This window comes from Periplaneta americana, chromosome 9 (genome assembly GCF_040183065.1).
Source record: "Periplaneta americana isolate PAMFEO1 chromosome 9, P.americana_PAMFEO1_priV1, whole genome shotgun sequence".
NCBI lineage: Eukaryota > Metazoa > Arthropoda > Insecta > Blattodea > Blattidae > Periplaneta > Periplaneta americana.
The window spans coordinates 126,889,027-126,961,115 of NC_091125.1; the positions used below are offsets into that span (position 1 = coordinate 126,889,027).

The following is a 72,089-nucleotide window of genomic DNA, read 5'->3' on the forward strand; positions in this document are numbered from 1 at the left end:
GTAAAAATGAAAGTTTTCGATACATATAGATTGTAAGTATAAGGACATATAGATAAAGAAAATTCATTATTACCCCATTTTTTAAATTTTCACATAGGTAGATACTCCGTAGGTACAGCAGAAAAACAGACGAACTACTAATAACAAAAGCTCAAGAATTTGCTAGTACACTTTAAGCACTATATTTAAAAATCCTACAAAAAATAAGTCTTAATGTTAAAACAAACACAAAATGTCATTTTTCTCAAAATTAACTTTCTTTGGGATCTGCCGCTGTTATTCTTAGCGCCTCAATTCTGTAGTAAGTTAGTGCTACATATTAATTTAATACTTTTATTTGTCTCTCAAGGAATTAAGTTAAGATTTGTTCTTATGTATAATATTGTTTCGCTGTCTGCACGTTATTATTATGTATTATTGTATGTTTTACATTGCGAATGGCCTAAGTTTTCAAATTGTACTATTTTACATTATTACTAGCATCTGTAGCATGTGTCATAGTTAATGTCATTGAATATGATAATTTTATTGTACTGTACAAATGACTTTCTATCTCTGGTTGATTTATGGTGAAGTGGAAGAGAAGGCCTGATGATCTTAACTTCACCCTGTTAAATAATTATAATTCTAAATTTGATTGGGCAAACGTAAGAGCGTGAAGAGAAAAGCCTACTCGACAATTAATTTAATTCGTGATTATGGGCATAAATTGGGTTAGAAATTAACTTATTATCATTTATTCCCTTGAAATTAACCGACAAAAAAATATATAAATATTTTATTGTACAAGCTTCAGCATCATAAGCTGATGCAATGTGGGCACAAGTAAAGGAATTCGAAATCGATTAATTGTTACTAAAAGTTGTCTTTATAATTTCAAAACAATGCTTATTCTATTATCAGTGTTATTTGCGTGCTAGAAAACTTAAAACAATCCAGGAAATTGGATAGAAGACAGTCGTTCTGTGTTTGTGAAACGACGCAATTGCTTCCTCCAACTCTTTCCTTGTGTAGATGTAGAGACAGGACATTACTCATCAACCACTTCTGGGAGTAGTTCTGTGTAACCTCAAGTTCTAAAAGGATATCTTAACGTAACAATTTGAAATATTTTCTTTCTATTATAAAATTTCAGACATACGACTTGAGTTCTGTCTTTCTAAAAGGTAAGTCTTTGAAGTTAGGACATGCTTATGATATTTTAAAATTTAATACCCATATAGCCTAATATGGGTCTAGCTTCAATTCTCAGCAGTACAGAGAAGAAGGGATTTATTTTACACAGGAGTAATTGTACATATTTGCATTGTGTTTCTTTTGTGTTGTCGTAAGAGGAAAGCTAGTATCATGCTGAAAACACGACCATGAAATCCAGATATTTCTCTTTTAAATTGGATTATAATCAAAAGTTTAAGCCACCGGCGTGGCTCAGTCGGTTAAGGCGCTTGCCTGCCGGTCTGAAGTTGCGTTCGGGCGCGGGTTCGATCCCCGCTTGGGCTGATTACCTGGTTGGGTTTTTTTCGAGGTTTTCCCCAACCGTAATGTGAATACAAGGTAATCTCTGGCGAATGCTCGGCCTCATCTCGCCAAATATCATCTCGCTATCACCAATCTCATCGACGCTAAATAACCTATTAGTTGATACAGCGTCGTTAAATAACCAACTAAAATAAAAATAAAATAAAATCAAAAGTTTAAATTGTAAGAGACCAAATTTATTTATTTATTTATTATTTTGCTAATAATTATAACATAACACATATTATATATAGAAAAAACTTTAGCTCGCCCCTGAAAGAGGAGAACTCGTGCTCAGGGGGAGAATGGATTTAATGCTAGAAAAAAGGTGCTAGTGATGACTGGTAATAATTATGGTAATATTGATGCTGGTGATGGTGATTGTGGTAGTAATGATGATAAGGTGGTGAAGATGATGCTGGTTGTAAGAATTTTTATTTTTACGATGGAGTTATTATTAATAATATTATAACTATTATTATCATTATCATTATTATTATTATTATCATCATCATCATCATTATTGTTGTCTTCCAAACATTAGTTTTTCCTAGTGTAATACATTTAAAAAAGAGAGATAATTTAATTTGTTATTTTATTTTAATATTTCACTTATGCACCAAATCACCAAAGGGGTGTACGATGATATTCAAAGTTAATTTATTTTTTCTGTAATATAACGTTGCGGGTGACATCGGTCCGTTGCCGCTAAATAGCAATGATATATTGCGAGTTGGATGAGCTTCCACTGAGGAGCAAGATCTGCGTAGTGTATAACAGAAATGTTAACGGACATTTTTCCCGGATAGACGCTCACTTAAACGTTCTACGTTAAAATTGTTTGAATTTGAGTAAATTTACACTCATTGTAAGTGATGTTTTATTAATCTTGTGTTTTTATGATTTTTACAGTCCGTAACGAAATTATTTAGGCTAATAATATTACGAATAGAAGCGGAGTTATCCATATTGGTCTCAGTTACTTAAATTGTGTGGTTATACAAACTTCCGGTAATATAGCGTAAGCTAATAAACATGGGTACTAAATTTAATATTTTCCGAAATATAAGTACTTGTTCAACATCAGAGGAGATGCTCAATGTGATATCCATTAAAAGAAATACATTCAATATTCTGATAGGTGGTACTACTCATCAAAACAAAAATGTCTAATGAACATAGATCCTAAAATTAAATTTTATGCGAAACAATGACATTCAAATTGGAATTCAAAGAACTGCATATCTTGTAAAGTGAAGCAGCCATTGGGGAAAAAGACACTGATATAAAAATATCTTAGGATTGAAGTTGCATTTAAAAAACAGACGTGGACATTGAGAATGGACTGCAACATCTATATGAAGAAAGAGATAATTGTTATTCTTTATTATATCTCTGACAGATTTATTCAACTTGTAATTGTTATTATTAATTGTGATTTTATGTATTGTATATAGGTACCATGGGAAGATTTATTTTATTTGTTTATGTCCTTTGTTGTAAGTCAAGCTATTTGAGTTAAATTTCTTGTACATTTAAAATTACTGCAAAAATTATCTTTTCTTCTTCGTAACTGAATACGAACTTTTTCACGTTAATCCTTTCTTGAGGATCAATAGTATTAAAATACACTTTTCCTTATAGTCATTTTCACTATTGGTACGTACAGAGAATCACACAAGCTACACAAGACAAAGAGTACATTATTTTCTCAGTAAAGTACCGATTATCTTCCACTGAAACCGTTTCCTGTTTACGCGAGTACCCCAACACCACATCCTTTACTCTTCCAAGCTGAAAGCGGACACATTTAAAAGGATTTCCTATGCATTAATTTCAAAGTTCACGCTCATCGTCTTTTCCGCCACTCAGACAGCTCACTAGGAGCGTATTCCGAATCTCAGCTCCGAGCAATCTGAAGGCATCACGCTGTTCCAAATTTCAACGATGACGTTACTGATGCTTCACCGGTGTCGCACCGGTTCTATCAGCTTGCAGAGGTGGTGGCAGTCTTCATCTGCCGCCATCAGTGAATCTGATTGGTTCTTGTACAGGGCGGGAATCAGCAGACGAATGACATCGTGCACTGTTGTGTCATGGCGGTGTGTTCTGCTTTGGTTCTGCTGTATTGTTTGTAATGAGCACAACGTAAAAACAATATGTTAATGGCTTATGAGCGAACAACTACTGGTTGAAGAAATGAACTGTTCATTCTATCTTTTCTTTGAATGAGATGAGGGTACGGAAATTTCGCAAAATCTTGCTAGCGTAGCACAGACAACAAATTGTACAGCAGCCATGATAGCCATCGAACCTTCCAGCAGTTTTGTTCCTATTTCGCTGCAGCGTGACGTCATTGTTGTCCACCGGTCCGGTGAGATTCGGAATACAGTGTAGAATACGGGTTTATCGTTCTGATAACAACGGTTCGATCTCCGATTTTGGCGAGAATGTAACTTGTAGTAGGCAAGATGGTTCTCCCAAAATATTCTACTTTCTTTAAATATACAGGTAAATTTCGTTCCACCGGTACTAAAGGTTGGTCCACATAAACCGGGAACGAGTACGAGAATGAGAACGGGAAGCGAAGAACGTGAACGTCACGATTTTTTATTCACAATAAACCGAGAACGGAAACGCTATGCATATTGATAATGTATGTCAATAACGATACGTAAAGTCGATAATACGCATTCGGATGTTATTTGTGTATACTTGACCAATGGCATTCTCTCATGAGTTAGTAGCGGACGGTGGGTTTGAAAGTTGGGGAGGCCAAGACGTGAATGATGAGAATATAAAAATATAAGGCCTGTGACGTACCTCATTACCAAGCACAGAAGTTTAAGGTCCATATTCATAGACATTCTTAGCGCGGGCTTGCGATCGATGATCAGCGAACTAACGTTTTTCGTATTCATAAACCTGTGTTAGCGATATGAATTGATATGAATCCTGTACAAGTAATCAGTCGAAAGCCGGGGCCAGTTTAGCACGCTCGTAGCACAGGCTAGCAAAATGTCTATGAATAGCACCCATAGGCTTTAAGAAATTAAAATTAGGTTTTCCAATTTATGTTTTAGGATTGTAAATCTTATATTTAGGAATTTATATGATTTTACTGGGAAAAAATAAAAATAAACAACATAATATTAATATATAACAACGGCTTGGTAAAGATTGCCTCTCTTTAGGACACTCCAAGTCCTAACCTACGAATTAGGTCTTTTTAGGTCATATTTAATTTAAGAATGTTACGCTTTGCTACATAAAACGAATAAGAAAAACAATATTTCGAGAGTAAGGAGGTAGCAACAAAATTGATTCGAACCTAAGAATCCGGGGCTTGCTCATTCCTATTACATAGTCTAATTTTACAGCAAATTAACTCGACGTTCCTCTTTCTTCGCAAATCGATCGAATAGGTCACAACATACTGAATAACTGCTAATAGAAGAAGCTGGACACAAATCTGCATTTGTTTCTAAACTCTCGATATATTTAAAATACTGTATAAGTAAATACAACTTGTAACACAAAAGAATAAAATAACAAGAACACCCGCAAACAAGAGAAAATCTAACAACATAAATGAAAAGATTTACGCAGGGAGAGAAAACTAACAACACGTGACTCAATTTTCTAAAACCAAGAAGAGAGAAAGAGAGAGAGAGCTTCCCAATACAGCCGAAACCAGCCGTGACTATAAGCAGTACAGATGTCAGCGGTGGGTAGGACGTCTCCAAATCGGCTCCCCTCGCGCGTTCTAACAAGTTTAAACATTCTTCTAACCAGCTATCTTATTGGTTGAACTGCTGTTGTCATGGTTACCGGGGAGTAGCGTCATGTAGCGGACTCCTCTCTCCCGCTCTCGCATAGACACTGCAGGCTGCTAGATGTCGACTATACAGGTTACAGCGCTATCAGTTATTTTTCAGTACGAATTACTTGTACTATCTACAGTATAGTGAGCGGGCATCACCCGCTGGATGTGATCGATTTTACGTAACTTACAGTACATCTTAGTCGTAGTGAATAGTAAAATTAATATAAAAGGAAAAATGTTCGTCATTTGCTGTAACTTGTCTGTGATCTTAACTCAGCTGAAATTATTACTGCCATATTGTGTTCTGGTAAAATATTAGGGGAGGCGCGGCCTCCCTCGCCTCCCCTGAAAGTCTGCCGCTGTTATGAGTACAAGCTAGCCAACATAAACACAGGCAAACCAACTTTGAAATTTAAGGCACGGGATATTTAAAAACACAAATCACATGGTAGTCTAGTCGCATAAACAGTAGCATATATTGAAAGAGATTCTACTGAATTTCTGTGTTAGTTACAAGCAATAGATGGTGAAGAAATTATGTCATGTTTGTAGACAATTTGTGTTTTTGAATTTAGATAAAGACCTATTAAATTTCTGCTAAATGCTATATTCCCTGTTAAAAATTTTCAAATAAAGTGTTTCGTATATACGGAATATGAAAATCCTCCCAATAGTTAGGATAAACCGCCGTACACAGACAAAACAGCGCAGCGCGCCCAAACCGTATTTCTTTTTTTTTTTATCCAGGAGGCTGCAAACATATTTGCGTAAAGAATTTCTAAATCGATTTTCGCAGGATCAGAATTCTTTTCCTTTAAAATTATTCCTATAACAGAAGTTATAATACTATACAAAAAATAATTTATGAAATGCTGTAACATATTATTCCGATTCGCTCACGTTTTTGAGTAACCGTAGCCTGCTGATATCAAAAATATTATATATATATATATATATATATATATATATATATATATATATATATATATATATATATATATATACGCGCCTTGTTAGCGACATTTAATATTGCATATTGATAAAAAATTATTTATTTATTTATTTATTTAATCTGGCGGAGTTGAGGCCATCAGACCTTCTCTACCACACCACATTCTGTACACAAGAAACAAATGCAGAGAGTAGAAGCAAATAAGAAACAGAAATAAAATTACAGATACAAATACAAAAAGCATAAATGCAAACGATGCAAAATTAGCGACATATGCTAAACAAAGCATGGTAAAGGTTGGTAATATTGTGATTGAGTAATATTGTGATAGTTGTTTTTGAGAATTTATTACAATTTTACTGAGAGAGAGAAGGACTGGTTTTGTGCAGAAACTTGTCCACGAACATTCCCTTAATACGTCGACGCAAAAAACCGATCTTTCTCTCGCTCAGTAAAATTGTAATAAATTCTCAAAACGAACTATCACAATATTACTCATATCACAATATTACCAACCTTTACTCTATCTCATTTATGCATGTTTACCATTTCTAATTTATTCGACAAACACAATATTATTCTCCACCACATTTTTTGTGCGTTTGCCATAAGAAACTTTCGTTTTTCAATAATACAGATCATTTTTATGGACAATTTCACATTGTATGAGGCATTGTCTTGTATTATTAAAAAAGGAATTAGAGTACGTCACAACTTTGCTATAAAGTCTGAAGTAAAAGTTCGAAATAGAAAGGAAAAATGAAAAATAAAGAACTCTTTCTTGCCTTTTACTCTGAGCATTTCGGTCAGTATATACAACATGAGCAGTTCTGATTTTTGATAGACTATAGTAACTATGAACGAAGTGAGATATGATAGGAAGATATCCCAAATATAAAATAGTTCATTACTTCAATTATCTATATGTTGCACGGCTAATGATATTCTATATTTATGGAAGTATATTTATTTTTCATATATTTTTCAGATTTCAGTATCTAACTGGTCAACAATTTTGGGATTAAATGGCGAGTAATGAAAGAAAAGACGAGGATATGATTGGGGACGACGACGTTTTCAGTAAGTACTTCGAAAAACAAAAGCTTCTTATAAGTAAAATAAAATATGTAATTACCAGGAAGCGAAACTTGTTGCCTTATAAAACAGGTTTGCTATTTCTTGACTATAGTACGGGTTTGTTTACTTGCGCGTGAGTAGTCATGGTCAGAGCGGAGAGGGATAGCAGAGACCACAGATTTCCCGATAATAGCATGAAGCTTAGAATGAATGTAGATGAGTCGGTAGGAAAATTAATTAACCATTTCAGTTTGGACTTAAAGACTGAAATATAAAAATTATTTAAACATGTCAATAAACTAGTGATTTAGAAAACTGAAAAATAAGAGTTACATTATTCATATTGATTATTTGTAAATTTAAATGACTTATTCAACTCAGAAAATAATGTACAGATAAACGTTAATAATGTTAATACACTCACAGAAAGGCTTAAAGCAATGCATTACTTTAAGGACATAAAAAGTACTGATTGCACTGTACCATTTGTCAGTTTGAATGTTAAAATTGACGTGATTGAAGTATTACGAGCGCTCATGTTGAATTACTCTGAATTTACACCTGCCGTGTTGAAATGTGTCTGGGTTCCTGGTGCATCTGTTGAATAAATTGATATATGGAACCTTTTTTTTTCATTATTTTGACGCCTAATGCGTAATATAAATGGATTTGAGGGAGGTGAGATATAATAAAGATCCTGGATTCATCTTACTCAGGATAGGGACCGATGGCGGGCTTATGTGAGGGCGGCAATGGACCTACTTGAAAGTCATAAGTAAGTAATTAACGCGTAATATAGGGCTATTTTTTCACGTGAAAATCTATTTCCAATTTATGAGAAATTATTGCTATTATCTTACATTTAATTGGCGATAAAACGAGAAATATAAAATTTTTATCATGATTTTTTTTCGAAATGAATACGGAATTCTATGGTCTCTAGCTCATGATGTACGTTACTCATCACAGTTGATGAAGCATCGTGAAATAACCAATTAAAAAAGTTACTCGTCGACTACAACACAAAGCAAGTAAATAGTGAACAACTAAGGCACAGTAGTTCAACGAAGTAGGACCCGTGCCACCTTCTAATGTACATAGTAGATGGACTCTACAACACAGTAAAGTTAACCTGAAACCACTTGCCTCTCTCCCATCGGGCAACAAGTTTCGTTCCCTGGTAATTACTTGTACCTATATAAAGAATTATACTCGTATGTGTAGAATATGTGTGTATGTTATTAATATGAAGTAGGTCTACATTTAGTAAACATTTGAAATGTGTAATAGTATATACTACCGAACTTTATATGAAATAATAAAATAGTCACTAAAATTATAAAATAAATATCACAGCTATTTGAACACTTAATATTTTACCATTTTAACGAGTATTGTATGATTAATTGTGAAGCATGTTATTAACTTGACCTCATTGACTATTTTAAGACATTATAACAAATATACAATGTTTCTTTTCTATGTGAAGTCATGAATGATCCAACCGAACCCGCAGAGAAGTTCCATAAAATTGTGTAAGTATTTTTAAGCTAAAATAATCAAACATATTTATAAAACAAGCTAGATAATGTCATGGGATTCGTTTTTAGTCCCCATCTGTCTTTTACCCTCTTCGCAGCCACTCTTGTAAGGAAAATTAGAAAATTTTGGCAAGTATAAATGGTGAGTTCACCGCTGTAGAGTCACGGTTAGCATTCCTGACCGTGTGGCGAGCGGACCCGGGTTCAAATCCTAACTGAGAAAAGTTACCTGGTTTTCAGGGGTTTTCCCTTAACCCCTATAAGAGCATAAATGGGTAACTTTCGACCTAAATAAAGGAATCCTTACCGGATCCATCCCTCGTGAAATCAATCTATCTATAACGGATAAACCGATGTGCTTAGTAAAGAGTACCGCTATACAAAGGCTACATCGTTGCAAAATATCTGCACAAATCAACTCCAACGTCAGAGAGGTAAGGAAAGAGAAAGCTATCTGTTAGTTCAGTTGCCGCAGTGTATTGTCCAGGACAGACAAGAGATCAAATAACTAGGTTTCGGTTTTATTTTCCTTCTTGACAATGGAGCCGATACGTAAATTCCGGTTGTTTTTAATCGTCTATGACAAAAATGCAAAATTGCAATGTTTTGTCGTTCAAATGATACCGTTTATTTTTAATGTTGCAGATTACCGACATTAGACAGAACTGCCTTGGTGGGACACAGGGTATTGCAAGCAGCGGCCGATGTAAGACCGATTCCCACTGCAATAAGAGAGTCCGTCGAATCTGAGAACGTAGCACTCCACTCTCCAACACAGAACAGTGACAATGAAGATCGAAATTTCAGAGTAGAGAGGTCATCACCCAGTCATAACATCTCGACTTCCCGCGCGAAAGACAGTCATAAGTTTCCCAGCAATGACGGTTGTAGAGCCTGAAGAAATTTATATTAGGCTTAAGGAAAACATATTTTACAATATGTAGGCCTACGTAAGAATTAATGTAGCAATAAGTAATGTGTGCAGAAGTTCATTTATATATTAAGAAATTAACTTAAGACAGAAAATTAACACTAAGATATAAATATGCAGAGTCCTTAATATATATGGCTGCCGAGGCACAGGATCTGACTCCCGGGTGACGGGTTGAGCATTAGCCGGTAAAATGCTGCCTACAAAGGCGGAAGCAGGAATTGATTATGAAACCTAGGCCTACCTTGCAGTAGATGTTGAAAGCGTTGTCCTTTCGCTAGTATACAAGCTTGATACTGCGATAATATGTTGTTACTCGATTAATCTCATCAACTGAAATTAATCTTATTTGATGCTCAATATTAGCCTGGAGTTCCACTAATGTGTGCGTATTCGTGCAATATACTTGTTTGAAACTACCCAATTAATAAAGATATTAACCCTTAAATTGGCAAAACTTCATTTCTCACACTAGTTTATTAAACCGTGTCGGACTGTAAAAAAAACTATCACAATGTCCATATATTATATTATGTCTTACAATATTATAGTACTGTGAAATTTTAATTTTCCTTCCAATTTTTTTCTATTGTACTATTAAAATTATAGCATACAGCCTATCAACCTGTTGTATCCTATAGGATACTTTGCAAATTTAAGGGTTAAGAAATGGAGAATGAAAGAAAATTTAAAAAGTAAAAGAAGGAATAAAGAAATCAAGAAACGTAGAAAGAAAGAAAAACTGAGAACATAAAAGAAGATACAGATAAATTAGGAAATTAGAAAGAACACAAAACTGAAATTATGAAAGAAGGAGAAAGAGGGCGAATACCTAAACGAAAAGAAGAAATAGAGAAATCAGGAAATGTATGAAGAAAGCGAAAGTGGAAAGAGAAGAAATACAGCAAACAAGAAATGGGGAAAGAAATAATACTCGTACGTCAAAAAGAAAAGAAGAAATAAAGAAATCAAGAAATGTAGCGAGAAAGGAAAAAAGAAAAAAAGAAAGAAGAAATGGAGCAATGAAAATGGAGATAGAAATGAAGTGCGAAAAATGTAAAGAAGAAATAGAGAAATCAAGAAATGGAGCAAGAGAGGAAGAACGAAGAAAGAAGAGAAGAAATACAGAAATAAAGAAATGGAGAAAATGGAGACATGAAGAAGAAAAGAAGAAGAGAGAACTGAAGCAATGAAGAAAGAAAGAAAAAAATGATGAAAGAAAAGAATAAATAGTGAAATAAAGGAATGGAGTAAGAAAACAAAAGGAGTAGAGTAGGTAAGAACGCGTAACCCGGCTACGGGCCAATGCAATGTCATTTCTCCAGGAGCATATTTCATATATGCGGCAGCTATATATTTTAATGACTCTGTAATTTGCACATAGGTCTATTATAAGAGGTTTCATAACAGTTGTCGCCATCGTTCAGTACACAAACGCCATTCCTCTCTTTCCACTCTCTGGTCCTTTGAATTTCTTGTCTTTACTGCTGCTTCAATCCTTTCCACATGCCAAGTCTTTTTTGGACGTTCTATTTTATTTCTTTCCCCTGGCGCCCATTCCATTATTAATTTAGACAGTCCTTCTTTCGACATCATTTTCATATGTCCAGAATAATGGAGCTTTTTTTTTCCTTTCAATGACTTTCAAAATATCCGGATTAATTTCATTCCCATAATTGCTTTTATAGCTTGATTTTTAATTTTCATTAGGCTGGATTTTATTGCTGATCTCATCAAAATGTCTACAATTTTACATAGAATTTTCTTTGTTTCCCTGGTTTATAATTGCCATAACTCTCACTCACATGCAAGGATGCTATGCAATATAATATTTTTGTTTATAATGTTATAATCTTTGTTTTGCTTTTACTTCACCAAGAAGCACTTTAGTTTGGATGATTCAATTTTTAATTTCTAATCAATTACTTTCAAATTCATCTAATTTCATGCTAAAACAAGACAGTGTGTTCTGTACAAGGTACTTCCCCATTTTCAAATTTCAATTATTCCACTTCTTTGGTTTTGTAGCCGCGGTCTCACGGCTAGAGCACTGGACTTATAATCCTGTAGACCCGGGTGCGATCTCCGGTGTAACCCCGAGTTATAACTTGTGTTGGGCAAGCCAGTGGTCCAGGTACCACAGGGATTTCCTACGGGAAGCTCCGGTTCCCCTGTGGCATCTCAACAAATCTCCATAATCATCTCATCGCGGCTGTAGTGTAGACCAGCCACTTGTGGCGCACCCTGGGTAACGACTCTGTCGGTAAATTGGTTTACATAACTGGCTTCATATGGGCGAATGACGCAAGTGGAAATACCCGCCATTAGTTAAAAAAAATTATTTCGTTTTGTTTACATTTATTGTTAGCCCCAATTTTTTCACATCCCCCCCCCCTTAATTTTCCTGCAATATAATTTAAGTGTTGTAAATATTGAACCTTTAAAATGTGTGAACTCTAGATAATAATATTGTATCTGGAACATTTTTGTCACACGATCGTAATAAAATACTTCAGACTTAATCACCTATTTTTACGGACTTGTACAGTAGTGGCAAAAAAAACCGGACCGACCCTTGTAGCTGATTTCAGTGCCTTGTTCACTCCAGAGCACGATAGACTGGTAACTAAGACTTTCGTGGTTCGAATCCTGCCTGGGAAGGAAACTTTATTTTGTTCCTTATTCAAACTTATTCCCAATATTTTTCGATTGCTGGAAAAATTCATTTCTGATAACAATAAGTTAATTGAGTAGTAAAATATCACTGCAATCGTAAAGTATTAGGAATAAATTTGAATAAGAAACGAAAAAATGTTTCCTTCCCAGGCAGAATTCGAATCACGAAAGTCTTAATTACCAGTCTATCGTGCTCTGGAGTGAACAAGGCTCTAAAATCAGCTACAAGGGTCGGTCCGGTTTTTTTTCCACTATTATACATTTAAACAGCATATTGTTTTTCTAGTCTATTATTTCACGACACTATTTCAATTATTAGATACTTTAGTGTCGATGGACTTTGTAACAGTGATATGGTATTTGGTGATATGAGACCAAGGATTCGTCATGTTGTTACCTCACATTCGCTTTACAGTTAGAGACAAACTTCGGGAAAAAAATTCAACTAGGTAATCAGTCCAAACAAGAATCGAATCTTACAAGTTGAAATTTCTGGCGTATACATTCAAGATACTGGTATTCGAACAATACACATCTGAAATCTTCCAGAATGTGTCTGATGCTTTGATAATTGCACTGAAAAGGTTATAAAGATAGATCACATAGGTTTTCTAGACTTTCAAGAGTCTTGAAAAGTCTGAACTTACATTTGTTACAGTGAGTTTCCTATTTTTATGAAGAAACAAGGAACAGCTCTTTTTACAGCGAAATAGCTTGGATACTGTTGTGAAGCTGATGCGAAATGATGTACTGCTAGTATTTTTCAAGTTTATAAACAGTTGTGAAAGCTGAGTAACCCACCTGCCACATATGATGTTACGACACGCATACTGTATGACGTTTTACGCTCTTTCTACTTTCACAATTAATGAAATTTGAATATTTCACTAATACTACACTTTCCATCATTATTCTCATTTTTTTTTTTTTGTTTTGAAATTTAACAGTTTCTCTGGAGAGAGAGAGGCGCCAGGATTTTGTTTATAAACAGGTTGCTGACACAATTACATTTACATTACGGTAACTAAGTCACTATAAAAAAATAGGAGACGGATATTTTCATTTTCCGTTACAATTTTTGCATCGCTGTATATTAAAATATTTCAAATTTCAAAAAGAGTATCAATGGTATAGATTGTTTGAAATCGGAACTCACTGTGACAAATTGTAAATGAATTGTAATTAATGTATGGGATAATAAATAAATTACTTTTCACTTATTTCGACGTATGATTCACTTTATCGCATAATGTCATAAACTCTGAGATTACGTAACAAAAGTGGGTAATAGTACATTATGCAACGAGCCTATAATGATAGTAATTAAGAAGCGGGTATGGATGTTTATGAAACGAGCCGCAAGCGAGTTTCATAATTTTCATACGAGCTTCTTAATTACCATTATAGGCGAGTTTCATACGAATTTTTATGCTCGACCATATTTCTAACTTAAAATTATTCATTTTATTTGTATCTATCTGACCTTGAGTAATACCTCGTAAATTGTGAGATGTGCGCAGATGCGAAAGTATTGATTTTTTCCGAGGAACAGATGTCCACATTGATCTTGATAGCCTATAAGAACCTACAGATTAAACTAAATATTAACTTTGATATAACATTGAAAATTTGACATTGAAAAACGAGATGACAAATTGAATTTATTTGAATACTATTTACAATTAATGTTAATTATTGTAGTAACAGAACATACCCTCCTGCGACAGTATTGGATTTCCAGCCTCCGTGACTTTTCGCTAATTCCCTTTCTATTGCATATCCGAGAATAATCGATACTTGCGGTTTTATAACGGTACAAAGCTGACTTGTCATTGGCTGAACACCTGTACTTTAATGAGTAGGTGTACTTTAATGACATGCATTAAAGGACTGCTACCAGGTATATAATTACTACAGTTCGGCATGGTCGAGCATAAAATATATTATGTACTTCATGGAAGCGGTATTTTAGTTTCCTTTACACATCTTTAAAGTTATTTAGCGATTCTGAGAAAAACAGAAAGGGTATTATATTCATTAGGCACTTCAGATTATACCGATTAAAATGCATAAGTTTCTCAAGTTTCAGAAAAGGGCTTCGAAGGTTAGAACTGTAGAAAATAATATCACATCTGGAACATTTTTGTCACACGATGGTAATAAAATAGTGTACTTCTGATTTACTGCCTTTTCTTACGGACTTGTACATTTAAATAGCTGTTTGTTTTTCTAGTCTATTATTTCACGACGCTATTTCAACTACTGTAAAGATAGATCACATAGGTTTTCTAGTCTTTCAAGAGTCTTGACTAGTTTGAACTTAGAATTGTTGCAGTATGTTTCCTATTTTTGTGAAGAAACAAAAAAACAGCTATTTTTGTAGCAAAACAACTTGGATACTGCTGCGAAGCTGAATCGACAGAATATAAGCCTACTGCTAGTATTTTTCAACAGTTTATAAACAGTTTTGACAGCCTTTTCTACAGTTAGAAGGTAAGGTTTAGGCTCAGACGTTTTCAGAGCACACTATAATATAATTTTGAGAAACGCTGTGGTACATTACGTAGCTAAATATATATATATATATATATATATAAGTTTTCTGCCCATGGCCAGGTCTTTTACTGCAAACCCAACTTTCTCCAATCTATCCCATTTTCTGTCTTCCTCTTAGTCTTCACGTATGATCTAAACGCTGTGATATCTATTCGTAATTTATGGTCTCGATGTATGTACAGTACGTTTGGCGTGCTGTTCTTATCTGTCGACGGAGGGAATGAAACATTTACGTAAGGGTCATATGGCTTTCATCTACGCGTCTTCTTCTTCCATGCAGATGCTGTTGAGACTTTGTACAGTGCGGACGTTATAAACCTATTTCGATACTATCTTCGGTGATTGTATTATATATCTACTGTATGTAGTCTCCGTACACAGAGGATTAATTGGAATCTTCATATCTGGTGCAGTAACAAGAAGACACGTATTCATTGATTCTACAACAGGAAACGTGTAAGTAGCCTACATTGTATATAATAAGAGTGGAATAATTTTGAGATCGGTCTATCAGAGACATTCATTGCAGTAAGAACGAAGTAAGTGTCCACACCTATGGAGTAACGGTTAGCGCGTCTGGCCGGGTTCGATTCCCGGTCGCGGCAAGTTACCTGGTTGAGGTTCCTTCCGCAGTTTTCCCTCAACCTAATATGAGCAAATGCTGGGTAACTTTCGGTGCTGGAACCCGGACTCATTCAGAGCTAAATAACCTAAGATGTTGATAAAGCGTCGTAAAATAACCTACTAATATAAAAAGAAATGAAATAATTCCTTGATGTGCATAGACAAAGTAGAAGTGAAATAACTCGGCAGATTATCGGCGTCAATAGTTCATAATGCATGTAACAAAAAAGTGTAATGCTCTGTTGGTGGAAAGTACATAGTTTCCCAGAAAAAAATGTTTCCCTCCCCCAAATGTTTAACATCCTCTTACTCAGTAACTATTGCGAGTAGGGTCGTGATTTTTATCCATATCGATAGAAAGTCTAATGAAGAATCTTTTATCCCTCTGGCGTATTTCAATAGCGTGGAAGGTTTTCGTGTAAATTTAATTTTCAAACCACTGATTTTAAGCCACTGAACGATGCGAGCAGAGAGGGGGAGGCTCGCGTACAGAGACAGAACTGAGTTCGTTCACATCTTACAACTTTATTACGAGAAGAAAGACGACTGTGTTAGCGGCGAAGTTGTCAGACTGCTGAAACTTCCAACTTAATTTTTTAATTAAGTGTGCATTTAATCACGAAAAGTAATATAGGTTTTCTATTCGCTTAAGTGCACCCTATCTTCCCTTTCAATCAGCAGAGTTCTTTCACTTTTCACCCTGTATTATGTGTAGAGCCCGAGTTTGGTCACCGAGCCACTGAAAACAGATTAGCTGTGTGCAGAGGATGCTGTCTTGCCACAAGGCGTCGGAGTTGTCAGCAATTATGGTTACATTCCTGGAAAGCAAATCGTACGTCACGACTTCTTTATCACATCAGACCCAAAACATCATCTTCTGTGGATGGACACTAAATTTTGCACGGGGTGTTGTGTGTTGAAACGACAGAACCATTGTCTTAAAGTGATTTCTCCGATGGTATTCTCTCCATACACGGCACAAAGTGTCTGTTAAATAAATAATTTTATGCTCGACCATGCCGAAATGTAATAATTATACACCTAGTAGCAACCCTTTAATGGACCTCATTAAAGTACACCTATTCATTAAAGTTCAGGTGTTCCACCAATCAGGAAACACCATTGTAGCAATATGAAAGCGCAAGTATCGATTATTCTTGGATATGCAATCGAAAGACAACTAGCGAAATGTCACGGAGGCTGGAAATCCAATACTATCGCAGAAGGTTATGTTCTGTTACTATAATAATTAGCGTTACTTGTAAATAATATTCAAATAAATTCAATTTGTCATCTCGTTTTTCAATGTCTAAATCAATTTCAAGGTTATATCAAGATTAATGTTTATTTCACTCTCTAGATTAAATCAAGGTCAATGACATTTGTTTCTCGGAAAAAATCAATACTTTCGCGTTTGCCCACATCTCACAATTTACGAGGTATTGCACAAGGTCAGTTCCGCTCCTCAGTCAGATAAGAATAACATGAATACTTATGAATAATTTCAAGTTAGAAATATGGTCGAGCATAAAAAGTCGTATGAAAATTGCCTATAATGGTAATTAAGACGCTCTTATGAAAATTATATTATCATTATAGGGAATTTTCATACGACTTTTTATGCTCGACCATATTTCTAACTTGAAATTATTCATAAGTATTCATGTTATTCTTATCTGACTGAGGAGCGGAACTGACCTTGTGCAATACCTCGTAAATTGTGAGATGTGAGCAAACGCGAAAGTATTGATTTTTTCCGAGAAACAAATGTCGACATTGACGTTGATATAATCTAGAGAGTAAAATAAACATTAATCTTGATATAACCTTGAAATGAGCAATGGTAGGCTGAAGTTGTGTGGAGAAGTAGCTCCGATAAATTTGTGTTTTTAATCTGCTTGATGAGATTTATAAAATATTTGGTAAATGTGTTTGTTTGCTGAAATAACGGAGTACTCGTGTGAGTGAAATGTGAAATTAATAATTAGTGCAATTTACTATATGCTAATAAAATGTGTGAATATTTTCTCGAAACATCAACAATTAAAATTGTCACCATATAAAGCAGTCATATTAACGTGAAGGAGCATTTCCACATCTCATCTTTCGATCTATCGTTTACAACAATGAGTCGATGCTATGAATGTTCAAAAGCTATAACTAAACGTGATGATAGTGTCAAAATTCAGTGTAGTGAATGTAAAAACTGGTTCCATGAATAAATGTATTCCATTAAATAAAATTGATACTGACATTTTTCATGCTAAAAATGAAATCTGGGTATGTAAATATTGCGCTGGACAGAAGAAGGAGAGTTCGCCTATTGAGCTACATACAAATGTACCATCCATTCTGGATATATATATATATATATATATATATATATATATATATATAACCTTCTGAAGAGAATAGAAACCGAGTTTGCCAATAAGTATTCTACCCTGGAAAGAATTAATAAAGAAACTGAGCAGGAGTTAGGGAAATCACTTGATCTGGTCCATGAGAAGTTGGATGAAAATTCACGACTAATCAAACAACAAGCTGAAAGCATTAAAACATGCTTAGAATCCATTGATGGTTTAAAAAAAGAGAACATGCTACTAAAAATAATCTAGAGGAAACGAAAGCTCAGTTAGACGATTTGGAGCAATATGGACGCCGAAATTCAATTGAAATATATGGAATTCCTGAAATGGTTAATGAAAATCTGTTGGAAATAGTAAAGAATATTGGATGTGCAATGGACATAGAAATTCAGCCTCAAATGATAGATTCTTGTCATCGATTAGGAAAGTCGCCCGGTCAACCATCTGCTGCAGTAATTGTTAAGTTCGTCCGACAAATGGATAAGGATCAATTTATTCACAGGCGCAAAGTTAAGCGTAACCTGAAAGCTAGACAGGTGGGCTTTTCTAATAATGACAATATAATATATATATATATATATATATATATATATATATATAAATCACAGTCTCACACGTTTGCGTAGGCACATTTACAGTGAAGCTAGAAAGTTGAAGAAACTTAAAACTTTTGCCTACCTATGGGTTGATAATGCTGGTAATATTAAACTCAAGAGACAAGAAGGGGATAGAAATATTCAGATTTTGAAAACAATAGATGATGTAACTAAGTTAGCTTAATATCTATAGAATTTTACAATTTTTCAATTATTTTAAACCTCTTGTAAGCATATTATGAGCATTAATAGTAGATCTTTTACTATTTACTACTAAACTGTGAGAGGTCTCAACACAAAGACAACTGATTTATATTTAAATAGTCTTTTAATTTCACATAAAATTATAGTATTGACTGAAACATGGCTACATCATGGGGTATATAACACAGAATTGTTTAATTCTACTTATAATGTTTATCGTTGTGATAGACAGAACAGAAGAGGTGGTGGAGTCCTCATTGCGATTTCGTCGGACGTAGCCTCAAAAAGTGTCAATTTACCATTTGGTGATATTGAAGCATTATGTATTCAAACAATTATTCATGGCCAGGTATATATTATTATTGGAGTGTATTTTCCGCCTGGCTCAAATTTATAAAATTATTTGTCATTTTATAGGGTTTTTGAAAATAATACAAATCTCCAAAATAAGCATTTATTAATCGCAGGGGACTTCAATTTGCCTCTAATTACAGGCACAAATTATAATCTTTTATGTGCTGGACCTTGTTACAGAGCGTTGTCACATTTTCTTTCTATGCATGACTTACAATCTATAAATAATATTTTAAATTCTAATGGAAAAACGCTTGACTTGATTCTTACTAATTTCCATAAAATTGCCTGTGTATTACAAGATGATTCTCCTCTTATATTTGTTGATACTTATCACCCTGCCTTAAATGTTAATATATCATTAAAGAGACAAAAATCGTTTGTTAAACAGAGTTATACTCATGTGTATAATTTCCAGAAAGCTCACTTCCTAGAATTGTATAAATTGTTTTCCAATGTTAACTGGCAATTGTTATCACAGTTTACTGATATTGATGTTGCTACGGATTACTTTTACTCAGTACTATATTCTGTAATTGATTCTACAGTTCCAAAGAAAAGAGTTTCAGCTAAAAAGAAATATCCATCCTGGTTTACAAAAGAAATTATAAATAATCTCAAGTTGAAAGAATATTTCAGGAGAAGGATGCATTTATCTCAGTATAATAAAGAACAATTTAAACAAATTAGAAAGAGAGTTAAAACTATGATAAATAATGCGTATCATAGTTATGTTATTGAGATAGATAATAATTTTAAAAACGAGTCTAAAGTATTTTGGAACTATATAAAAAATAGGAGAACTAGCAAAAATATCACAGCAAAGTTAATGACTAAACAAGATCACATTTTTGATAGTAATGATTCTATTTCGGAAGCGTTTGCTGATTACTTTAGTTCGGTTTACTCTGTAAATATATCACACAACCTTCAAAAAGAAAATACGGTAATACCGGATTATATTAATTATCCATTAACAACTGAGCCTATAACTAGACAAGAATATTTGACTGCTATAAAAAAATTAAACCCTAAAAAATCTTGTGGCCCAGATGATTTACTTCCTTATGTATTGAAAGCTTGTTTCGAAGTACTTATGTATCCTTTATGTTTGTTGTATAATTTAATTTTAAAAACAAAAACTTTTCCGAAAATGTGGAAATTAACAAAGGTTTGCCCTGTGTTTATATCTGGTGATAATAGTAAAATTGAAAATTATAGACCCATTGCAATAGTTTGTGCCCTGTCCAAGGTATTTGAGCAGATTCTATATACGGTACACGAATTTTTCAACATGTTTATAGTGCAATTGATATAAATCAGCATGGATTTTACACCCATAGGTCTACCACAACAAATCCAATTAATTTTACACAAAAGGCATTTAATACATTACATAATCGCAGAAATTTAGACGTGATATACCTTGATTTTTTCAAAGCGTTTGAAAAAATTTACCATAAAATTTTAATTAATAAACTTTCAAGTTTTGGATTATCTTATTCATTTTTACAGTTAATAACGTCATATCTTACAAACAGGCAGCAGTATGTTTCATTCAAACAAGTAAAATCAAAACCATTCACAGTAACTTCAGGTGTACCCCAAGGATCTAATCTTGGTCCCTTGTTCTTTTTACTTTATATCAATGACTTACCTAAACAGATTTTGCACACTAAATGTTTACTATATGCTGATGATGTTAAATTGTATAAAGTAATTGACGAACAACAAGACGTTTTTGATCTACAGCATGATTTGGACAGACTATATAGATGGAGTATCGATAATTTTCTTCTGTTAAATCTTAATAAATGTTGCTTTATGACATATTCTAAAAATAAGGCAGTTCCTTAAAATTCGTATGAAATTAATGGTGTGAAGTTACCTAGAGTAGAATCATTTAAGGATTTGGGTATTTATTTTACACACAACTTATGTTTTAAAATGCACTTAAATCACGTGGTAATTGATGCATATAGAAAATTAGGATTTATAATCAGAAATACAAAAGAATGAAAAAATATAAATACTATTGATACTCTCTATAAAACTATGGTTAGAAGTAAGCTAGAGTATGCGTCTGTAATATGGTCACCTCAGTTCCAGTCCCATCAGATGCAAATAGAAAGGACATAGAAAAGATTTTTACGTTATTTATATTTAAAAAAACATCACGTGTCGTCTTATGACAAGCAAATTTCATATAATCAGTTACTTTTTTAATTTAATTATAAAACTTTGAAATCTCGACGATTAATAAATAGCCAAATTTTACTCTATAAGACTGTTAATGGTATATTGAATAACTGTGATCTTCTTAAATTCCTTCAGTTCAATGTAAAAAGAACAGAATTACGTCATAGGCAAACCTTTTATTATTCCTATTCCTAGAACTGTTTTCTTCAAGAACTCTCCATTGTTTGTTATGTGTAATACTTAAAACTCTCTGTGTTTAAACTGTGATTCTCAATTGGATTTCAGTTTAACAATTGAAAAATTTCATACAATATTAAAAAGCATTGTATTTCCTTAGATATTTAAATTATGAAGAAGTGTATTATAATGTTTTTACTCAAGTTTTAAATAATTTTGCATTATTACATTGGCATTTGGCACTATATTAACTGTAATATTATATTCTAGAATCTATTATCATTATGTATTTCTTTCTTTCCTTTGTGTTGTTTGTTTTGTTGTTTTTTTTTTCTCTCTTATTATGTATTTTGTGTATACATCTGTGTAAGCCACCAGTAATTGGAAGCTTGCTTCTGTTGGTGGTGGATTTAAAATAAAATAAAATAAAATAAAATAAAAATAAAATAAAATTGAATTAGACATTGAAAAACGAGATGACAAATTGAATTATTTGAATATTATTTACAATTAACGCTAATTATTATAGTAATGGTAACGCTAATCTCGCGCTAGTTGTCTTTCGATTTCATATCCGAGAATAATCGATACATGCGCTTTCATATTGCTACAATGGTATTTTCTGATTGGTGGAACACCTGAACTTTAATGAATAGGTGTACTTTAATTAGGTCCATTAAAGGGCTGCTACCAGGTGTTACTATATTTCGGCATGGTCGAGCATAAATAACTTAATGGCCCAGCTATAATATGTGAACTCGCTTTTAATATTTTGCTTGTTATTTCATCATACCCTGAGGAGGTTTTTTGACTTTAGATTTTTAATAATTGCAATTATTTCTTGTTTGTTTGTTGGAAATATTTGAATACTTGGGAATTTTGTCGGATAATATTGTGCTAAAGAATCTAAACTGTTAGTAACGTTATCTTGGGGGATGTTGAGGTTATCAGTTATTGTAAGAAAATATTTGTTAAATATATTTGCAATTTCACTTAGGTCTGACGTTTTTGTATTGTTAGACATAAGAGTATAGTTTATTACTTTACTTTTTAATCGTCCACTTTCCTTTTTAATTATGTTCCAAGTTGTTTTGATTTTATTATCAGAGTTTTGTATTGTTGTGTTATAGCGTAATTCTTTAGCTTTTTGAATTACTTTGTGTAATATTTTTGAATAATTTTTATAGTGTTATTTTTAGTTTGTATCATTACTATTTCTGCTCTGTATGCATAATGATCTCTTCGTTTTGCATGAGATTTTAATATCTTGTGTAATCAATCTATTGTTGCATATTGTTTCATTTTTATACTTTACAGTAAAACTGGATTCAAAAATATTTAGAAAAGTTTTATGAAACTCGTTGAATTTACTGTTCATACCACTTTGACTGTATACTGATTCCCATGTTTCATTTTTAAGATTTATTTCAAAGTTATTTAATGATTCCCTGTTTATATTTCTGAATCTCACTTAAGTTGGTTTTTATGATGATGTGTTAATATTTATACTTAGGAGTTGAGCATCATGATCCGAAAAAACATTAATTATTGGGGTTGTTTGAGATATACCTATTTGTTCTTTTCCGATGAATTTGTTGTCTATTGCAATAGCTGAATCCCCTTGTATTCTGGTCGGAAAGTTTACTGTGTAAATTAAATTGAAAGATGCTAGCAATGAATTTAGTTGATCTTTCCTATTGCTTTCTGTTAGATAATCCACATTGATGTCTCTGCAAATAATGCATTCACGTTTCAGTTTCTGTAAGTATTCTAGCATCTTTTCCAATAAATGAATAAAATTTTAGTAGTCTCCAGATGGTGCTCTATATAGACATATTATAATGAAATTATATGTTTCATTTTCTAATTCAACAGCACAAATTTCTAAATCCCTGTCTTTGCAAAAATGTGAAAGATCAATACTTTTGAAATTAAGGTCAGATTTGAGAAATACACTCACGCCTCCATCCTCAAGAGTTTTCCTGCAGTAGCTAGCACCTAATTTATATCCTTCCGGTGAGAGAGAGAATGTTTTCCTGTTGTTTCATATGGTGTTCGGTAATACATAGCACATTCGGATTTAAATGTTCGAAATCTAAGAATGCAAATATTTCATCAGTCTTATTTCTTATACTTCTTATATTCTGATGGAATACACTGAATGTTGATCGTATTACGATTTGTTGATTCTGTTTATTATTATTATTGTTGTTGTTATTTTGACTTTTCTTATTTACCCTAAAAAGGACAAGCCCTATGACGAATTAAAACAGGAATTTTATTGTCACACTTGCCATGGTCACACTAAAGACTGTCAGCAATGAGACGCGATAGTGAGTCCTTGCCTCGAGAATTGAAATGCAGTCCATGATTAGTGTATTTCTCTCTTACAATGGAGGATGTGTCTATAATATTAATGTGGGCCATGTCCCTCTCCAACTGAGCCAAGTCAATCCGCAGATTTACACTCTCAACCCTCCTATTCACCCACGGTTTGTCATGCCTCTGGAAAAGGTTCACAAAACCCACATTCGTATGGCCACTCTTCCGTGCAATGTTGTGTATATCTTCATCAATTGTATAATTGAGGTTCCTGTCTAGGCTGTTTCCTGCACCCCCACTATAATTACATGATCTTCTTTATCAAGATCTTTAGCAAGCGCAGATAGATCCCCTACAACATTGGACAGAGAAGCGTTGGGTTTGAAAAAGCTGGTAACAGCATATTTCTCACCCAATGAAGCCTGGAGCCGTTGACTTATTCCTCTACCAATGGCTGCTACCTAACAAAAGTATCTTCCTCCTTCGCTTGGGCTCCGATACTGAGTTGGAAAGAGCATCAGATTCAGGTTCTAGAGAATCCAGAACAGAGAATCTGTTGCTCAGTTCCACTTCAGTATTAGAGGTAGCAGTGGCAGTTCTAGGGACACTGGAACTCTTCTCTTTACGCTTCAGATTAGAGACCACCTTAAACTCTGGTGATTTACTTCTAAATTTAGCCCTTATAGATTTCAAGGCTGCAATTTCCTCATTAGCAAGCTCTAATTGTCTGCGTAAATGGGTGAAGGTTTCCGCCTGTTCCTTTACAATATCTAATTGTTTACAATATTTACATTTCCATTGACTATTTACATTTTCAGCATTAGTATTTGCACAGTCCCAATGAAATCATATAGTACATTGCATACAATTAACAGCTTTACACACTTTCCTTCGACATGCACCACACTTATCTGACATAATGCACATTCTCACTTCACTTCACTAATGTTCTATTACTCTCAAGTAGCACACACACTTTTAGACTTTACTATACTAAACTAAATTAGGCGTAAACTATAACAAGACACGAAATTGTATTATTCTTATATTTAACTTTACCTCTTAATATATCACTTCACTTCACTTGTATTATTCACACGGCGCACGGAACTAATATTTCTAAGCTTTACTATACTAAACTAAACTAGGCTAGACTATAATAATAAGACACGAAATTATTCTTACATTTAACTTCACCTCTTACCTAATATATTTTGCTCTTTACAAGTAGACACGCAACAGTTCAACATTATAAAATGCGAATATGTACAGCAAAAATACACTCAATTACTATTGTGACAATGTGTCAGAGTGGGTTTTGCACTGGTGATGTACTATTCAATTTCAATATGGCGGCCGGATCAGCTGAATGGGAGTCTAGGAACTAATATTCAATTATAACAATTTAGGTTTTACGTATTTATGAAATTTATATATGTAACTGTAGGAAAAAGTTAAATATTTAGTTTATATTAATAATTCCCAATGAAATTACTGTTTTACCCCTGATTTGTTTAACAAATATGGAGCTTACTTTTGCTGCTGAAGTACGCAACCAGTGCTGCCACCACTACTCGCTACTGTCGACGGAGGGAACGAAACTTTTTCGTAAAGGTCATGGCCTTCATCTACGCATTTTCTTCTTCCATGCAGATGCTGTTGAGACTTTGTACAGAGCGGACGTTATAAACATATTTCGATAATTTCTTCGGTGATTGTATTATATACATACTGCATGTACTCTCCGTACACAAAGGATTAATTGGAATCTTCATATCTGGTGCAGTAACAACAAGAAACGTATTCATTGATTCTACGACAGGAAACGTGTAAGTAGCCTACATTGTATATAATACGAGTGGAATAACCTTGAGATCGGTCTATCAAAGACATTCATTGCAGTAATAACGAAGTAAGTGTCCACATCTGTGGCGTAACGGTTAGCGCATCAGGCCGTGAAACCAGGTGGTCCGGGTTCGATTCCCGGTCGCGGAAAGTTACCTGGTTGAGGTTTTTCCGGGGTTTTCCCTCAACCCAATATGAGCAAATCCAGATTAATTTCAGTGCTGGAAGCCGGACTCATTCAGAGCTAAATAATCTAAGATGTTGATAAAGCGTCTTAAAATAACCTACTAAAAAAAAAAATTAAGTAGGTTCCTTGATGTGCCTGGACAGAGTAGAAATAACTCTGCACATTTTCGGCTTGAATAGTTCATGTTGTATGTAACAAAAAAGTGTAATCCTTTATTGGTGGAAACTTCATAGCTTCCCAGAAAAAATGTCCCCCCCCCAAATGCTTAACACCCTCTTACTCAGTAACTATTGCGAGTGGGGTCGTGATTTTTGTTCATATCAATAGAAAATCTAATAAAGATTCTTTCATCCCTCTGGCGTATTTCCATACCGTGGAAGGTTTTCGTGTAAATTTAATTTTCAAACCACTAATTTTAAGCCAATGAACGATGCGAGCAGAGAGAGGGAGGCTCGCGTACAGAGACAGACCTGAGTTCGTTCACCTCTAACAACTTTATTACGGGAAGAAAGACGACTGTGTTAGCGGCGAAGTTGCCGGACTGTTGAAACTTCCAACTTAATTTTTTAATTAAGTGTCCATTTAATCACGAAACGTAATATAGGTTTTCTATTCCCTTAAGTGTACCCTATCGTCCCTTTCAATAAGAAGGGTTCTTTCACTTTTCATCCTGTATTATGTGTAGCACCCTGTATTATGTGTAGAGCCCGAGTTTGGTCACCGAGCCACTGAAAACAGATTAGCTGTACGAAGAGGATGCTGTCTCGCCATGGATAATAATAATAATAATAATAATAATAATAATAATAATAATAATAATAATAATAATAATAATAATAATAATAATAAAATTTGCTAAATATAATTTTTTCCTCTCTTACAATACAATTTAAGTATTTAATTTTCCTAATTAAAATAGTTCCCATGCTACTATGCCTACCCAATTTCATATCTGACCTTTACTATTGAAGGAGTCCATGGAATACCTGAATATGTTTTACGGAATTTGGATCTTAACCTATTGATATGCACAGTAGTGGCAAAAATAACCGGACCGACCCCTGTAGCTGATTTCAGAGCTTGTTCACTCCAGAGCACGATATACTGGTAACTAAGACTTTCGTGGTTCGAATCCTGCCTGGGAAAGATACTGTTTTTTGTTCCTTATTCAAATTTATTCCCATTACTTTTCGATTGCAGCGATATTTTACTACTTAATTAACTTATTATTCCCAGAATATGAATTTGGCAGCAATCGAAAAGTGTTGAGAATAAATTTGAATATGAGCAAAAATATTTTCTTCCCAGGCAGGATTCGAACCACGAAAGTCTTAGTTACCAGTCTATCGTGCTCTGGAGTGAATAAGGTTCTGAAATCAGCTACAAGGGTCGGTCCGGTTTTGTTTTTGCCATTACTGCACGCGGGTTACTTCATTTTCCAAGAATAACAAAAATAAATAAAAAATCGAGAATATTAACAATACTATTACTATTTCATTTCAGTTATTTCGCATTGGTAAACATAATTGCAAGGTAAAAATATGGCTGAAGAAGCGGAAAAAGAAGAAAATGTTAATATGAAGGAACTTCTTGGTAAGTAACATGGGATTAAAATCTTACAATGTACATTTTAAATTGTTTATTACATTTGATTGTTTCCATTGTAATTAATTTATAAGGTCGTTATTGAATTAGAACTATTCGAGCAAATGAAAGTATTTTTCACGACTTTCTTTGAAAAGGAAATTATAGTTAAGTTTTCTATCAAGCGTCATAGATTGTCGACACTTCAACACTTAAATAATCCTGCCTCGGACAGAGAGCTGGAAGTAAAAATATAGGCCACTGTTCCTCCCCTAATCCCTGCGATTAACAACAGTGTTAGCGCTTTGCTTGATCGTGTGTCCTATTATATGTGATGGCTGTCCAAGTTCGACAGGTGGCCTGAGTGGCATTCCTGAATCCCAAGTTGACAGGTGGACCATCCTTCCTCAGCCCCTGATAGAACTAGGTTCATTTCGCACACAGGTAGCCAAATAAGTCCTCAGGGATCCTATATCAGCTTCGGAAACCCGTAATATTCCCAGGGCGTCATCCCAACTTAGTTTTACTATTGTATATAATAGATGAAATGAGAGGGAGGTGAAGAATGTTGGTAAAATGATAGAGAGAAACGGAATTACCTACCCTGAGAAAACTCTCTGCAACGTCTGTCTTTTGCACCACAAATTCCATCACTACGTGGCAGGGGATCGAACCCAACCCTTCAGGGTGGAAGATCAGTGCTCTAGCATCTGAGCCATACACATTGCTTCAGCGCTGTAATGCGACTTAGTTCATACGTTTGATTTTCTTCTTCTCTACAATATTTTGTCTGTAATATTTAGCTTACCGTAACTAACAGCGACTGAGTCTTAACAGTACAAATTATGCAACGTTGCTTAAGCGCGTATGACTCTTGTTGTTGAGCGGCTAAAGCCGCGTCCTCAATGAACAAAATAACATGAAAAGAAATGTATCCAGGAGTTACGGGACCGATGCCACGCAAGGTGTGATGAAATCTGTGGCATGTCGGAGAAGGTTTACTTCGAATTACTGACATTTCCGTCTTCGATTTCATTAACATTTTCCAACTTTCTTCATTTCATGTACTGTCTGCAATAGTTATAATTCTGGTGTGAAGTCTTGAGTACAGTACGGGTTTCCGATGCTTATATGGAAAGGGCTTCGGTCTTATCAGGTGCCCGTCTAGCAATGTGTCCTTACTCCTTCAGAGCTGAGGTAGGATGATCTACCTGTCAGCATCGGCTTAACGAATGACATGCAAACCACCTGCCGTACTTGACAATCATCGCATATTCTTTCATTCATTCATAATTTTCTGTCCAAGGGCAGGTGTCTTACCGCAAACCAGCATTTTCCGAACTTGCATATTTTCTGCCTTCCTCTTTGTCTCCTCATATGATCCATGTATCTTAATGTCTTCTGTCATCTGACATTTTTTCTGACTCTTCTCCCCATTCAACATTCATTCCATTGCATCCTTCAGTGGGCAGCTTCTTCTCACCCAGTGACCCAACCAATTCCTTTGTCTCTTCCTGATCAGTTTCAGCATCATTCTTTCTTCACCCACTCTTTCCAACACAGCTTCATTTCTTATTTTGACTGTCCACTTTACACGTTCCATTCTTCTCCACATTCACATTTGAAATACTTCTATTCGCTCCTCTGAACTTTCGGAATAATATATGGATTTCATAATCTGAAGAAAATAGGAAAATGGGAATTTACGTGCGGATAACAACTAGGGCTATTGTCACGGATCCAACTGTTAATTTGTCTATTTTTTTTGGCTTTCCTGATAATGAAAGTGACACGTAGTTCTGAAGCCTTAGATGTATTTACATGTATAGCAAAATACAAAGACCCTAAAAATCTATAACCTTTTGTAAATAAGTATAAAATTATGTATGCTATGCGTGTTATTATTAGGTTGAGAAACTTTTGTCATCTAGTCTGCTGTCAAAAAATCTGAAGGTTAGAATCTATAAAGCAGTTACAGGCCTATTACCGGTTGTTCTGTATGGTTGTGAAACTTGGACTGTCACTTTGAGAGAGGATCAGAAATTAAAGGTATTTGAGAATAAGGTTCTTAGGAATATATTTGGGGCTAAGAGGAATGAAGTTACAGGAGAATGGAGAAAGTTATACAACACAGAACTGCACGCATTGTATTCATCTGACATAATTCGGAACATTAAATCCAGACATTTGAGATGGGCAGGGCATGTAGCACGTATGGGCGAATCTAGAAATGCATATAGAGTGTTAGTTGGGAGGCCGAAGGGAATAAGACCTTTGGGGAGGCCTAGATGTAGATGGGAGGATAATTTGAAAGTTGATTTGAGGGAGGTGTGTTATGACGGTAGGGACAGGAGTAATCTTGCTCAGGATAGGGACCGATGGCGGGCTTATGTGAGGACGGCAATGAACCTCCGGGTTCCTTAAAAGCCATAAGTATGTAAGTAAGTAAGCAAGTATGTATGTTTATTGCCACCAAATTTTATACATTTTGTATAGACCCTGTCATCCGTTAACGGTAGTCCTGTTACATTTCTGGTTTCCAAGAACAACGTGAACTACATGTTTATACTCATACAATATACTTTCCCTGTACTCTGTTTTATTTATCCTAGTCATTTCTTCTCAAATACGCCTTTTCCTTATTTATTAGTCCTTATGAACATACATATGCTTAGTTCTCACTTTCAATTTTTTCATTACTATTAGGGCCTATGTAAGAGTTTTTCTAGTGTCTTTGGATGATATGCATAGACATTTTGCTAGCCCGCGCTACGAGCGTGCTGAACTAGCCCCGGCTATCGACTGATTACTTGTACAGGATTCATATCATATCGCTAACACTGGTTTATGAATACGAAAAACGTTAGTTCGCTGATCATCCACCGGAAGCCGCGCCAAGAATGTCTATGAATCGGGTAAATTAGGGTCTGTTGTATAGTCGGGCATGTTGGACACTTTATATTTTAACGTGTTACCTCGCCACTTGTGGGCACCACATTCTGCTAGAAGTCAATGATTCAAGTAGCCCCACTAGTGGCTACTTCCGTCATAGACTTCTAGCAAAATGTGGTGCCCGCAAGTGGCGAGGTAAACATTAAAATATAAAGTGTCCAACATGCCCGACTGTCCAACAGACCCTAATTTACCCTATGGCCCATAACTTTTTACCTCGCTACTTAATGACGCTGTATCACCTACTGGGTTATTTAGCGTCATTGGAATTGGTGATGAGGGGATGAGGCCGAGGATTCGCCATACATTACCTGTCATTCGGCTTATGGTTGGGAAAACCTCGGGAAAAACCCAACCAATCTGGAATCTAACTTACGCTCAAGCGCAACTCCGGATCAGCAGGCTAACGCCCCACTGCCTGAGCTACGCGGCAGCTTCCAAGTGTCTTTAATTTTCTTCCTCTTACTGTTATATATAATTTTCTATACGCTATTTATACATGTAGTTTTAGTAATGGTTTTTCAATAAATATTTTCCTTGTTCTCTCATTTTCCAGACAAGTTAATAAAATGTGTATCGCATCTTCTTTTTGATTGCAGAATGTGTATATATATTTTTCCATGTCTACTCTTCTACTTTAACCTCCAAATTCCCGTCTTCACCATGCTACACCCATCCGTTCTAAATTGCTACCAATTTTTAACTATTTTCCTTGTTTCCATACGATTTTAATTCCTTTATCATCTTTTAGTGGCTTTAGAGTGTCATATTTCTAAACATTTCTTCTCTCGCTATACCATTAATCCTCTCCATATGATTTTAACAATTAAATTTTTATTACTTCCGTCAATATCTTATCATATCCAATTTAGTAATAATCTTATGTTTTTTCTAACTCTTTTATCCAATTAGACTTAATTTTCGTCGTTTATAGACATCTTAAGATATTTTTTCATGATATCATTTTCCTCTTTCTCCAAAACAACCAAAAATTTTATTTTCCTGACTAATATAGTTCCCATACTATCATTCATACCCATTTCTAGTCTAGCTGTTGTATTTTATGCATCCCATGGAATACCTAAATTTATTTTACAAAATTTTGAACTTATTTTATCCTTTTGATCAGTAATTTCCCCAGATATCAACATTATAAATATGTGTAATTTTGAAATAATAAGATTTAATTTTCAAATCTTAAATTTCAGACAAAGCCAAGCACGATTTCACGGAAAAAGCAAGGCTATTCGTGGAATATGAGTAAGTACCTGTATGTACAAAGTACTGTCTCAGTCCAACGTGGGTCAAGCTTTGGTGTTTCTAGCTACTTGTTAGTTCCCAGCTCGTGAAGGTTAAACTGCACTACACACATGCAGCATGTTCTCAATCTGATTCATTTAACCGTTATAACAAAACGTATGTCTATTGAAAGAGCAACATTTCTTTAGAAAGTTTGTAACAGATACATTTTATTTAGGTTTTATTTAGAACATAATGTTCTCATATAACCTATAGTTGATGCAAAATTTCTTAGCGTTTTTGGGCTGTGAAAAGAGTTTGTATTTGAGAGGAGTAGAAATTAATCAGTCGCATATTCTCCTACATTATCTATAACTCTCTCTGCCAACGCTAGGGTAGTTTTTCGACTCACTGTCTGAAAAAATCTGCTGGTTTGAAGCTAAAGAAGTCGTTCAGCCTAGTCTGCAAGACATCTTCGTTTTCCCTTGAAGAGTGTTGGACAGGGAACGAAAAAGATAAAAATCTGAGAGCGCGAGATCGGGAGAATATCGGGGATGTGAAATCAACTTCCGACCAAACTCCTGAACAGCTGATTTCGTCATGCTAGCAGAGTGTGGGCGATCATTATGGTGATGCAGCAGCACTTCATGCAATCCTCCCGGTCGTTTCTCTTCAATTGCGGCCACAAGGCGTCGGAGTTGTTGGCAGTAAATGTCAGCAGTTATGGTTACACTTCTGGGAAGCAATTCGTTGTACATGACGACTTCTTTATCACACCAGACGCAAAACATCATCATCTGTTGATTGACACTAAATTTTGTACCGGATGTTGTGTGTTGAAATGACAGAACCATTTTCTTAAAGTGATTTCTCCGATGGCATTCTCTCCATACACGGCAAAAAGTGTCTGTTAAATAAATAATTTAGTATTGCAAACTTACTTCTACTGCAGTATACACTAGGCTTTGTTTCATACAACCACGAAAGTAAACATGATTATTATAGTGAGTATCAACTGGGTCATTGCATGCAAAAAAGTATGTTTTTGAACTATGATATCTCAAAAGTTAAAAATATTGTAGTACAGTAGGTTATTTTGTATCTTCTAAATATGAATTTCAAACATTACTATATTTATATCTTTCATAGTTCGGCAGCAATCAGAATTTAAAATATTGGTTTGAGAAAGAACACGGTTTTAATCACTAAGTTTTCTTACTATGTAAAGGTAGATGGAAAAATGATTACAATGCAATTCTAAAAAACAGATTTTTTTTATAAATGCCCTTAAAATGAAAAAAAAAACATAATTTTTTAAATAGTTACCCACCGTAAAATAATTTAAAAAATGTAGAACATAAAATGCAATTCATTTTTACAGGCGAAAACAAAAACAGGTATTTAATTCTTTAGAGTACCCTATATTGATTCCACTGTGAACATTTCAGAATGGTGACTTAAATATCATGTCAGTTTTTAACAAAAATAACTCACCGGAACAAATTAGCTCAGCAGGTAGGCTCTCCCGTCGTACAGAATGTTGCGCGATCAAGGTCAGGGAGACGGACGTTTGAGATTACTCATCGTTATGAAGTCTCGCGAACGCTGCGACCGCCACACACAGCAAGCGATTTTCAACCGTCGGAACAAAAATTAATAATTTATTCAATTATTCACACGTTTTTTGAGATAAAGTCATAAAACTTGTGAGATGGATTAGGAATAACGTTTTCTTTAATACGAATGAATTTCGCAGGAATTTAATTTGTTGCATTCGAATATAAAACTATTTCTTTTTTTCAATGAGGTGTTTTTATTAGCCTGCCTAAATATTATTCGAATTATTCTCTAAGACATTAAAATATGGTTATTCAGATTTACAATGGCGTCTGTTTAGTTTCGATGACTCTTCAAATAGGAGGTCTAGAATATTTTAAATGATGGACAACATGTAACTGCCACTCATATGTCAGTCATCCCTATGATTAAAATACTAATGATATGGCGGTCATAGTTGGCACTTCAACTTATTTTCATAATAAAAATTATTATATTATTAAAAGACAAAAAAAAAATAATAATGACGTCGCTGGCATATTCTTAATATTTTGTATGGAATGACCCAACTGTTATTTTCTTTGGTTTTTTTGCTAAATTAAACAAAAATGTTGCTCATACATTTTTGGAAGATTATTTTACTTCAATTAATTGCTACGGTTTCTTGCTCAACTCCAGAGCTTGCTACTATTATACTGTAGTGCCTGTCTTCGAGCAGAGTTTCTAACGGTTGATTTTGTGTAAGTTATTAAAATAACATACAATTCACTTTTTTCTTAAATTACGCATACAGAATAAATTATAATAATGTTAAATACCAATAAAATTTTTCAAGAAGTAGCAATCATTTCAAAAAATTCATTATCTCGAGTAAGTGGATGTCTGCATACCGTTTATGTTAACACTCCTGGACAAATTTAGTTTATATTCAGCATCTAAATTGTATATATTATATTAGGGAGAATTAGGGAAAGCAGATTTTATCATTTCTGCAGAAAAATTTGTTTCATGGTGGTTAATATTATACGAATCTACCGATCCATAATTCATCTAAGACTAAAACCTATCTTCCACTTCCATACCTATTGGTAATAAAGTCACGGCACGTGATGAATTTACAGGAGAGATTTTGCCTCCTATACTATAGTAAATATTTATGAGAGGTGCGGGATGGACTGTTATGATCAAAAATGTTCATTTAAAAATGTGTCCAAATTTTAACAGGAGTAGAGATACAGCTGTTTGAATGTTGTGCATGACAAGAGGTACACGTGGCATAAAGGAAATATAAATGACTTAGTGATCACATTTATTGTTTATTTTACATGCTATGATCAGAACTATAACTCTTTCACTCTGTTGACAACAGTGAGTGTTGCTCTTCTCTGGTCGTCTTGTCATTCTTTCATTATTATAGCAGTTTTATTCATAATGCAAGCGACAAATCATTTTATTTACTTTGCTTTTGTACACTTCACCTTCCATCCAGTCCCACAGACAAAAGTCGACAGGAGTGAGGTCTGGGGACCTTGGTGGCCAATGCACGTAAACACTAATCTATAGTTCGGGGAAATGAGATTTACATATTGTGTCGCCTGACGGATAAAATGTACAAGGGCTTCGTTATACTGAAAGAACATGACCATCCTTGCAACAAAGGGAAACTCATGCAACAACAATAGAAGCTCGTTTTTCAGAAACACTAAGTAGCTACGCCCTATAAAAAGATTCGATAATTCATAGTAATTTGTTGTATTTTTAGTTGGCTATTTAACGACGCTGTATCAACTACTAGGTTATTTAGCGTTGATGAAATTGGTGATAGCAAGATGGTATTTGGCGAGATGAAGCCGAGGATTCGCCATAGATTACCGGCATTCACTTTACGGTTGGGAAAAACCTCGGAATAAACCTAAACAGATAATCAGCCCAAGCGGTGATCGAACCCGCGCCCTAGCGCCTTAACAGACTGAGCCACGTTGGTGGCTTAATTTGTTGTTACTTTATAACATTTGTAAGGCTGTTATGCGTGACATTCAAAAACTTGATCTCTACATTCATTAAAAATTGGATTCACGTTTGTATTAACTTTTTTTTGCTCAAAACTGTTCACACTACCACCCCCTGAAATATTTATTATTCCTCCTGAATCACTCTGTAGATCTTAACCGTCTCTGTATATAATTTTTTGTGGTCACGAGTTTCTAAAATATGAATAAAATAAAGTTATAGGTCTAGGAATTTTATATGAAAACTAAGTACTGTTTTAAATTTTGCAGTATACCAAACGTAACGGAAACAATTGAAGTGGGGATTAATCCATCTGGAGCTCATTGCACCTGTGGTACAGAACCCATTTCATACTCACCAACGGATGGTGTCTTGGTAACGAAACTTGAGGATTGCAAGGAAGAAACCTTTTCCGGAAACAACAGCGGAGAAGAAAACACTGAGCCAAAAAGTCTACAAGAAAATGCTGCTAATCAGGAAAACAAAAAAGAAGATATGGTGTGAAGCATTCATATTTTAAAATTCCTTGCGATCTTTCTACCTACAGAAATTAGTTAAAATATCATTTTTAATTTTGTTTTCGTAACAATTCATTCTTCACTGTTTTTTTGTGTACCTATCTCTAAATATTCTTCGAAATTGTTGAAAGCAATCAAGAACAAAACTGATAATGAATGTGCCTATAATAATAAATTATAACATGCAGTGCCTCTCAAATTGTCCGAATTTATGAAACTGGTGATGATATAACTTTTAAAAGGTTTATAAATGATTACAATAGATATATGTATAATAGTGTTATACTTAATTGCACCAAAGTTATTCGACGTATGTGAATTTCATTATAAAAAATGAAGGGCATACTCATGATTGTAAAATGTATCCCGGCGTTATATTTCTGTAACTAGGCAAATCTATAACATATCAACTCAATAAAGTACTTAGAATAAGATCATGCCATTTCCCATTAATCTTTAAAAAAAAAAAAAATGTTCATTTTTCACGTACTCAAAATATGTAATTTCTGTGTAACAAATCAAATTCACTTAATTTGCTAAATAAAATACAATTATAATTTCATTGCAAATAGCTATTGAAGTACATATTATTATTATCAACAATACATACAATCATACTTATGTTCAAGTCAAGATTGGAATAAAAATGATGAAGGGAAAAGGTATTTTTAGTGTGACTTCATAGTTCAGCCTCTATTAGAAAGCCATCTTTCCCACGAAACATCAGCACAGATAACACAAACGCATAATGAATTTCTTCAACAGACTGTTTCTTCACAAATAATGGAAAAATGATATGGTTAGTATGACTCTGAAAATGGTAAAGATGTACGTAACATTAAGACTGTACACAAATCACTTTATCGTCTCAAAATATTTGAATTTTTGCTAACAACAAATTTGTTTAGATCAGTAGAAAAAGATATTACTTGCTACGTGGTTTGGATTTCGATCACTGTATTCATACTCACAATACCTTCGACACATAGTAGAGGTCATTTTCCATATTTATGAAAGAAATCAGTTTTTGGTCTCTTCCTTGATACAGAAAAGGCTTTCGACAAAATATAGCGTAATGGTATGTAAGATGGTTCATTCTGGTATATAATCCGGGTATGTCTGTCACAGGTTCACAGGCGCACCACACAAAAGCAATGCTACAGAAAGATTGTACATTCCGCTTGTACGGGTATTTGTGTATAGGCTAACTCTCAAAGTCACCTAAGGGTTAAATCAAAGTACAATATTATGATGAAATGGCTCAAACAAGTTTCCTGGTACTTATTCGAGAGAGTTCTATCTATCAATGGTTAAAGCAGTATACTAAGCAGTATCATCAATGTCTGGAGTTTAGGGTCCTTTAATTGTCACGCACAATCATGCCTTAGAAAAATTATTGAATTTTTATTAATTAATTTATTATTTATTTATTTACTTATTAATTAATTGATTTATTTTTATTGCTAGCATGAGACTCATGCTCAGGAGAGCACGAGAATAAGTTGGCGCAATTTCACATCCAAGCTAATATTGCAATTATTTTACTTATGTGAAATAGTTTTAGAAATTATGAATGAGGGGTTTGGGAGTAAAGCATGGTATGTGATATTTTAGTGTTTTGCAACAGTTTGTACAGTTACCAAGAAAGTAAAATCTGTATACATCTGCCATCTTTTGAGATATTGGAAAACTAACTACTGCAGAATGTAAAATACCATATTATACGTTACGTATATCATGATTTATCAAAATGCTTGTTATCATGTTTTACTGCCAAGCCTCTCCAAAGGCGTTCATCAGCTGAAACTTGTATCACAGAAGTTATCACTGCCCATACATTGTAATCGCCTGGTAACTTTTTTTTCGATTAGGCTTATCCGGTAATACGGCTATCCTAAATGGAGTTCTGTTTCTTGACACAAACTCAAGAGAATTCACACCATCGAAAATAGATACCCCTGACTATATTAACAAGCGCACGATGGTACGTGCACATTCTCATCTAGGCTTTGGTTATTCGAATTACTGAAAATTACGCTCTTGACCCACCATTGGGAATATTAAAAGGAAAAGATGCACAGAATTAGGGGAGAGTCGGGTAATATCGGATAGTGAGTTTCTTTCATCTACCACACGATGATAGTACCTGATTGACATGGTTACTTTTCTGTGATGTCGCATAGAGAAACGTAACCATGTCATTCAAGTACTACCATATGGTGGTAGATGAAAAAACGTACTGTCCGATACTACCAGATGTCCGATACTACCCGACTCTCCCCTAACCCTTAAATTTGCAAAACTTCATTTCTTACACTAGTTTATTAAACCGTGTCGCACTCTAAAGAGATAATTATCGCAATGTCCATGTTTTACTGTATATGTTGTACAATATTATAATATTGTGAAATTTTAATTTTCCTACCAAATTTTTTCTATTATTCTATTAATAATTATAGCACATAGCCTATTAACCTATTGTATCCTATAGGATACATTGCGAATTTAAGGGTTAATAATGTAGAACCGTTGATTTTTATTGTTTACTTTAATACTTGATTAGAAATATAAAAGTTTCTACAGTTAAAACTTTAAAAGTGTTACAATTAAAAAAAGATAATGTTACTTTATGACAGATGCGCCCCATTTCAAATCGGTGTGGTGTCATTTTCAGTGTTTTTCGAACTACTGCTGCTCTAGCTGGTCTTGATTTCCGGCGTTTGCAAAACAAAACCATAACAAACTAACACATACAACACACGAGAATAAATACATAACATTAACATATCCAATACATACAAAATTCCAACTCCATTCAGAAAACGAAAATACAAAGTAGGATATAAAACAAATACCACAATACAGATTAATCATATCACACTATCAAATAAATATATTTCAACCAGGTTTACAAATTAAAATGCATTAGCTGTCCACATTCTGCATAAGACAGACTGGAGATCATTTGAAATAAGATACAATGAGCACATTAAAGCAAAAACTGAAGCATACATTATATCAAATTACGCAGAACATATTGCTAACAACAATCACGACTGCAATTATAGCCACTGCCCTTAAAGATGGCGATTACAACACCTTTGAAGAAGTACATGGTCTCTCCGTCACTGGCAGTACACGACGCATAGATATAATAGCTTTCAAGGAATCTACAAGATCTGGATTCATAATTGATCCCACTGTGCGTTTCGAAACGAATGAGGAACAGCCAGCAGAAGTGGATAATGAAAAAAAGAACATTTACAATCCCACTATTCCATATTACCTCCAAAAGTACCAGCTGAAAGAGCTTGAAGTGATCGGACTTCTGGTTGGAGCAAGAGGTACTGCTACTCTCTTCATGAAAGATATGTTTAAGAGGCTTGGAATACCTACATCTATTATTCCGGTTGTAACTTTAGCTGCATTGAAAAGATCAATTGCTCTCCTGAAGCATCACCTGTATTCGAAATGAAACTATGTTCATTAACATTCTTTACTTTTTTTTCACACCTACCTCTTTAAAAATAGGTATATTTCCACTAATCTTAAAATGTATTTTCAGCTATATACTTGTAGGAGTTTCATTGTCAAAACAAAATCAATGGTTCAATGAACTTGTGAACATTTATATGGTTAAGTACTCTTTGTCTTTTGTGGCAGCTCACGAATGGTGAGAAGATTTCTAAATTACAACATAGAAACAGATATAGAAATACTACACATCACACCAAAAAGTCCACAATTAAACATATTAGAAAAATACGAAATAAATAAGGACACAATTTCATACCCACAGCATATACTTAATACAAAATTACAATTCAATACACATACATTATTCAATATCATAATACACGACATACAACCAACCCTCACCATAAGAGCAACACACCCCCAGCACCACCAATGATGAAAGCAAATGCCGGAAATCAAGATCAGCTGGAACAACAGTAGTTCGAAGGACACTGAAGATGACACCACACCGGTGTTGAAACGGGATCCGTCTGTCATAGAACTTGTAACACTTTTGACGTTGTAACTGTAGAAAGTATTATACTGTAAAACTGTTCTCCAGATGCCGGGATCGACACTGGATGATCCCCTGATTAATTACATGTTTCATATTTGGATCATCTATGTTTAGTTTGTATGACCGAAACGGGTCTCTGGTCCACCTTGTTGTGGATGATGATGATGATGATGATGGTGTTTAGTTTCAGCACAATTAAAAGTTTACTCTTTACAATATCTTCTTGTTTAAAGAACTTACATCTTAAAATTAAAATGTTAACCTTTTTCAAGTTATGATATATTTTTTAAATTCTTACTGAAATATTATTAGGAGATTTGTAGAAAATTACCTATGCCCGTATCTCTTAAACTGTTTTGCTCCGTGTTCATCTTCAGCAATTAGGTGCAAATGGCTACGGTTAAGCTTTACAGTAAGTGTCGAAGTTTTTACTCTCAGTTACTCACATCCTCAAGTACGAAATTACATGATGTACTTACGCAGGGTCAGTGAATCCCGTTCCATGAAGCGATTGTTGAAGTTTCTGAAATATAAAGAAAAATATAATTAACTTTAGGCCCATATAACGAATTCTCAATATGGAGTTCGGAGTCACAATGACTTCATAGAGATTGACTGTGTTCCTTAAGAGTTTCCATATTTTTAAACAGAATTGATACAAATATTTTTATTATTTGTCTGTTTTAACAACTCTGCAACAACTACAAGGTTATTTAACGCCAATGTAATTAGTAATGGCTAGAATCAGTCCCATTCCGAGGCTTATTTTGAGCCTTCGTAACAAGCTGTTTTTTTACGGTGATGGGTTGTTAGCCCTTCGCCAAACCCCCAAGCTGGAGAACCACCCCTCATCGGCTGTCCGCAACTGCTTATACAATATATTCACAGCTACCCTCCATATCTGGACACAATATTTTTTACCGGGTAGGGGGAGAGAATTTTGATTTTGCACATTGGATGAAGGAAAGGATTCGAATGTATTATTTGTAACGAAATTGGTAATTCATTGTCCTGTAGGCATACATACCCATACATACATAAATTGTAACATTACTGCCATAAACATGTTTGAATTGTCATATATATCAATATCTAATGATGAAGGACGCACACAATAATTAAATTGACTTGATACATTTTACAACAACAATAATCCTACAGTAGTATTTAACAATATTGATTCTTGTGACAAGTACAACAACAGTAATGTACTATGTAATTTAAAGATATTTCAATTAAATATACGTAGCATTAATATGAATTTCTCTGAATTATGTGTATTATTGCAAACATATATCTGTATCTGTTTGTTATTGTGTTGAAACGTTGGTAACAATCTATGGACAATCCATTTCGGGAAAACACTACATGAGATATGGCAACGCTGCAAACTTTCTTGGTTACTGTGCTCCAACCACGAGAAAGTCTCTGCCGGATGAGACGAAGGATGGTAATGCTGCGAATGAATGTTGATATCATAAGATGTCATAAGGTCACACACGTGGGTACTCTTATCTCTATTGGCTAGCTCTCACAGCACAAACCATAACATTGATACAGACATATTAATACTACCCTAGTTACAAAATTAGATCACAGTTAATCTCCTGGTATTTTAATCTCTTCATACAGGAAATACTATATGCAGGAGAGCGCATGGTTTTTAAACTGGCGTTATAACGGTAATATTATTTATCTACTTCGTTCCAATAGATGCGGCAATAGTAGGCACATTCCTTTCACGGTTGATCTCCTGGTTGGAGAACAGTACAGGCTGGCACTTGCCATGCGCCTCCTGGAATATACGAAACGGGAGGAAGGAGAGGTGCAAACTCCCTCCCCATCTGTCTTAACCATCTGAAAAGACAGTGAATGGACTACAGGCCTGCTGCTAGTATTTTTCAACAGTTTATAAACAATTTTGACAGCCTTTTCTACAGTTAGAAGGAAAGCTTTAGGCTCAGAAGTTTTCAGAGCATTATACAAGTTTGAGGAACGTTGTGATACATTACGTACGTAGCTACAAACATGAGTTTTCTGCCTATGGGCAAGTCTTTTACTGCAAACTCAACATTCTCCAATCTTTCTTATTTTCTGCCCTCCTCTTAGTCTCCACATATGATCCAAACTCTGTGGTATGCATTCCTAATTTATTGTATATACAGTCCGTGAATTGTATACATTTGTGTGCTGTTCTTATCTGTCAACGGAGGGAATGAAACTTTTACGTAAGGGTTATGGTCTTCATCTACACATCTTCTTCTTCCATGCAGATGCTATTGAGACTTTGTACAGTGCGGACGTTATAAGCCTATTTCGATACTTTCTTCGGTGATTGCATTATATACCTGTGTACACTCCGTACACATAGGATTAATTGGAATCTTCATATCTGGGCAGTAACAAGAAGAGACGTATTACTTGATTCTACGACAGGAAACGTGTAAGTATATTGTATAAAATACGAGTGGAATAATCTTGAGATCAGTCTATCACAGACATCTAATAATTTTTGCAGTAACAATGAAGTAAGTGTCCACACCTGTGGAGTAACGGTTAGCGCGTCTGGACGCGAAACCAGGTGGCATGGGTTCGATTCCCGGTCGCGACAAGTTACCTGGTTGAGGTTTTTTCCCGGGGTTTTTTCTCAACCCAATATGAGTTAACGCTGTGTAACTTTCGGTGCTATACCCCGGACTCATTTCACGGGCATTATCACCTTCATCTCATTCAGACGCTAAATAACCTAAGATGTTGAAAAAGCGTCGTCAAATAACAACTAAAATAAAAAAAATGAAGTAAGTTCCTTGATGTGCATATACAAAGTAGAAGTGAAATAACCCTGCAGATTTTCAGCGTGAATAGTTCATGTTGTATGTAACAAAAAAAGTGTAATGCTTTCTTGGGGGAAAGTTCGTAGCTTCCCAGAAAAAATATTTTCTCACCAAATGTTTAACACCCTCCTACTCGGAACTATTGCGAGTAGGATCGTGATTTTTGTCCATATCGATAGAAAATCTAGTAAAGAATCTTTCATCCCTCTGGCGTATTTCAATAGCGTGGAAGGTTTTCGTGTAAATTTAATTTTCAAACCACTAATTTCAAGCCAGTGAACGATGCGAGAAGAGAGAGGGAGGCTCGCGTACAGAGGTCGTTCACCTCTTACTTCTTTATTGCCAGAAGAAAGACGACTGTGTTAGTGGCGATATTGCCAGACTGCTGTAATTTCCAACTTAATTTTTTTAATTAAACTTGGATTTAATCACGAAACGTAGTATAGGTTTTCTATTCCCTTAAGTGTACCCTATCGTCTCTTTCAATCAGCAGGGTTCTTTTACTTTCACCCTGTATTATGTGTAGAGCCCGAGTTTGGTCACCGAGCCACTGAAAACAGATTAGCTGTGTGCAGAGGATGCTGTCTAGCCACGGATAATGATGATGATGATAATAATAATAATAATAATAATAATAATAATAATAATAATAATAATAATAATAATAATAATAATAATAAATTTTGCTAAAAATAATTTTTCCCTTTCCCATAACTCAACTTAAGTATTTAATTCTTTTAATTAAAATAGTTCCCATGCTACTATCCATACCCATTTCATATCTAGCCTTTACTATTGAAGAAGTCCAAGGAATACCTAAATATGTTTTAGGGCATTTGTATCTTAACCTATCGATATGTACTCGGGTTATGTCATTTCCCCAGAATAATAACAAAAATAAATAAAAAGACCAGGAATATTAACAGCACTATTATAATTTATTTATTTCAGTTATTTCGCATTGGTCAACAGAATTGTAAGGTAAAAATATGGCTGACGAAAAGGAAAAAGAAGAAAATGTTAATATCAAGGAACTGCTTGGTAAGTAACATGCGATTAAAATCCAACTATAATGTACATTTTAAATTGTTTATTACATTTGATTGTTTGCATTATAATTAATTTATAAGGTCATTATTCGAGCAAATAAGAGTAGTTCCCATAACTTCCTTTGAAAGGAAATTATAGTGAAGTTTTCTATCAAGCGTCATATATTGTCGGCACTTAAACACTTAAATAATCCTGCCTCGGACAGAGAGCTAAAGGTAAAAATATAGACCCGCTGTTCCTCCCCTAATCCCTGCGATTAACGTCAGTGTCAGCGCTTTGCTTGCTACGAAGGTTGTAACCGGTACGGGTTCGTACACGCTTTGGCCCATCGTGTGTCCGTTTATATTCGATGATTGTCCAAGTCCGACAGGGGGAGTGGCATTCGTGAATCCGACGGTCACAAGTGGACCATTCTGCCTCAACCCCTAATAGAGCTACGTTCAATAAACCCTCAGGGACCTTATCTCAGCATCGGAAACCCGTACTACTCCCAGGGCATCACCCCAACTTAGTTTTACTATTGTATATAACAGATAAAATGAGAGGAAGGTGAAGAGTGTTGGTAGAATGATAGAGAGAAACGGGGGTACCTACCCTGAGAAAACCCTCTGCAACGTCTGCCTTGTGCACCACAAATTCCATCACTACGTGGCAGGGGATCGAACCCAACTCTCCATGGTGGAAGATCAGTGCTCTAGCATCTGAGCCATAAATACTGCTTCAGCGCTGTAATGCGACTTAGTTCATACGTTTGATTTTCTTCTTGGCTACAATATTTTGTCTGGGCGTATGTAATATTTAACTTACCGTAACTAACAGCGACTCAGTTTTAACAGTACAATTATGCAACGTTGCTTAAGCGCGTAAGACTCGTGTTGCTGGGCGGATAAAAGCCGCGTCCTCAATGAACAAAATAACATGAAAAGAAATATATCCAGGAATTACGGGACCGATGCCACGCAAGGTAGTGATGGAATCTGTGGCATGTCGGAGAAGGTTTACCTCGAATTACTGACGTTTCCGTCTTCCATTTCATTAACATTTTCAAACTTCCTTCATTTCATGTACTATCTGCAATAGTTATAATTCTGGTGTGAAGTCTCGGGTATACTACGGGTTTAAGATGATTGTATGAAAAGGGTTTCGGGCTTATCAGGTGCCCGTCTAAGAATGCGTCCTTGCTCCTTCAGAGTTGAGGTAGGATGATCTACCTGTCTGCTTCGGTTTAATTAATGACACGCAAGCCACCTGCCATACTTGACAATCATCGCATATTCTTTTATCCAAACATAATTTTCTGTCCATGGGCAGGTCTCTTACAACAAACTAGCATTATCCGAACTTTCATATTTTCTGCCTTCCTCTTCGTCTCTGCATAAGACCCATATACATAATATCTTAGAGCCGTATTCATATACATTCTTAGCGCGGGCTTCCGGTGGATGATCAGCGAACTAACGCTTTTCGTACTCATAAACCAGTGTTAGCGATATGATATGATATGATATGATATGATATGATATGATATGATATGATATGATATGATATGATATGATATGATATGATATGATATGATATATGATATGATGTATGATATGATATGAATCCCGTACAAGTAACCAGTCGATAGCCGGGGCTAGTTTAGCACGGTCATAGCGCGGGCTAGCGAAATATCTATGAATAGCACCCTTAATGTCTTTGAAGCCACAGAAGCTCTGAGGAAACGATTCCTGCCAGAGTCCTTAATTATATCTAGCAGGGGGCAATTGGCAACATACGATATATTAAATAACGCTAAATTCTGTGAGAGTGTGGGAAAATTTATGGTAAATGTTTGACAGCTGAGGGTGGAACTGGTCGAGGGGCAGAGGGCCGAGGGAATATGGGGAAGAGTTGTTTATTAGTGTTGCAATGAGTAGTATTAACGCTGAGCGAATGAGGTAATTAGGGGATAATGATATTTTTGTATTTATTGTGTTCTTTTTATTTGTGTCTTTATTGCGTGTATATATATTATTTATGTTTTACATTTGTATTTATTATTTGAATCATTTATTATAGTTTCAATAAGGAACTGAATTGAATTGTTTATATATATATATATATATATATATATATATATATGTTTCATTGTGTTTTTTCCTTCGTATCTTAAATTTATTTTATTTTTATTGTCCTTGTGAAATTTGGTATCACGTTAGATTAGTTGTAATTGTGATAATTAATGATAACGGTAGAAATAATAACAATTATTATTGTTTTACTATTTTATTATTAGTAGTATTATTTATGTTTCCTTTAAAGATTCAAACTGTGCATAGTTATAGCACGAATGACCGTACGGGCTCGTGCGAAGGATCTTGTCTACATGAGTTTGTATAATTGTATATCAATAAATGCACTTCATTCATTCATTCATTCATTCATTCATTCATTCATTCATTCATCTTAATGTCTTCTATCATCTGATATTTTTTCTGCTCCGAACTTTTCTCCTGTTTCAAAATTCATTCCATTGAATCCTTCAATAGGCAGTTTCTTCTCAGCCAGTGACCCAACCAATTCCTTCTCCTCTTCCTGATCAGTTTCAGCATTATTCTTTCTTCACCCACTCTTTCCAATAGAGCTTCATTTCTTATTTTGTCTGTCCACTTCACACGTTCCATTCTTCTCCATATTCACATTTGAAATGCTTCTATTTTCTCCTCTGCACTTTCGGAATAATATATCTATTCATAAACAGAAGAAAAAAGGAAAATGGGAATTTACGTACGGAGAACAGCTCTTTTCACGGATCCAACAGTAAACTTCTCTATTTTGTTGACTTTCCTGGTAATGAAACTGACACGTAGTACTGAAGTCTTAGATGTATTTACATGTATGGCAAAATACAAAGATTCCAAAAAAACTATAACATATTATAAATAAATATAAAAGTACAATATATATGTTTACTGCCATCAAATTTTTACATTTTGTATAGGCCTTGCCATTCGTTAATGGTGGTTCTGTTACATTTCTGGTTTCCAGGAGCAACCTGATCTACATGTTTACTACTTTCCCCATACTCTGTATTATTTATCCTAGTTATTTCTTATCAAGGGACACCTTTTCCTTATTTATTAGTTCTTATTAAAATACATAAGCCTATGCTTATATCTTAGTTTTCACTCCCAATTTGTTCATTAATATATGTGAAAAATTTTTCTAGTGTCTTTATTTTTTTACCTCGCTACTTAACGACGCTGTATCCACTACTGGGTTATTTAGCGCCATTGGAATTGGTGATGGCGTGATGAGGCCGAAAATTCGCCATGGAAAAAAAAAGTTATGTTTTATTTAGCGACGCTTGCAACTGTAGAGGTTATATCATCGTCGCCGGATGTGCCGGAATTTTGTCCCACAGGAGTTCTTTTACATGCCAGTAAATCTACTGACATGAGGCTGTCGCATTTAAGTACACTTAAATGCCATCGACCTGGCCCGGGATCGAACCCGCAACCTTGGGCATAGAAGGCCAGCGCTATACCAATTCGCCAACCAGGTCAACTTCGCCATAGATTATGTAGCATTCGCCTTATGGTGGAAAAACATCGGAAGAAACCCAACTATGTAATAAGCCCGGGAATTGAACTTACGCCCAAGCGCAACTCCGGATCAGCAGGCTAACGCCCTATTGCCTGAGCTACACCGGTAGTTTCCTAGTGTCTTGAATTTGATTCCACTTACTGTTCTATATATACGCTATTTCTACATATAGTTTTAGTAGGGTCTAATGGTTTTTCAATAAATATATTCCTTGGTTTCTCATTTTTCAGGAAAGATAGTAAAATGTGTAATCGCATCTTCTTTTTGATTGCAGAATGGGCATATATCTTTTCCTATGTCAACGCTTCTATTTTTAACCTCCAAATTCCCAATCTTCACCATGCTACGCCCATCCGTTCTACTCTGCTACGAATTTTTAACTACTTTTTTTGTCCCGATACGATTTTAATTTCTTTATAATCTTTTAGTGACTTTAGAGTGTCACATTTCTAAACATTCCTTGCCTCGCTATACCATTACTCCTCTCCATTATGATTTTAACAATTAAATTTATATTACTTCTGCAAGTTTCTTGTCATATTCAATTTAGTAATTACCTTTTTACGTTTTTTTTCTAATTATTTTATCCAGTTAGACTAAATTTTCGTCGTTTATAGAAATCTTAAGACTTTTTTAATTATATAATTTTCCTATTTCTCCAAAACAACCAACAATTTAAATTTCCCACACTATCATCCGTACCCATTTCCAGTCTAGCTCCTATATTTTATGCCTTTCATGGAGTACCCATTTTTTTACAATCATTTCAATTTATTCTATCTCTGTGCACTTGTGATCAGTAATTCCCCAGATATCAACATTATAAATATGTACAATTTTGAAATAATAAGATTTAATTTTCTAATCTTAAATTTCAGAAAAAGCCAAGCACAATTTCACGGAAAATGCAAGGGCATTCGTGGACCTTGAGTAAGTATCTGCATGCACAAAGCATTGTCTCAGTCTAACGTGTGTCACGCGTTGTGTTTCTGTCTACGAAATAGATACTCGCTCACAATATCATATCACATTCTCCATTCCTAAACACAGAACATCCTTCTACTCGTCATCTTTCACCGTCTCTACAGCTCATCTCTGGAACTCTCTACCACAACATGTCAGACACTGTCGGACATTGTCTAGTTTGAAAAATAAATTAAAATTGCACTTTTTGAATTAGATTCCTTTCAGTTATAAACCTTTTCTCTGCCATAGTTTTGTAAAAATATAGGCTATATATTTCTTTTTCCTTCCTTTCCCCTTTTTTTTCTCTTTATCAGCCGATGGATTTATTATCATTGACTTTTTTTCGTGAATTTTATTTAATTTTCGTATTTATTTTCTTTTTTATTATTATTTTATTACATTCCATTTTGATATATTCTTCCTTACGTTTTTCCATATTAACCATTTGTACTAAATGAGTTGCTTTCACTATATTCCAATGTATTTTACTTACTTTTCTTTCTATTATGGTATTATTTTCATGTTGTTTAGTGTCGATTTCATTATGCTATTATTATTATTATTATTATTATTATTATTAGTATTTTCTTGTAATATGTTAGTATTCTGTTCTTTAACTTTTTGTTACGTTTTAACTGCTTGTAGGGGAGAGTCGGGTAGTATCGGACATCGGGTAATATCGGAGAGTGCGTTTCTTTCATCTACCACCATATGGTAGTACCTGAATGACATGTTTACGTTTCTCTATGCGACATCACAGAAACGTAACCATGTGAATCAGGTACTATCATCGTGTGGTAGATGAAAGAAACTCACTGACCGATATTACCCGATGTCCGATACTACCCGACTCTCCCCTATACTTTGTGACCTGGTAGAGTGTAAGAGAAGGCCCTATAGCCTTAACTCTTCCAGTATAAATAAATAATAATAATATTTTTTATTTTATTGGGTTATTTTACGACGCTGTATCAACATCTAGGTTATTTAGCGTCTGAATGATATGAAGGTGATAATGCCGGTGAAATGAGTCCGGGGTCCAGCACCGAAAGTTACCCAGCATTTGCTCGTATTGGATTGAGGGAAAACCCCGGAAAAAACCTCAACCAGGTAACTTGCCCCGACCGGGATTCGAACCCGGGCCACCTGGTTTCGCAGCCAGACGCGCTGACCGTTACTCCACAGGTGTGGACATAATAATAATAATAATAATAATTATTATTATTATTATTATTATTATTATTATTATTATTATTATTACTACTATTATTATTATTATTATTATTATTATTATTATATATTTATTTTCCTTCCTTTCCCCTTTTTTGTTCTCTTGATCACCAGATGTATTTATTATCATACCCTTTTTATTGTGAATTATATTTAATTTTCCTATTTATTTTCTTTTTTATTATTATTTTATTACATTGCATTTTCTTATATTCTTCCTTACGTTTTCCATATTAACTATTTCTACTAAATGAGTTGCTTTTACTATTTTCCAATGTATTTTACTTTCTTATTTTCTATTATGGTATTATTTTCATGTTGTTTAGTATGGATTTTATTATGCTATTTTTTTTTAATATGTTAATATTCTGTTCTTTAACTTTTTTGTTTTCACTACTTGCATACTTTGTGACCTGGTAGAGTGTAAGAGAAGGCCCTATAGCCTTAGCTCTACCAGTATAAATAAAGAATTATTATTATTATTATTATTATTATTATTATTATTATTATTATTCTGTGAATGGGCACTAACTTTTGTACGGGGTGTTGTGTGTTCAAACGACAGAACCACATTCTTAAAATGATTTCTCCGATGGCATTCTCTCCATACACGGTACAAAGTGTCTGTTAAATAAATAATTTAGTATTGCAAACTTACTTCTACTGCAATATACACTAGGCTTTGTTTCATATAACCACAAAAGTAAACATGATTATTATAGTAAGTACTAACTGTTATTTGCTTTAGTTTTTTACTAAATTAAACAAGAATGTTGTTCATATATTTTAGTATGATTATTTAACTTCAACTTAATACTACGGTTTCTTGCTCAATTCTAGGCTTGCTACAATAATTGAAGGGTTCAGAGCCATAGTGGGCCAAGCGCCATTCATTGAAGACTGAGAAAGCAAGGGTTAATGTTAAGTGAATACCATAGTTTAATGAAGATTGATATATCATTTAGTTTCAATGTGTATACTTTATATTACTTGCTATATGTTTCCACTGAATTATGGTAATAACTTCATTTTAACCCTTGTTTTCTACGGTTTTAGTAAATGGCGCTTGGCCCACTATGGTTCTCAACCCTTCAATTATACTAAAATATCTGTCTTCGAACAGAGTTCCTAACGGCTGATTTTATGCAAGTTAAAATTAAAATAAAATACATTTCACTCTCTTCTTAAATTAGGCATAAAATATAAATCATAATAATGTAAAATACCAATAAAAAGTTTCAAGAAAAAGCAATAATTTTCAAAAATTCATCATCTCGAGTAAGTGCTTGTCTGTGTAGGCCTACCCCTTCTGTTAACACTACTGAACAAATTTAGTTTCTATTCAGTCTCCATATTACATATATATATTATGTTAGGAAGAATTAGGGAGCAGATTTTAACATTTTGAAATTTATACTCCTTACGGCTCGTCGCCTCTATATAAAGACAGAATGATGAGGGAGGGCTATAGACGAGGAGGCAAGACCTGGCTTGTGAGCTGTGTAATAAGGGAAAGAATTAACATTATGGTTAATATTATACGAATCTGCCGACCCGTAAATTCATCTCAGACTAAAACCTATCTTACACCTCCATACCTATTGGTAATAAAGCCACGGCACGTGATGAAGTTACAGGACAGATTTTGCCTCCTATACTATAGTAAATATTTATGAGAGGTGCGGGATGGACTGTTATGATCAAAGCTGTTCATTTAAAAATGTATCCAATTTTTAACAGGAGTGGAGATACAGCTGTTTGAATGTTATGCATAACAAGCAGTACAGAAGGCATAAAGGAAATATAAATGACTTAATGATCACATTTATTGTTTATTTACATGGTATCAACATAACAACCCAGATATGCGTACCGTCCTTCTACAAGGATAGTGCTCAATGTTTCAAATTACCCTCTCTACTATTAACGCAATTGCTTTTTCATAGGTGTCTCTGTTAGAGGCTTTGCTAGGTGTGGTAAGACTGGTAATGAGAGTTCTGGTCATCGTTGAGTTTGAGATGTGGACGTGAGACTTGTTCGTTTATTTCAGCTATGGCATTCGAGACGCAAATCAAATATGAAAATCGAATAGTGTTACAGTACGAAATTATTATAAAAATCGTTTTAGATCAAATGACTTCTAATAAACATAAGTATTACGTGAAACCACAATGCGTTCGAAATATCTATCCATTGCGACATTACAATGACGAAAACTTATGTGTCCTTTTAGAAGGACAGTAGGCATATTCCCATACATTTTGAAATCGTTTCCCTTTTTCAAATTTTAGTTGATTTTCCGTGCATGAAATGCTATGTAAGTTTGAAAATTATGCTAAGAGCGAAATTTCAACTCAAATACAGACATATCGCTATAATGCAGCCTACAAATGCCACTGAAGACGTAACAGACGAGGATTCAGGGCAAAAATGTGATACAATACCTACTAATCTATCTTATTCACAGCTTGCAGCAAGAGCAGAAATATTTCAGCATAGCCTTCTTGAAGAGGAGAGGGAGGGTTTAGGATTGGAGTGACAAATTTGTTGCACGTGATGAGCAGACTTAAAGTCATAGCAATGTTTCTGCGAACACAGAAAGATCTGAATACTCTCAAGGGAAAAATTATTCCGGGGCCGGGTATCGATCCCGGGATCTTTGGCTTAGCACATCAACTCTCTGCCGACTGAGCTACCCAGGAACTACATCCGATATCATCTCAACTTTTCCCTTTATATCCACATGCCGCAAGTAGGCTGACAAGACCCCTGAAAGCCAACTTTGAGTACACACAAACTCTGTGTAACTTGAATTGTGGTTTTCTGTTAACTAGCTCAGTGACATATATATCATGCAAATCTGGCTTTCAGCCTAGAGTCACACAGATTGCTCGGAGTCACACAGAGTTTGTGTGCACTCAAAATTGGGTTTCTGGCGTCTTGTCAGCCCACTGAGGTGTGTGGATATAAAGAGAAAAGTTGAGATAGTGTCGGGTGTTGTTTCTGGGTAGCTAGTCGGCAGAACGTTGGTGCGCTAAGCCAAAGGTCCTGGGATCGATACCCGGCTCCGGAACAATTTTTCCCTTGAAATTATTTAAATCTGCTTCACATGGAGCTATACCTGAAAACCAGATTTGCACAGCAAGATCTGTTTACAAGTGGAAGACTGGTGATATTCTGGAGGGAGGAATTGATTGGACATACTGTTTCTATTGTTTTTCATTTATTATTTTTGGAAGAGGTCTTATTTTCTATCTAAATTGTCATTGTCATAACAATGTAGATTTGAGAAAATGAACTCAAACCTGTCTCTCGACATTGCCACAGCAATTGTTTCATTATGTATATGTATCGTCTCTTCTCTCCCAATATTACCTCTTTCTCGAAACTTCAACATTTTTTCGCCTATTACGTAATTTTTACATATTAATAGCAGTACGGTACTACTGAATGACGATAGCATTATAAAGTTTAAATGAATGTAGCCACAATGCATCGCTGTTCAGAATAATATTAGCTAAAATAATAGACTATAATAAAATAACAACGTAATAATTTGTTAATAATAATAATAATAATAATAATAATAAAAAATAACAATTACATTGTTTCCTTTCATGTAAGCAAAGTCTTCTTCCTCAAAATGTATGCTCATATGCCTACTGTCCTTTTAAAAGGACACCTGTTTCTAGCTCAAGCAGTTACAACTAGTATGTATCGACACCATAGATGTACTTCAAATATATACTGCATTAAATGTAATTTGTAAAATACACAAAAATTGCAAAAAAAATATTTCAGGCATATTTGGGTTAACGTTTCCACTCTGTTGACAACAGTGAGTGTTGCTCTTCTCTGGTCGTCTTGTCATTCTTTTATGCTAGCAGTGTTATTCATAAGCAAGCGACAAATCATTTTGTTTACTTTACTTTTGTACACTTCATTTTCCATCCAGTCCCACAGAAAAACTCTACAGGAGTGAGGTCTGGGGACCTTGGTGGCCAATGCACGTAATCACTCATCTATAATTCGTGGAATTGAGATTTACATTTTGTGTTGCTTGACGGCTAATATGCACAGGGGCTTCGTTATACTGGAAGAACATGACCATCCTTGCAACCAAGGGAAACTCATGCAACAATAGAAGCTCGTTTTGCAGAAACACTGAGTAGCTGCGCCCTGTAAAAGATTTGATAACACACACATTAATTTGTTGTTACTTTATAAGATCTGTAAGGTTGTTATGCGTGACATTCAACGAATTGAGCTCTACATTCATTAAAAATTGAATACATTTTTATATTAACATTTTTTTTTTTGCTCAGAACTGTCCACACTACCACCCTCTAAAATATTTACTATTTCTCCTGAATCACCCTTTAGATCTTAACCGTCTCTGTATATAATTTTTGGGATCACGGTTTTCTAAAATATGAATAAAATAAAGTTATAGGTCTAGGAATTTTATATGAAAACTAAGTATTGTTTTAAATTTTGCAGTACACCAAACGTACCGGAAGGCTTGCATCCGGGGAGTAATCCATCTCAAGGGATGTGTTACCCTGCTCCAGAATGCGACGTTCTACACTTACCAACGGAAGTTGTCATGGTAAATGAGCTTGAGGATTCCAAGGAAGAAACTTTTTCCGGAAACAACAGCGGAGAAGAAAACACTGAGCCAAAAAGTCTACATGAATAATATGCTGCTCATCGGGAAAAAAAAAGAAAAAATAGTGTGAAGGATTTATATTTCAAGATTTCTTGCGATATTTCTACCTAAAGAAATTAGTAAAAATGTCGTTCTTAATTTTGTATCCGTAACAATTTATTTTTCACTGTTTTTTCGTGTACCTATCTCTAAATAATCTTCGAAATTATTGAAATCAATCAAGAACAAAACTGATAATGAATGTATCTATAAAAATAAATTATAATATACATTGCCTCTTAAATTCTCCGAATTTATGAAACTGGAGATAATATAATTTTTAAAAAGTTTAAAAAATGATTAAAATAGATATATGTATAATAATGTTATACTTAATTGCACCAAAGTTATTCGACGTATGTGAATTTCATTATAAAAATGAAGGGCATACTCATAATTGTAAAATGTATCCTGGCGTTTTATTTCTGTAACTAGGCAAATATGTAACATCAACTCAATAAAGTACTTAGAATAAGATCATGCCATTTCCCATTAATCTTAAAAAAAAATGTTTATTTTTCACGTACACAAAATATGTAATTTCTGTGTAACAACTCAAGTGCACTTAATTTGCTAAATAAAATACTGTTATAATTTCATTGCAAATAGCTATTGAAATACATATTATTATTATTATTATTATTATTATTATTATTATTATTATTATTATCAACAATACATACAAACATACTCGTGTTCAAGTCAAGAATGGAATAAAAATGCTAAAAAAAAAGGTATCTAGAGGGTGACTTCATAGTTCAGACTCTATTGGAAAGCCAGCTTTCCCAAGAAACATCAGCACAGATAACACAAATGCATAATGAGTTTTTCAGCACACTGTTTCTTCACAAATAATGAAAAATGATATGGTTAGTATGACTCTGAAAATGGCAAAGATATACGTAACATTAAGACTGTGAACAAATCACTATATCGTCTCAAAATATTTGAGTTTTTGCTAATAACAGAATTGTTTAGATCAGTAGAAAAAGATATTACTTGCTTCGTGCTTTGGATTTCGATCACTGTATTCATACTCACAATACCTTCGTCGCATAGTAGGGTCATTCTTCACATTTATGAAAGAAATCAGTTTTTGGTCTCTTCCTTGATACAGAAAAGGCTTTCGACAAAATATAGCGTAATGGTTGAAGCGGTCGCCGGTGGTCGTCGTTGGGGCGCCAGAATCTGCGACGGTCGTCGGTCGTCGTCGTTGTTGCCCACGACGCCTTTCCTTGCCCTCGGCTGCCAGCTCCGTCGTATATGGAAAGTATCTCAAGGAGGCGCGTTGATGTCAATAATTAAAGATGTACACTAATTAATTTGGGCGCCAGCCTCCTCGAGAATACTCCGGTAGAGCATGAGAATTTCCCAGGTAAGCTGCAAAAACGGTCGGGACATGGGGCTTGGGAGACGTGCTCGTAGATTGAAATGACGTAGGCGCACACCAGAAGTTGTTGGTAAGAACTATGAGAACGTTTATTATTATTAAGGGTTTGTTTCAGATTAGCAGAAATGCGCGTGCAAGTGTATAATTTACTGGTCTCACTTCCTACAAGTTGGTAGACTAATTTCTGAGTTCACGTAATTTTATATTTTGTACTATAAAACACCAGTAATATAACGGAGAGTTGATAACGTGATGACAATTTACTCCTAATATAATAATAATGATGAGAAAAGAATTCAGACTTATAATAATGATGCAACACATGACTTCTTACTAAACCCACTAAAAAATTCTAAGTCCGTAAATTGTTATCCTTCCGAGTTAGGTCGCCGAGAATATGTGGAGTGCGTCCTCTCTGGACGCTGTCTATCTGCCTTCTCGCTATCTGCCAAATCTACCCTCTACTTTCAACCATCAAACTTACAATTTCGCCCTCCTATCTATAAATCACGTGTCTCTATTAAGAATCCTGATTGGCCATGATTACACTTACGTCACTTAAGACGCGTTCTTCAAAAATTGTTCGTTAACTAGAACCTCCCCTTACTTCCGGCGTCCTGACAATTCTCTGACATATACCAGATCATCTCTTTTGGAACCTGGCTTGGCGTCATCTTACTGACCACCCGCAGGCAAAGTCCATACATTCCCTCATCAGTCAACTCCATGCCTGGACACATGTTTCCTGTCCGCGTAGCGTCGCTTCGGCCTTCCTGTCCACCTGTTACTTCCGCCTCACATTCTGGAACTTTCTTACACGTCCCACACTTACTATCCATATAAGAATATTAACACGAAATACTAATCTAATGAAAAACCTCCTTATCCTATACGAGGAACCGTCTCATGGTATGTAAGATGGTTCATTCTGGTGTATAATCCTGGTATGTCTGTCACAGGTTCGCAGGCGCACCACACACAAGCAATGCTACAGAAAGATTTTATATTCCGCTTTATATGGGTATTTACTCTATAGACTAACTCTCGAAGTCAGCTAGGGGTTAAATCAAAGTACAATATTATGATGAAATGGCTCAAACAAGTTTCGTGGTACATATTCGAGAGAGTTCTATCTATCAATGGTTAATGCAATATACCAAGCAGTATTATCAGTGTCTGGGGTTCAGGGTCCGTTAATTGTCACACACAATCATGCCTTAGAAAAATTATTGAATTACATGAGAATAAGTTGGCGTAATTTTACATCCAAGCTAATATTGCAATTATTTTACTTATGTGAAATATTTTTAGAAATTATATATGAGGCGTTTGGGAGTAAAACATGATGCGATGTTTTAGTGTTTTGTAACAGTTTGTACAGTTACCAAGAAAGTAAAATCTGTATACGTCTGCCATCTGTTGAGATATTGGAAAACTAACTACTGCAGAATGTAAAATACCATGTTATATGCTACATATCTCATGTTTTATCAAAATATTAGTTACCGTGTTTTACGGCCAAACCTCTCAAAAGGTGTTCATCAGCTGAAACTTGTATCACAGAAGTTATCACTGCCTATACAATGTAATCGCCTGGTAACTTTTTCTTCGATTAGGCTTATCCGGTAATAGGGCTATCCTAAATGGAGTTCTGTTTCTTGAAACAAACTCAAGAGAATTCACACCGTCGAAAATACATAACTCAGACTATATTAACAGGCGCACCATGGTACGTGCAAAATAGCACCGCACAATCTCATCTAGGCTTTCCCGAATAACACATTTCGCAACACTCTTGACAGCCATGGTAATCATTTGGTTATTCGAATTACTGAGAATTACGCTCTTGATCCCCCATTGGGAATATTAAAAGGAAAAGATGCATTGAATTAACCCTTAAATTGGCAAAACTTCATTCCTCACACTACTTTATTAAACCGTGTCGCACTGTAAACAGAAAATTATCGCAATGTCCATGTTTTATATGTTGTACAATATTATAATATTGTGAAATTTTAATTTTCATACCAACTTTTTTTGTATTGTTCTATTAAAATTATAGCGTATAGCCTATCATGTCATGTGATCACCCAACGTTCGTCTTACAACTGGAAAAAGGCAATTAAAAATATCCTAATAGGTAATCAACCGAAAAGCGAAACGAACCCACGCCCGCGTGCCGTACTGGATCAGCAAGCACCATATCAGTGGAAATTGTAATTAAAGTGAACGATGTAATGTTAATGTAATGATAAATATTTATTTGCACGATAGTATATTTTTTCGTCGTTACAGCAAACGGCCGCCACTATTGGAAGTTGATGTTACTGAATTCAGAGTTGCCAACCTAGATAAGTAGGCCTACCAGTTGAAATATTACAAATGATTGCTCTAGGGTTGTAAATAAAACTACATCTGCCATCTACCGACATCTATGACAAAGGTCTTGCAGAAAATCAGTCAACTGTCCATAGTATGACGTATGTAGGTACTGTATATTCATTCATTCATCCATTCATACATAGTGTTCTGCCCAATAAGAAATTTTACAAAATAATAGCAGTGCCCATGTTGATGTATGAGTCGGGAGAAATTGGGTTATGAAAAGATAATTCAGTTGAAGAGTGGAAAAAGCAGAGATTAAGTTCCTATGAACAGTTATTGGATGTAACAGCAAAGACCACTATGAGAAACGAAATAATTAGCACTTTGAAATGTTTAACTTAGACGAAAAAATAAGTCTTAACTAGGAAAAATGGTACAATCACATTCTCCGGACGGACCCAACAAGATTAGCTTATCAGGCAGTGCAATATTACTCTGAAGACACTCGGGACATGGAGAAGACCTCATCGCCGATGACGGGATGATTTCTTAGAGAGTACTGGCATGACAGCTCGTCTTGAGAAGATAGTTTTAAGTTAATATAATTCAAATTGTCCATGACTGCATTCCTTCATAACTCTTTTCTCACAGGTTAAAGCGACGATATTTCGGTTATGTTTTCATGATGAGTGTGCGTGCGCCTACCCACTTCACTTGCGGTATATTCAAATGTTTCATCATGCATTTTATTCAAGTAGCAACAAATTAGCACAAGATGCTTTCATTTCAAAGTATTGTTCCAGCAACGACGACTCAATGGAAGCAATGTGCGTTCAGAGAAAGGAATGGCAATAGAATATAATATTGTGAATCACGTTGATGTTCAACTTCCTGTATGTCTAGCGACTTTCCTGTCAGCGTTGGGGGATTACAAAACAAAGTCATGAGTATATTGCAAAGTTTTAAGAGAGATGTACCTCATGTTCCAGTTGAGACTAGGAATGGTGATAGGAGATCGAAGGCCTATGAAAGGAAGTCTTCGTCGGTTGTAATTTTCATCTGTTTAAGGGTGTTGTGTCACTTTCCCATGGTGCAAACAGTGAGCGTATGTATCTTCACAGCAGTTTAAACATTAAAAACATGTGGAGCATGAACAGTACAATCAAAAAGTAGCAGGAGACCTTAAGGTGAAAGAGTCCTATTTCCGTCACATTTTCAATACTTGTTTTAACATTAGTTTCAGAGCTCTTTCGACTGATGTGTGCTCAAAATATCTGGAGCTGTCTGAGGAATGGATGTCAGTAAGAGAAATGAGTTTGATGATAGAACAAATGGTGTACAAAATCAGATCCCAAGAGTTTTATAATTTTGTGAGGGAGGAGAAACCAGGACTGCTGATCATTGCATTTGATTGCGAGAAAAATCTTGTCGTATCTAATGTTTGTGATCAGAGTACCTATTGCAGCAGGCAGTTTTGATTCTACAACTTTACCATGGTAAAGGGCTCTTCACGTTCTAAATTGTCAAAGGAAAATGTATCAATTTACACCTAGTGTGAAAGTGAGAGGCCTAAATCTTCCAACGAGATAGTGTCTGCAGTGTACAACGAACTTCAAATCGGTGTTCTAAGCGGTATAGACACAATACACCTTGTAGCAGATGGATGTGCAGAGCAGAACAAAAACATTATTATGTGTTGCAAGTGGTTAAATGATGCTCCAGATTACATCTAAAGAGTCCACATTATCTTCCCGGTTGTGAGGAATTAATATTTGCCACCGGACAGAGTATTTGGACCTATTGAGAAGCAGATAAAAAGAAATGAAACGATATTGAGCCAAACAGTATATCACACTCTCTTTCAATGACGTGGATCAGTAAAGACTCTGAGAGAAAGCTGGAATGTGTATGACTGGAGAACCGAAGCTTCCAATGTTATCAAATCGACTTCAGGTCTCCATTTCAAGTTGTCACAGTGCAAGAGGTTCCATTTAAGACGAAGTAAGAAAACTGGCAATATCCTAGTGAGAGCTGAACAGTTCTACCGTACAGATACTGGGTGGGAGAAATGCATTACTAAGAACCATAGAGAATTTTCTGATGTGAACACGAGACTGCTGCCAATAGGGATTCCCATAAAACAACAAAAGGAAAGGACGTGAACAGTCTTCTTACAAAATATTTTGGTACCGAGTAGAGGAAAGTGGAAGAATTACTGTGGTATAAGAACGTTTTCGAGCACGATTTTGCTCAAGAATATGTAAATGAGGGTACTATTTGTGAAACATAGCATCACGATGTTCCAATTATTTGAAATTAAAGGCAACTATGATGGAAACACAATTAAACTGTATTCAAATGGTGAATGAATGTAACTTCTTCTATATGATTTTATAATGTATTGATTATTTTGTTTTCTTTCATGCTAAACACATCAATTTGTTCAAAAGTATTCATCATAAACGGTCAAGTCCCTTTATTTGAATGTCAAAGTTGGCCAAGTCCCAAACTGAGTTTCAAAATCGATAAATCCTTTCTCTTTTCACGAATTTCTCCACAATTAAGGTGCTGATTTTCCGTAACATGTGTTAGAAATGGTCAGAAAGGCACAAACTAAAATAATGGATGTCGTCTAATGCCACAATTGCGCTTGCAATATGTGTATAAGATTTTTAGCTCTCCTAAACAAACAAACTTAGCCATCGTTAAACTAGATCCCTCATGTATAGTCTTCAGGCCTCAGTGAAACGTACTTATGAAAAAGTCCTATAAAATAAACTTCCCCATCAGGTTTTTCAGTTACAATAAAACAACAAGGAACGTTAGACTTGTTACAGTATTTCGTATATTTACAATAACTCAACATTTATCTTCAATATCATCAATAATAAATTTTCACGAATCCCTCTCTATGACATGCTCTACCAATGCCGAAAATCGTAACTATTTTCATCATTAGAAACTTGTCGTCAGGAGCTTCATTCAGAAATCTATTTATATTCCCCCTGGAAAATACTTTTGTCAATGCCCAAAACGTTTCTTCTTTAAGAAACAGACTAATTTACCGAAGAGTGTAACGTCATTTCTATCATTCAACTTCATCATTGTTTTCAACATTGAAAACTCCGACCACAAACTATCCAGGCATTTTAATATGTTCGTATTACTCCTTAGCTATAACAAAACACTGCAAAAATGTTTCTCATTGATCTTAAAAAGTTTTTGGAATGTTCCAGATACCAACTCATATCTTTTTTTATATATAGACTTTTCCGGTACTAAACTATCACATCCAGATATAAACTCCTCTTTACTCCTGCATCATCTGGCACGTTGTCTAATACTGCTCCCATAATTCTATTAATACATAATCAGAGCGAGTAGAAGACAATTTATACATAACCAGAGTGAGATCACTAGCGGAGTTTCTATGGCCCAACGCAGAGTGGCGTTAGTATCGCTAGTTGCTGTGTAAATACGCAAGGAACAGAAATAAGCATGCAGTGAGATACTAGTTTCGAAACAAATATAACTCTGCTTATTTATAATTGTAACTATAGATTCTATATATGATAAATATAGATATAAAATATAAAATGAATTAAGTAATGTGTACTCCAACTCAGTCTTGAAATTTCAATCGTTTTGTCATTCACAACAAATGAATCCACCTTTACAAGCAAATCGCCAGAAAAATGAACGTTGAAAACTTAGAATTTACAAAAAAGAGATTTATCATCAGGAAAGAATTTCTATGTAAATTCATATTTAGTAATAAAACTATATTTTGCATTATCTTTGTGTTTCAAAATTTGTGGAGTTGAAAAATGCTAGCCTACCTTCATTTTCCATATTTCTCCATATTTCAGAGTTTAATATATTAATTTCCATAAATTTTCCGTATAGGAACAGTCAATATTACATCAAGCTTAACAACTAAATAAAATAAAATTCCATTAACTTTTAAAAATACATCTCAATTCGTTTAAAATCAGAGTTATTTGAAATTTAACAGTCCTCTCAAGAATGGGAAAGCAAGTTAAGAAACTGTATTATTTTAATTTTGAAGTTTGTAACGGAAAATAAATGTGCAGCTCCACAGTTACATGCCAGTCGGAATACACATGGGATCAGTTCTGTTCCTCATTCTATAAGACGGTAAATATGCCAAAAGTACCACATTCAACAACTTTAAAATTAAGAAGTTTCATTTCAGAATTTAAATGACGGTTTATCAACTGACAATAAAATATTATTTTGTAATTTGTGTTAGTGTGCAGTATAGCCTACGCGAAATTTCCTGGTGCAACAACATATTCAAACTAATAAACATCAGGCTAACAAACAACGGAATTCCAAAGAGAGACAATTGTTTTTAACAGAACCAACAACATCGAATGTAAGGGCCGAGTTCAACATCAACCTTTGCCCTTCTCTCATCTCTGCTGACATTCCTCTCTACAAACTGAAAAATGGATGCTTCAGGGAATTCCTTGAGAAATATATTCAACATACAATCCCCGATAATTCAACACTTAGGCAGACGTATACTGCATCCATCTACATGAGACAGTACAGAAGGTAAGAGATGAAATTAAAGACGTTTTTTTTTATTTCAGTAGATTATTTTACTACGCTTTTTCAACATCTTAGGTTATTTAGCGTCTGAATGAGATGAAGGTGATAATGCCGGTGAAATGAGTCCGGGATCCAGCACCGAAAGTTACCCAGCATTTGCTCATATTGGGTTGAGCGAAAACCCCGGAAAAAACCTCAACCAGGTAACTTGCTCCGACCGGGAATCGAACCCGGGTCACCTGGTTTCACGGCTTTAAAGATGGTCTAATTTGGGTTTCCATCGATGAGACTACCGACAAAGAAGGTAAGCATGTTTGCAATGTAGTTATTGGTTTGTTAAGTGAACAATATTCACATATTAAGAAAATAGTACAATGAAAGATAAGGTATGTCCATTATGCTATTTGTTTAGTTTGAATAAACTGTATGAACGTAGTCATTTTTTATTATTTTAATTCCATATTTAATTCCATATTTTTATAAAAATAAGTACCGTAATTTCCCATAAATATGGTCCAGGCACCCAACTATGGTCCAAAACGCATTATGTACTACTTAATCCCCCAAGAGTTAGATGTTTGGCATTTAAGGCGCCACTGTGATGGAATTATGTTCCCCATAGATGCTTCTATCTCCATTACACGTGGAAATGATATGGATGCTTAACAAGGTCAGTGTGCATCGTTCTATTGAATGTGTGAAGACACGAAATCATTCAGTTTGTGATTGTCTGTTTTATTAAGCTCTCCTCTGTAGAACTGGTACGTTATAGATATATGATTCTTTGTACAATTAAATCTGGCTATATAGTGTTTACTTTCACGTAATATTACACTGGCAGAGATTAAGGCCTCTGCGTGAAAAATGATTAACCTCAAGGCTAGAAGTCAGTCCTCAACTATGTACCACAATTTTTCGTGGACCATAGTTGTATTTAATTTTTAAATATTTGTTTCAATAAAATGTGATCAATGTGATTACTTACTTCTGCAAATACGGTATCTCAGTATATTCTAAAACACCATTTAACATTATAGTCAAGTAAACAAAGAAACAGGCTGTTCCAGCATCAATGGTACTAGCACGAATGATGGTCCGGTAACACAAAAACTTCAGGGTAGAAGGAAAACAACCGTCCCTGTAAGTGAATATGAGAGCGATGAAATTGAATTGGATACAGATTATGATGTTTCCGGTTTTCTCTCCATATTTACAGACAGTGAGTCAGATATGGAAAAGAAGACGAAATCTGTAAAATTAATGCTGAAGGCACATAGTTATATGGTAGTTACTTACGAGGAGGAATTGTGGCCAGGGAAAGTTTTGGAAGTGAAGAACAATGGAACTGTTGTTTCATGTATAGTAAGAAGCGGCAATTACTGAGGTGGCGAGAAATGGAGACCAGAAGAGCCTTCAAGAAAATAAGACAAGTTAACGTGAGTAAGAGAACTGTAGGAGGACGTCTGGATGAATGTGGGCTAATTCCAGAAGGCCAGCTAAAGGCCCAGAATTGCTCCAGCAACATCATGTTGAAAGATTACATTTTGCTCACAATCATGCTAATTGGAACCTGGGGGAGTGGCGATGAGTGCTCTTCACAGATGAATCGAGGTTTAGTTTACAGATGGAAGTGAAAGAGTGTGGAGAAGAGAAGGAGAACGTTTTTCTTCATGTTCCTTCAGTTCACGTGTCACTTTCCAAGGTGGATCAGTAATGGTTTGGGGTGGCATTTCGTATGAAACTCGAACTTGTTTTCATTAATGGAGGTTCTTTGACTGCTCCAAGACATATCGAAGAAGATCTAATTTAACATGTGGTACCATATGCCCCACTTACTGGTGGAAAGTTCCTGTTAATGCATGACAATGCTTGCCATCATGCTACAAGAATCGTGGATGAGTTCCTTCACGACGTTGGGTTGAATAGTATGACATGACCAGCAAGAAGTCCTGATATAAACCCTATTGAACATGTGTGGGGACTGCTAGGAAAGCGAGTTAGAAGTCGTCGTAACTCCTCACAACAACTTACAGCAGCTCCGAAATATTCTAAGTAAAGAATGGAATAGAATCGACCAGACTGACATCCATAATCTGATCGAAGGGTTGAGTCGGCGAATGGTAACAATCATACAGTCACGGGGAAGCAATACCCGCTATTAGGAACATCTGGGTGGCCACGAAATCAGTTGAACAACATTTGGAAGAAAACTGATATAATTCGTAAGTTTTTACACCTTTTAATTATATCCATTGTTTGGCGTTGAAAATAATAGCGCAAATGATAATGAATAAGTTTTTTTTTTTCTGGGAAGCAATGTTTTCTTCATTTCATAAAGGATTTTCTGATTCTCACCTCATAAAAAAAATTGAGAAACTTTAGGTGGCCCGGTTTTTTTGCCGGTGAGTGCAGTTGTTCATTATTGCAGAAAAATGACTTTGAGATTTCACTTGTTTATTGAGTGTTTATGTAATGTGTACTAATAAAAAGAATCCATGCACTTTTCATTTATTTTTAATATTTCTGTGCTAGATTATGTTTTACCCTTAAATTAGAAACTCAATGTATTTATTTACGAATAATTACAGGCCCAGCTATAGTTCATTCATGCTTTCAAGCATGAATATATAAGTGGACCATAGTTGGGCAACTCATAATACAACTATGTACCAATGCTTATTATTTTTTAACACTTGTAATTAAATAATTTCAAACACATATGCCAATATTTATTTAATATAAACTTACAAGAGTCCGAAGCCAAAATTTCACTTAATCTGGATGAATAGTACTGAATATACAAAGAAAAATATGACAAATGTGGACCATAGTTAGGGGAAACTACGGTACATATATTTACTTATTCCATACAGTTTTAGTCAATATAAATCCGTTCCCTTCTTATCATTTATGGGAATTGCCCTCACTTACTTCGAAAACTGACCTTCGTCCTTAGGGGGTCTGAAAAAATGGATTCCTTTGTAGAAATTCTTGCCATATCTATTCCTACACCCTGACACAATACAGAACGACATTTCAGTTTATTTTAACACACACACAGCTTAGAATGTCCGTAAATCATTCACAAAAAACTAATAATGAGAAGAAACACAAAATTCGAATAATGAGACACAAATATACGATTAACAATACTGTGGAAAAACACATTGTTTTTAATACGTTATTAATATGAAACCAGCTGAATTTGCACCAACTCGCGATCATTTTCTGTCTTCTACTCGCTATGATTTAACTTTTCCAGCATCGGAATATGGCGTCAAACTAAAAAATAGTTAGGCCTATGTAAAAGTACCTACATACATACACCACAGCAACGACAGACAATTCATGTTCTGACTTTAATTGTTTTAATCGTAATACTCTTTTAATATTCCAATTAATATTGTTAATGCCCACCATACATACAAAAGTGTAGTATGCAATACGTGCGTTAAGTGCGTAACAGAATTTCGGGAAATTGAAAACACTCGACGCAAAAGTATCTTTTTTTTTTTTTTTTCGAATCCTTTTCCGGATTCTGTTATAATACACTTACCATTCTTGCGTCGCAATATAGCTACTACCTACATTTTTCACTTATTTCAGCATATGCTTCACTGTTGAGAAGAAACTGACTACTGAAGGATGGACTGGAAGGAATGTGAACGGGAGAAGAGTTCGTGGCAGAAGAAGATATCAAATGATAAACGGCATTAAGATATATGGATCATATCCGGAGACAAACAGGATGGTTGAAAATAGGAAAGACTAGAGAATGCTGGGTTTGCAGGGAAAGACCTACCCTTGAGCAGGACACTATAAAAGAATGAATCTTCCCTTTATCGCACTAGTGTGGTAAAGTACGAGTATCTCATTTGGACATAGGCTATTATTAATTGATATTATGTATGGGACTCTAGGCCTGAGTTTTTACAACAAAAGATGACCAAAATATCATTTTTCGTTTTTTGTGCGAAAATATTCCTTTGAATATTAGAAAGTTCATAGTAAACGGTTTCTTGCTTCTACCTCTCCTTTTAGTCCAGGAGCAATTTTATATATGCCTGCTCCGTAAATCAGTACTATATCTCTTTTCAAAAATTTGCCTTTTTCTCTAAACTACATTTTTGATGATCAAAATGGTCCATGTGCATGCAGATTTCACCAACTCAATGAAAATATTCGTATATGTTCATGCACGTATCATCTGACATCTAGCATTGAGACATTTTAAGTATCATGAAAATTTAGAGCTAAAAATTAATATGTGAGCTAAATAAAAAATATGAATGTCTGATTTTAAAAAAAATTACTGTGCCCAAACTAAAAAAGATATCATGAATTTCTGAATGTTAAAATATTTTCCGTGAATCATGATCCATATGGAAAAATATGAACGTGCAGTATTTGAATGTAATGCCCATGGAACATTTTAATTACATCACTAACTTGTATAATTAAATGAAATTAACTTCGAAACATGAGGTCTGATTGAGCTCAAAACTTGCACACAACTTGTTCTTAATGCATCTAAAAACAGATAAATTTGAAATAAAGCGGATTTAAATAGTAAAAAATTTCAAAACTCAGTCCAAAGCTTGTGTCCCTTGTGTATTATCTTTATGGAACTGTTTTTTTTTTTTTTTGTTTCCTTTCCTACATGTTTAAGGCTACCTAGTGATTCCGATAAATACAGGAGAGGTACCATATCTCAATAGGTACTTGAGATTATAAAGACAAAAATAACGTTTATTTAAAAGATTTGTTTCAAGATACCGCTTGTGCTGTTCTTGTCACTGTTGTCACAGGGAATGGAATTTTTGCGATAAGGGTATATGGCCTTTAACTACGCACCTTCTTGTTGCTTGCAGATACCGCGGAGACTCTGTACAAAGCGGATGTTATAAGTCGCATTTCCACGCTTTCCTAGTTAATTTTATTGTTTCTCCATACGCAGAAGGTTACTTAAAATCTTCATATCTGCTGCAGTAACAGGAAGATAAGTTTTCCTTGACTTCGCGACAGGAAGCTTGTGAGTACCTCTTAAGTAATACGAGAGAAATAATCTTCGTATTGGTGTAGCATCGACTTCTGACCAAATTTTTGGACTAATAATGAAGTAAATTCATTAATGTGCATAATTATACAGTGCGATCAGTTGTGCTTTCCCCCGCGGTGCGGGGTTTTTGCTATGAGCGAGTCCCCACTCGTTTGCCGCGCACTGGAGGGAGTAGCAAGCCTGCTTGCTTACTTATTGACCTTGCTGAGTGTCGCAGTCGTAGCGCAGCTGTTCCCAGGTGTGTGTTGTGTTGGTCATTTCTTAATTCAACAGTATACATAAAGTGTATTATGCCTCGTGAGTTTACAACGGCATAGAGTGTCTTCATTTACGACTCATATGTGTTAACTCTGTTATTATTATCTCTGGGATAAATTTAAAAATGCCGTGTACAAGATGAATCCGCATACCATACAAACATAATATTTGTCAGGAAATTGTCTGGATTACTCAAAATGATGGACGGACGGACGGACGGACGGACGGACGGACAGACAGACAGACAGATAGACAGACAGACAGACAGACAGATAGACAGATAGATAGACAGATAGATAGACAGATAGATAGATAGATAGATAGATAGATAGATAGATAGATAGATAGATAGATAGATAGATAGATAGATAGATAGATAGATAGATAGATAGATAGATAGATAGATAGATAGATAGATAGATAGATAGATAGATAGATAGATAGATAGATAGATAGATAGATAGATAGATAGATAGATAGATAGATAGATAGATAGATAGATAGATAGATAGATAGATAGATAGATAGATAGATAGATAGATAGATAGATAGATAGATAGATAGATAGATAGATAGATAGATAGATAGATAGATAGATAGATAGATAGATAGATAGATAGATAGATAGATAGATAGATAGATAGATAGATAGATAGATAGATAGATAGATAGATAGATAGATAGATAGATAGATAGATAGATAGATAGATAGATAGATAGATAGATAGATAGATAGATAGATAGATAGATAGATAGATAGATAGATAGATAGATAGATAGATAGATAGATAGATAGATAGATAGATAGATAGATAGATAGATAGATAGATAGATAGATAGATAGATAGATAGATAGATAGATAAAGTGCATTTATTGATGCATAATAAATTATACAAACTCATGTACACAAGATCCTTCCCACGAGCCCGTACGGCCATTCGTGCTATAACTGTGCACAGTTTGAATCTTCAAAACGAAAATAATACCTACTAATAATAAAATAGTAAAACAACAGTTATTATTATTACTACCGTTATCATTAATGATCACAATTACAACTAATCTAACTTCAAACCAAATTTCACAAAAATCATAAAAATAAAATAAATGTAAGATATGAAAAAAAAAAAGAGAGAAAAAAACACAGTGAAACATATATATACTGTATATATAAATTCCTTACTGAGACTGGACGAAATAATCCTACTAATAAATATAAAGGTAATACATTAAAATGAACTACAGCGAGTGATGAATAATTTCCTAAAGAAATGCCAAAAATGTGTAGAGAATGAAGGCGAGCATTTCCAACAGGTCACTTGCTAATTTGGTAAGTAATGAGCCTCTTAAATTTTTTTTTTTGTGTTGTTGTATGATTACTTTGTTTTATTGTTTTACCTTCTCGCTAATCACAGAGACCCGGCTAACTGGCTAACCGGCTAACGAGCGGCACGCTCGCTCACAGGCAAAACACTCCGACGGAAAGAAAAACCGATCGCGTAGTAGTAGTAGTAGTAGTAGTAGTAGTAGTAGTAGTAGTAGTAGTAGTAGTAGTAGTAGTAGTAGTAGTAGTAGTAGTGGTAGTGGTGGTAGTGGTGGTGGTAGTAGTAGTAGTAGTAGTAGTAGTAGTAGTAGTAGTAGTGCTGAAAGCTCTGCCAGGAACGAAGCGCACTGCAGTAAGTTTGTAGGACATGTTGATTGCATTAAAGTATTCTGAAGATGACAAATTCTTTTTGGTGATGATCCATGAATTAGCTCTCGGATATTCTTCGTAATGACTACAGCTTTCCCCTTATGAGGTAGCTGACACCAGGATCCAAAGATCTCTTTCACAATTCATCGTATATGTCTCCCAGTTGTTCGAGGTGTTATACTGGCTTCAGGAATTTTCAGGCGTTTGAGAAGATTTCTGCCACTCTTCAAGATTCCTGACGAGGAGGAGATGATTATCACTGACTTGTAAGAGTCGTTTATAGATGTTGAAATGCTTAATATTAGCTTTCTATTCTACCTTAATAAGGCCTTGGCCACGTACTTTTTTTAGAAAAATACAGTTATCGTTAGGTGTATCACCAGGAAGAGATATCATTTCTTTGACAGCACTTCTAATTACTTTATCTAGATCTTTAAGAAAGATATTAGGGAGCTGATCAAGTGGATCACATTGCAAAGGATAGATGAGCCCAGACCATTTTATATTCATTCGAAATCTTCAATTTTTGATCAGGCTTCAGTAATGGAGTTTGTGTAAAATTGTTAAGATCATGTGTTAAATTCGTTATACTGTAATTTTTCTTTTATCTAAGTATATTTTGTCGTGAAAGTCAACTCCCAGATATCTAACTGTTTCAGATTTATCATCAGTACTACTGTATGTATAGTTGAACCATGAAGTGAAATGAGAACTCCTTTAGTTAACGTACCTCTTTCGAGAATTATACACTTGCTTTTAATTGTGTTCATTTCAAGATCTAGTTAATCTAATTTACTTTCAGCCACATCAGTTAGAGCTTTTGCTGACTTTTCAACTTTTCCCATGAGAGCCAAATCATCTGCAAATGCGAAATCACTTAGGTTTTGAAGATCATTGGAGATTGTAAAACCATATTGTTGCTAATTTCATGATCAGTTAAATTTTCTAGAACGCAATTCAGTGCAAAATTCAAAAGTATTGAAGTCAGTGGAGATCCTTGAGCAACGCCTCGTTTTATGCTTATTGGTTTGGTTTTTGTGTGGGTAGTTTCCATTTGAATTGTATTATTAGTTAATAAGGAATCAGTAAGTCTGATCAGGTTCTGTGGAACGCCAGATGATTTAAGGGCTCTAAGAATATGTTCGTGGCCAACAGAATCAAAGACTTTAGACATGTCCAGAAACACGACACAACAGTTCTTCTTATTAAGCTTTTAGATGATTGAAGACAGACCTAATCTGTTAACATTGTACTAAGCAATTATTTCATTTTGTTATGTAAAAATATGTTATAAACATATTTGCAAAGTGCATTTTTCCCCTTTTCTATAATAAAATTTAAATATTTCATTTTCCTAACTAAAATAGTCTCCGTACTGTCATCCATGCCCATTTATATCTGGCCGTCAATTTGAGGAATTCTATGGAACATCGAAATATTAATATCGGTGTCCCACAGGGCACTGTCCTCCGTTCAGTTTTGTTTTTAATACATATTAATGATTTATTGGCAATTCATTTAAGGACATTCAATGCTGAGATATTTTCGTATGCGGATGACACGGTTGTTATTTTTGCAGGTAAAACTTGGGATGATACTTTAATGCAAACAATGGCATCACATTGATTAAAAATTGGTTTGATTCCAACATAGGCCTACTTGTCTTAAATAATTCTAAAACCACGGTTGTACCATTTTCGTTAACATCTGTTGGTATGAAATATCCCGATTCGTTCTTGTATTTAAAAATTCATACATTCAATTGTTCTTCTAATAGTTGTAACTGTCCCATTCTAAATGAATTTCCTCAAGTTAAATATCTCGGAATAATAATCGACCAACATTTACGTTGGGATAAACATGTTTTTTTTTCTGTGCAATAGATTAAGAAAAATTATTCACTATTTTGTCATCCTACGAAATTACTTCACTGATTTATCTCGCACTAGTACAAACTATATTACAATACGGCATTATAAGATAGGGTAGCTCTTATAGTACCCCCTCATGCCAATAATTCTGCTACAGAAAAGAATAATAAAAAATATGCCTTAATAAATTTCTTGATTATCTTTCAGGGCTGCTGTATTCAGAATTTAAAGTATTTGACTTCCATCAAATTTATAACAATGTATTACTAAATTTCGTACATAAAAACCGAAACAAATTTAATTTATGCAAATCACGCTTTCAGGTATAACTCCCTGTAAAGTTGATTTGAATATTTTCGAAATTATTCAAATCAACTTTACAGGGAGTTATACCTGAAAGCGTGATTTGCATAATACACGTCACTGTTCGTTAGCAGAAAACCACAATTTAAGTCACACAGAGTTAGTATGCATTCAATGTTGGTTGCTTGACGGTTGTCAGCCCACTTTGAGGTCTGTGGATATAGAGGGAAAAATTGGATCGGTGTCTGGTAGAGTTCCCGGGTAGCTCAGTTGGGAGAGCGTTGGTACGTTTAACCAAAGGTCCCGGGTTCGATACCCGGCTGGGGAACAATTTTTCCCTCGAAATTATTCAAATTTAGTTTATATTCATATAAATATGAAACCAAAA

At 34.7% G+C, this 72,089-nt stretch overlaps 3 protein-coding genes across 4 annotated transcripts; all 3 read left to right on the plus strand.

Moving 5' to 3' along the window:
- The first annotated feature begins 1,009 nt into the window (after positions 1-1,009).
- On the plus strand, positions 1,010-12,367 carry LOC138706461 (uncharacterized). The gene is made up of 4 exons (XM_069835788.1): positions 1,010-1,166; positions 7,285-7,376; positions 8,863-8,908; positions 9,560-12,367. Exons 2-4 carry the CDS (start codon positions 7,322-7,324, stop codon positions 9,810-9,812), a joined length of 354 nt encoding a protein of 117 aa, XP_069691889.1. The 5' UTR covers positions 1,010-1,166; positions 7,285-7,321; the 3' UTR covers positions 9,813-12,367.
- A 2,970-nt stretch (positions 12,368-15,337) lies between these two features.
- On the plus strand, positions 15,338-36,383 carry LOC138706462 (uncharacterized). 2 transcript variants are annotated; one of them, XM_069835789.1, is made up of 5 exons: positions 15,339-15,533; positions 25,576-25,751; positions 27,458-27,547; positions 31,699-31,750; positions 35,566-36,383. In XM_069835789.1, exons 3-5 carry the CDS (start codon positions 27,496-27,498, stop codon positions 35,798-35,800), a joined length of 339 nt encoding a protein of 112 aa, XP_069691890.1. In that variant the 5' UTR covers positions 15,339-15,533; positions 25,576-25,751; positions 27,458-27,495; the 3' UTR covers positions 35,801-36,383. The 2 variants fall into 2 exon arrangements, with proteins under 2 accessions (XP_069691891.1, XP_069691890.1); XM_069835790.1 differs by lacking the exon at positions 25,576-25,751 and having other exon boundaries at positions 15,338-15,533.
- Positions 36,384-42,070: 5,687 nt separating this feature from the next.
- On the plus strand, positions 42,071-54,456 carry LOC138706463 (uncharacterized). The gene is made up of 4 exons (XM_069835791.1): positions 42,071-42,290; positions 43,633-43,722; positions 48,198-48,249; positions 54,016-54,456. The coding sequence occupies exons 2-4, from the start codon at positions 43,671-43,673 to the stop codon at positions 54,212-54,214; spliced, it is 303 nt and encodes a 100-aa protein (XP_069691892.1). The 5' UTR covers positions 42,071-42,290; positions 43,633-43,670; the 3' UTR covers positions 54,215-54,456.
- Positions 54,457-72,089: the final 17,633 nt, after the last annotated feature.

Excerpts from the sequence above, each read along its gene's own strand:
- LOC138706463 (XM_069835791.1), top strand. The coding sequence starts at position 43,671 with ATGGCTGACGAAAAGGAAAAAGAAGAAAATGTTAATATCAAGGAACTG. Across the intron at positions 43,723-48,197 it reads TAATATCAAGGAACTGCTTG|AAAAAGCCAAGCACAATTTC; the intron begins GTAAGTAACATG and ends CTTAAATTTCAG. Across the intron at positions 48,250-54,015 it reads AGGGCATTCGTGGACCTTGA|TACACCAAACGTACCGGAAG; the intron begins GTAAGTATCTGC and ends TAAATTTTGCAG.
- LOC138706461 (XM_069835788.1), top strand. The coding sequence starts at position 7,322 with ATGGCGAGTAATGAAAGAAAAGACGAGGATATGATTGGGGACGACGAC. Across the intron at positions 7,377-8,862 it reads TGGGGACGACGACGTTTTCA|TCATGAATGATCCAACCGAA; the intron begins GTAAGTACTTCG and ends TTCTATGTGAAG. Across the intron at positions 8,909-9,559 it reads GAGAAGTTCCATAAAATTGT|ATTACCGACATTAGACAGAA; the intron begins GTAAGTATTTTT and ends TTAATGTTGCAG.
- LOC138706462 (XM_069835790.1), top strand. The coding sequence starts at position 27,496 with ATGGCTGAAGAAGCGGAAAAAGAAGAAAATGTTAATATGAAGGAACTT. Across the intron at positions 27,548-31,698 it reads TAATATGAAGGAACTTCTTG|ACAAAGCCAAGCACGATTTC; the intron begins GTAAGTAACATG and ends CTTAAATTTCAG. Across the intron at positions 31,751-35,565 it reads AGGCTATTCGTGGAATATGA|TATACCAAACGTAACGGAAA; the intron begins GTAAGTACCTGT and ends TAAATTTTGCAG.